Source organism: Phoenix dactylifera, chromosome 12 (genome assembly GCF_051530095.1).
Source record: "Phoenix dactylifera cultivar Ajwa chromosome 12, Ajwa_hap1_PhDact_Kaust_v1.1, whole genome shotgun sequence".
In the NCBI taxonomy this organism is placed as follows: domain Eukaryota; kingdom Viridiplantae; phylum Streptophyta; class Magnoliopsida; order Arecales; family Arecaceae; genus Phoenix; species Phoenix dactylifera.
This window is the reverse complement of record NC_143201.1, coordinates 8535500-8607588: the sequence shown is the minus strand read 5'-3', so window position 1 is coordinate 8607588 and position 72089 is coordinate 8535500. Positions and strand designations below refer to the sequence as shown.

General features: G+C 39.3%; 2 protein-coding genes and 1 pseudogene across 3 annotated transcripts; all 3 read left to right on the top strand.

Annotated features, from left to right (window-relative positions):
- Window positions 1–2066, top strand: part of LOC113461310 (dehydration-responsive element-binding protein 1F-like) — a 5915-nt pseudogene extending 3849 nt beyond the window's left edge.
- Window positions 2067–28830: 26764 nt separating this feature from the next.
- Window positions 28831–31269, top strand: LOC103724255 (trihelix transcription factor PTL-like). The gene is made up of 2 exons (XM_008815454.5): window positions 28831–29333; window positions 29775–31269. Exons 1-2 carry the CDS (start codon window positions 28945–28947, stop codon window positions 30970–30972), a joined length of 1587 nt encoding a protein of 528 aa, XP_008813676.2. The 5' UTR covers window positions 28831–28944; the 3' UTR covers window positions 30973–31269.
- Window positions 31270–51968: 20699 nt separating this feature from the next.
- LOC103724256 (polyadenylation and cleavage factor homolog 4-like) lies at window positions 51969–67209 on the top strand. 2 transcript variants are annotated; one of them, XM_008815457.6, is made up of 7 exons: window positions 51969–52608; window positions 56982–57083; window positions 57400–57657; window positions 61832–61957; window positions 62104–62667; window positions 63182–65104; window positions 66632–67209. In XM_008815457.6, the coding sequence occupies exons 1-6, from the start codon at window positions 52237–52239 to the stop codon at window positions 65099–65101; spliced, it is 3342 nt and encodes a 1113-aa protein (XP_008813679.4). In that variant the 5' UTR covers window positions 51969–52236; the 3' UTR covers window positions 65102–65104; window positions 66632–67209. The 2 variants fall into 2 exon arrangements, with proteins under 2 accessions (XP_008813679.4, XP_008813677.4); XM_008815455.6 differs by having other exon boundaries at window positions 52024–52608; window positions 57400–57666.
- The last annotated feature ends 4880 nt before the right edge of the window (window positions 67210–72089 follow it).

Genomic DNA, 72089 nt, shown 5'->3' with positions numbered 1-72089 from the left:
TATAGCGATCTTCTTTGTCTTATAGCTAGTTCCTTCTAGGTGAATATGTATTTTAAACTCTTGTGATTTATAAATATCTCACACTATACTATAAATATAGTGTCTTCAAATCTTAAAAGCGAAATCACAACAGCTAACTCCAGATTATGAGTAGGATAATTTTGCTTATAAGATTTCAGTTGGCTAGAGGCATAGGCCACCACTTTATGCTACATCAAAATACAACCAAGTCCCTTCCTTGAAGCATCACTGTAAATTATGAATCCTTTATCACCTGTGGGTATAGTAAGAATAGATTCTGTAACTAATTGTCTTTTTAATTTCTAAAAACTTCGTTCACAATCTTCACTCCATTCAAACTTATCTTCTTTTGGAGTTAAATGGGTCAAATGTATAGGTATATAGAAAAATCCTTCCACAAATTGCCATAATAACCTGCCTTTTCCAGGAAGCTACGAACCTCAAAAATATTGGTTGGCCTATTCCATTGTAGCACAACTTCCACTTTTATTAGATCCACAAAAATTCCATATCTAGATATGATATGCCCTAAGAATACTATCTTATCCAATCAAAACACACACTTCTTCAATTTAGCATAGAGTTTCTCATTCCTTAAGATTTGAAGTACGCTTCGCAAATGTTCCACATGTTTTTCTTTCCCTTTTGAATAGACTATGATATTATCAATGAATACCACACAAATCAATCTAGAAAAGATTTAAATATTTTATTTATTAAGTCCATGAAAGCCGCTGGGGCATTTGTCCATCCAAAGGGCATCACTAAGAATTCATAATGCCCATAACGAGTTTTGAATGCGGTCTTAGGTACATCCTATATTTTGATCTTCAACTGATGGTATCCTGAGCAGAGATCAATCTTAGAGAAAACTTTTGCACCTTGTAGCTAGTCAAATAAATCATCTATTCAGGGCAAAGGGTACTTGTTCTTTATAGCGATCTTATTTAATTGTTTATAATCAATGCAGAGTCTCATGCTTCCATCTTTCTTTTTCACAAATAGTACCGGAGCTTCTCAAGATGATACACTAAGTCATATAAAACCCTTGTCCACTAAATCTTGTAACTGATCTTTTAATTCTTTCAACTCGGTTGGGGCTTTAGAAATTAGACATGAACCGGGTATTAGATTAATAATAAATTCAATCTCTCTGTCCGGGTGGCCATCCCCAATGACGGCAAGAAGAGTAGGGCAGGTTTGGCCAACCTGGCGGCTGACAATAGTAAACTCGATAAAACAAGGTGCAGAAATAGGACACCGTGTTTCAGACGGTGTTCCGGTGATTCGCATGCCCAAATCAAGGTAGTTCATGGCTAAAATAGAGAGAGAGAGAGAGAGAGAAATGGAGAAGAAGAAGACCTACATCGGTCTGCTGGCTCCTTCCAGCAAGAAATTGAGGAAAAAGATTGGAGGAGGAGCTTAGGATTGGTGGCTCAATCTCTGGTGAACTCAAAGGAGAAGGAGGGGATCTTTGATCCCGGCTTTATCCGGCCGTTCTCTAGATAGAGAAAAACTTCTGATCTTCATTATGATTAGGGGGGAAGAAGACTCCGGCCGGAGACTTCCTCCCGATTTCCCTCACGTGCATTGCACGTGCAGCCCAAAGCCAAATGGCTGGGCCGGTGGACCGGCCAGTCGCTGTGTTTCACAGCCCACGATGTCGCTGCGATAGCCCTCCATGGCGAATCGGCAAAACTCAACTTCCCCGTCTCCACAAACGTCCTGCCTCGAGCAAGCACAACCTCAGCGAACAACATCGATCCAGTGTGCTGCCGTGGTGGTGGCTGAGATGTACCGGCTGGATTCCTTCCCCATGTCTTTGCCACCACCAAAAAACTAATGTGCCATTGGCTGTGAAGAAAGTGGAGAAAGCAGCCGAGGGCCCGTCAGAGGTTTTTGTTGATGAGGAAGCGCTGTTCAACATGCCCGGATTAGTGTGCAGCATGGCGGAGGGACTGGTTTTGACACCTCCAGCAATGCAAAAAGGGTTCGACTGGGATGGCACCGAGTGCCTTATGGACCTGTCCCTTTGGGGTGACTGAGTTTGTTTCCCTTTCTGCTTTCATTACATAGCTCTGGCATACAGAGGTTCCATGTAGCAGCATCACAGTAGCAATCCTCCTATGGACTCGGAAGACGACTCCTTCATCTCCTACTCCCCCAATGATCTCCCCCAGACCTTCAGGCGTGCCAATACCTTCTCCCTCCTACGCTACCTCTTCGCATGCACCTTCACCGTCTGCCACGGTGCTCAAGCGCCGGGCTGGCAGGATGAAGTTCAGGGAGACGAGGCACCCGGTGTACCGTGGGGTTCGGAAGCGCAGCAACGGCGGCAAGTGGGTGTGCGAGGTGCGGGAGCCCCACGGTAAGAGCCGCTTATGGCTCAGCACCTTCGCTACTCCGGAGATGGCTGCCTGGGCGCACGATGTCACTGCGATCGGCCTCCATGGCGAATCGGCCAAACTCAACTTCCCGACCCCACAAACGCCCTGCCTCGAGCAAGCACAACGTCACCGGACGACATCCGGTGTGCTGCCGTAGTGGCGGTTGTGATGTACCGGGAAGACTCCTCTCTAGTGTCTTTGCCACCACCAAAATCCAGTGTGCCATTTGCTGGAAAGAAAGTTGAAAGCCGTCGGGGGTTGGATTAGACATAGATGGATCGGATCAAATGCAGGTCGGATCAGAAAATCATAAATTTGAACCCAATCTATTTATTAAATAGATTAGAAATTACAACCTCAACCTGTCATGCTTAATAAGCATGTAATCCGATTCGACTCGTTTAATCTGTTTAATAAACAAGTAACTTGTTTGCCCGATCCGACTCGACCTATTTAACCCGTTTGCTTAGCCCGACCCAGCCTCTTTAACCTGTTTGCCTAATTTGATCCGACCTGTTTAATCTGTTTAGCCCAAATCATTCTGATCCGACCTATTTAACCTATTTGTCCGACACGGCTTATTTAACTCAAAAGCATATACTGTCAGATCAAGTTTTAGCTACACTGTGGGACTAGACAGCGACACACTGAGCTGATTAAAACAAGTTTCAGCTTAGTTTAGCGAACAACATGAAATAGATCAAGTTGCACCCCAGCCACTGGTTCAAGGTAGAAGCTCTATTCTTGTGAGCTGCAGTCTAATCTTACAGAGGTATCTTCTTATGCTCAGGACATTTAAGGGAAAATATATGCCAACAAAACTCCAGGAACCATGTTGCTTCTGAGATGCCTATCCCGAAATAGATTATGAGCTCTCCCAGTTTGCTGGAATAGAACAAAAGGTTTAAACATATGAATGGTTCTACAATTGATCATCTGTCACATCTGCGCTGGTGCTCCTCTCACTTGCAGGAGCAGATGCATCAGTAGCACTCTCGGTTTTTATTACTGACGCTGGTCTCTGGAGCTTGAAAGGGATCGCAGCGTGCTTTTTGATGAATTTGTAGAATGCCACCACTGTTCGGTCTGTATCAACAGTGATCTATGCAAAACCAGAGAAAAGAAAAATAAATACCGTAATACAGTTGAAAAAAGACAAGGAAGTGAATCCATAGTAGATCCCACAACTCAAACATTATATCATTGAACACTAAAAGCAGATGCATCACTAACCGGATGGTCCGGATCAAAACTCTTGTTCCCTGCTGGAAAGAAGAGCAGTGTTGGAAAACCATCAGCCTGAAACACATAAACCAAAAAAGAAAAAGAAAAAAGAATACAGCTCCTGAACTCAAAATAGATTATTTATTGAATAAATCATAAATTTAGCAGAGTATTAAATCATCAAAAACTTATAGCAGCTTGCAAAACAAAGGCTAAGAGAAAAAAAAGAATAGGTATGACATGCATAACATCTACGATTCGATTTAAAAAGGCATAAGCTTCGGGCAATTTGGCGAAGAAAAAACTACTTGAATAAAAGACAGAATTAAGACAGATGCAGATTAAACTAAAGATATTAAACATAATAAAATTTCGTTCTTGTTCCCAAACTATAACAACATCCATATTTAAACCAAAACCAAAATAGTTTTTCATAATAATTTTGACCAACAATGAAAATATCAACAAAAAAAAAAAAACAGTAACCAATCTAAATAAATTAGTCTATGGTGTGGTGCCGGGAAAATCATGTTTTGTCTACTAATCAGCATGCAAATGATAAAACCAGTCTAGCATACAGAGGATTATAGGATTTAAGAACCTCATGATTGGGAATTCAATAAACTGCATTATGAGCAACCAAAAGGAAGGATTCAGCTTGACATTGGGCCATTGATGCCTCCTTGCTTAACAAATATAGACAAAAGCACCAGCTTGTTGGAACCAATTAATAGCTGTCCTAAAGAAACATAAGAGAGATAAAAGCTCCATGCAAAATAAAAGGGAGAGATGAAAGAAAAACCCTAAACAAGCCTTGAATCCTTCAACAACAAGAGTTCTCCCACATGGAAGCGCACACAAATAGTGGCAAGACGCCTTTTAGATAAAATTACCCAACCAAGGCTGGAAACATTGTTCATAAACTCGGAAGGATCTCAAAATGATTGGAGAAGAAAGCAACCGCCGGCCCCCAAAAAAGATCCCTTTTAATACTCCAGATCAAAATTAAAATTAAAAATCACCAAACATATTGATTAAACCTCCATTTCTATACGGCACAGCTCCTTGAAACTAGAGCATATTGAGATCAAAGTAACCAATAGAAAGGGAGGAAAAAACCATCACAAATTTGGATGAATTCAGGAAAAAGATCAGAACCGAGCAAATCCCTGCCGTTAATTCCAATCTATTAATATATATATATACGCCAACACATAGAGAGCGAATAGTACCTGGTGGAAAAGAGTGAGAGGGAAGGGGATGGAGGAGACTGGGATCGATGTGATGCAGGAGCATCACCCTCATTCCCTTGGGAATGGCATATTGGGTCTAGCTGTGTGAAAAAAAAATTAAGTTCAAGTTGTTGGTGTGATTGAGTCTATGTAATAAGTGATTTAATTCATAATGGGTTAGCATCTTCAACGCCTAATCAGATTAAGTCCAAGGCGTTGAGTGGGTCATTAATTAATTAGGAGTGGCCACATGTCATATGGGATAGAGTCCTAAGGAGTTTGGACTTAATCTCATGCGGCAAGAAGGAGTCCCACTTGAAGAAGGACTCTTGCTTGCGGCTGAATCCTTTTCCTATTCTCCAATCCGCATGCCAAGAAGGGCATCCACATGTGGCTAAGCCTCAATTGGCAAGTTGTCTAGGTGATCAATTAGAAGATTTGAATTTTAAAAAGAGTCCTTATATGGTTAGGAGTCCAAATAAAATTCTGGTTGTAATCTTTATCTTTGCCAACCTCTCTCTCTATATAAGGAAAGGTATGAAGAATGAAATCATAATTTTTGGTGTTTAAAAGAAATCCCTTTTTTTGTTTACATGAAGAGAGACTCTTCCTATTTTGGTGCGACGCCAATAGGCTAGAGGAAAGGTGGGACGCCTCTTCCCTTCACGCCTTCAAGTGAATTGGTTTTGGGTGAGACTCCCACAACCAACTCATCCTTATCTCTTCTTTGATCCATGCCTCCCCTTGTTCACGCCATCTTTAGATTTCCACTGCTAGATGTATGCTCTAGAAGCCAATCTAGTTGACACATTATTATTCTGGGACATAGTTCTGTACTTGACTTTATTATTATTGAATAATAAATGGGCATATTTTTCATTCATATTGTGTATGTGTCTATGAATCGTTCAAGAAATTAATAAAATGATGATACATATTCTCAAGAATTGAGAATTTGAGCCATGTGTCATTGGTGATTAATTTATAAATGCTCCTAATCGATGGATCCATGAGGATGGTGATTAATCAGATGAGATTAGTGCACAGATCGCTTTTCTTTTGGATGGACGAACCTCGAGTCCACAATGTAAGAACACTTGAGTGATAGTGCATGTGCTTGTTAGAGAACAAGGGTACTAAGTGTGACCAAAGTAAGAAGTCACTTGGATGTCTATCTGTTGGATTCCCGCACATGCCGTAGAAAAATCAGAACGCAGCGGAAAAGGCATGCACGAGATCGTGTTCATCGCATGAACATATTTTGAAAACCGATATTCGTATATAGATTAGGATTAAAAACTTTTACATAAGATTAGAAAAATTAGATCTCCATCTTGTGCGGGTAGATGATCACCGTAACCTGATGATCGTGATTTTGTTGGAAGGTTCGCTGATAAGTGCTTAATAATTCATAATTTAGTTATCTTTCCGTAGCACTTATCAATGTTCTTAAACTGATAAATACGTATTTTACCAGAAAATTGAATAATCATTGAAATAAATTTAAAATATGGTAAGAAATAAATAATTCTTTTCTTAAACCAAACTCTGAACTTTGCTCTCTTTTGGTTGCAATCTTTCATGAAAACTACAGGAAAACATATAAGGGGGAGATTGTGTTGACCCAGTTTGGTAACCTGATGGAGTTGTAATCAAGCTAAGGTTATAATTAAATGGGTTTCGGTCCTGATTAGATTGAATGTTATAATAAATTATTTTTATATGGGGAAAAGGTTTGATTAACCCTTCTTTTTTTATTAAGTCACGATCTTGTTTTTAGTCTTGTTTATTTTATCTGGTCGAGTTCGGTCTGAAGCAGTTTAGCAAGAATTAAATAACATTGGGCTCGAGAATAAGTTTAAGCAAGTCAACGATCATGACCCACCTCAAATCCAAAGCCAATTCCCAACCAATTCCATTCCTTTCCCGCGACCACTGTCCGTAGCTCCCCCAAGCAATCCAATGGTTCAGAAATTCCCATCTCCGCATCATGTTTCCAAACTAAGCAAAACAGGGGAGACCTTTATTTTAAATCCACATGTGCCCATTTTCACGTCAAAATAGAGCAAGAAAAGAATTTTTCCCGAAATTACTGAAAACACTGTTCATATGAACAGTGTTCCGTGAAAACACTGTTCATATGAACAGTGTTACGAAATTTCACTGTGCATCTTCTTCCTCCCGCAGCACATCACGACCGTCCACGGCGTCCTCCCATCGATCCTCCGATCAGCCCCTCCCAGCAGCCGAGATTCACGGCATCGTCTTCATCCCCGGGTATTCCGCCATCCGCTGGTGCAGCCAGCGACCACTCCTCCGCGATCCCAGCCATCGGCATCCGTCTCTAGCGTCGTCCACGTCGTCACCCGAGATCCAGCCATTCTCCCAGCGTATCACGCCATGGATCTGGCCACCTTCTTCTTCCGCTCCTCCCAGCATTGCGCCCCAGCCGCTCCATGGATCACGCCGAGACCCAGCCGCTCCACGGATCTACAGCCCACAACCCAGCCTCCCGTTTCTCGCCGTCTTCGTCCGCGATCTGCCCTTCGGCATCACGCCCCGAAATCAGCCACCCGTGATCTCTTCTCCCTTCCCAAATGAGCACTCCGGACAGCTATAAAAGGAGGAGGGTGGCCATCGGTAAGGGGGAGCTCGGTGGAGGAAAAACAGGGGAGACCCCCTGTTTCGGTGAAAAGAAGAAGAAAGCCGAGAGGGAGAGAAAAAGAAATTAAAAAAAAGAGAAAGGAGGGGGAAAGAGAATATTTTGTGATATTTTGGGAAGAATGAGAGGGGAAGACTTTCACTTGAAGATGGGAGGTCATCCGGAAGCCATGCTCGGCTAAACGTCCAATCTAGGGCTGGATGAAGCCCTAGCAATGTATCAGGGCAATTGTAGTTCTTATTTTTTTATTATTTTGGGGCTTGTTTAAATTCTTATTTTCAATGAAATATTTCTTTATGATATTTAAACTTTGAGCATTCTAGTTACTAATCATGTTTGCTAAAGTAGTCTAAGATGATCCATGCCTAGGAAGATAAAGTGTGCTGCATCCTAGATTAACATACTTAGGTAGACACTTCATGCTACACCGAAGATGGATCTTCCAAACACTCTTTATGCTTTTATTTTAAAAGGCTTGTAGCCAATATTGTATGCCCCTCCAAAAGATAAAAAAAAATAAAGAACACAAACCCTGATGCAATGCTATGTGGTGGACTCCAAACCCTAGATCCATTTATTCTGATAATTTCTAATTCGCACTCATAGTTTAATTTAGTTAAATCAAGTTAGCAAATTCTTCTTCGTAATTTATTTTTAAAAGAAAAATAACTTATTCTACAATTCCTGTGGACCGACACCCGTAATCACTATCCTACAGGATACATGCTATTGCGTGGTTTATTTTTGAAATTGAAAGAACCGATCATTCCCTTGAAGCCGCACACGCGTCCGGCCTCTACGAGTATCCACACGAGGTAGAGGACCAATGCAAACGCCTGAATCTCCTCGAGGTGCTAGCTTTCTTGGAGAGATTTGTTTTGATGGCTGAAATCCTCTCTTTTGAATCAACTCTTGATTGCTTTTTGAGAGGATGAAGGACTAAAAGAATAATGAAGAAGAGCCACGCTTGCTGCCCCCTTATTCTTTTTCATGCGGTTGGAAGAAGGAGGAGAAGAGGGCCGCCAACCACCCTTTTTTCTTTTTCCCTTGTTCTTGTGGCTGAAAAAAGTATAATAGGGCCCCTTATTTAGTCTGCCCCTTATTTACTTTAACCTAGACGTGTGGAGCTCCTAATTTGAGCTCCAAGTCTATCCTTTTGAGAAATAAGGAGGGGCGTATCCCCTCCTTTGTGCCACACCAAGAGAGAAAGAAAGGAGGGGTGCACGCCACCTCCTTTATGTTAATCCAATCCTCCTTTAAGGAGGATTAGGTGGCCCCCTTCACAGGTGAGTCCTAATCTAATTAGGTCTCTATTAAATATGAATCAATTTGGACTTATGGTGGCCCCCTTCACATGTGAGTCCTAATCTAATTAGGTCTCTATTAAATATGAATCAATTTGGACTTATCCATAAGAGTCCTAATCCAATTAGGATCCAATTGGATCATGACTCAATTGAACTCTTCAATCCTAATCTAATTAAGAGTCATCTTGATCTATTAAATCAAAATTAATTAAGACTTTAGGAATCCTAATACAATTAAGATTTTAGAAATCCTACTCCAAGTAGGACTCTAATTTAATTTGAAGTTCTAATCTAATTAGGACACTAGGAGTCCTACTCCAAGTATAACTCTTATTTAATAAAATCAAGCCCAATTATTTAAGTCCAATTGATTCAATTAAATAGCAATCCAATTGCAATTATTCTTTCTTCAACTCACTAACTCTTAGTGGGTTAATCAATTATCAATCAAATTGATAATTATGAACTATTGTGATTCCAAATCACAATTCAACCATCGGATCGGTCAATACCTCTAATGTGTGTGATCCCATAGGTTCTATTCTGTCTGGTAGTGAGATATATTATGATCTCTATCACAATATTATTGCAAACTTCTTTAAATGGGTTGGAACAATTCTAACTCATCTCACTAGGGATCATCGACTATCAAGATAGTCCCTGTGAGTCTCACCATCCACCAGTGACACCTAGCAGCATGTAGTGGCAATCCAGCAGAATAAAATGATGAACCTCTAGATGCAGTTATCATATGATACAACCTTTCTATCATGAATCCCTACAAGACGGAGGTCATGGATAACTCGTCAAACCCCATCATCTGTCATATATCAAGATTTATTCGACTTAAGTTCGAGAGTGAAAAACCTCTTTTCTAATGTATATACTACCCCGGTCGAGGATTTATGTTCGTCCCTTTCCTGTCTACCTAAAAATATGCTAGACAGATCGTTGTTAGAACCGACAAACAAAGTTTAAATTTAATTCTACTCTTACCTTTCCTACTCGAAGAATAGTGGTTGTAAGAGGTCGATCCACAGGGAGGCGATTGGAGTTGCATAAAAATTAGAACATTCACTCGGATTCAAAATCGACTTTTGAATGATGGAAGAAAAAAAAACATTATGTCGGGAATATTGACTGATTTCCTGGTCTACCAGAGAATTATTTTTTATTGAAATCAACTAGAGGACATATACTTAGATTTAAAAAAATATTTATATATTTAATTAAAAAAAGAAAGCTCTGAACTAAAATGGATGAAAACAGTGCTAGGAATATTGAAGACTAGAACATCGATTTCATGAAAGAAATTTTAATGTATTAAAGAAAGATTACAGAATCTGAGGAACGGAAATTAAAAACAACATAAATTAAAAACTTTAGCATAAATAAAACTCTTTATTAAACTAAATCTAAAAACCCCAAAACAACATGTTTCAAAATAAAACTCTTTACTAAAAAATTAAAACATTGCTCTCAATTAAACTAAAGAAATAGGAACAACATAATACCCAAAATCACTAATACACAAATTAAAAACATAACATCTAAAAAATAAACAACAAAAACAATAATAAAAAAAAAACTATGGAAGCGTGATGCTCTGTTTTCAAATCTGAAAACAGAGCATTACTCTTCCCCTCTTTCTTCTCTCACAAACAGAAGGTTCCGTTCCCCTGTTTCTTCTTCTCCCTTGGACCAGCCGGCCACCCCCCTTCAGCCGAGAGCTTTGGCCCAACCGAGCTCTTCCTCCTTCTCTGGTTCTTGGCCTCAACCCCCAACCGAGCACACCCTCCTCCTTCCCTGGTGGCCTCTTCTTATAGGAGTCTTGGAAACGCGTTGAAGACGTGTTGGAGATCTGCCTCGCTGGGGGAGATCTTTGCCATGCGCGGAAGGAGCTGGATGCGGTGCGGGATCGATCGCGGAAGAGAAGGGATGCTGGGATTCCGGCTCGGGATTCCTTCTTTGGATGTGCCGGACGCGATGCTTGGATCACGGAAGCGGGATCGAGGGGGAGGACGGACGCGGGATGCTGTGGCGTTGATGGCATCACGGAAGAGATGGGATTCGGAAGAGCTGGCACGGACGGCTGAATGCGGAGGAGGGATCATGGGCTCGCTGGGAATCCGGAATGGGCGCACGGTTGAGAAGCTGGGACGAGCGGCTGTGGGATCATCCGGCTTGGATCACGGGAGAGGGGCTGGAGCTCACTTGGAAAGCGCCGCGGGACCACGCGGATTCGGCTTGCAAATGGGATTCGCTGGGAGGAGCTGGAGCCTGGCACGGTGGCTGGCACGATGCGGATGGAAGGTGGGGACGCATGCGGAAGTCACCGCGGGATCGTCGGGATGAAAGGAGACGCGGGCTGATGAAGAGGAGGCTGCTGTGATGGCGTGATCAGTGGGATGGAGCTGAAACGGAAGGTGGCTGCGTTGGAAGGAGCTGGGAGACACCAAGTTCCATCCAATTAGTATATAGATAAAAAAATAGTGTGATATGAAACTTGGCTTGTAGACGGACGGGTCATCTGTTCTGACTGGAGGTCAATTGCAAGTCTTTCAAGTCATGGGTCACCCAGCACCTTATAGTTATGGTATGGCCAAATTAGATTTGCCCAAAATTATTTCCCAAAAGCACAAAAGAAATGGACCCGATTCGGATCTGAATCTGACTCGGACCCGACCCGATCTTCAACCGGGTCGGATCTGGGAAGGGATCCTTTTTTAGTCAAATTTGTACTCAATGTGCATTTTATCTCTAATTTATGAAAATCTGTGCCAAACCCAAATATAATATTAATCTAGTGAATTTATCATTATCGGTTAGCAATAATACTAATTTAGGTGACATGTAGGTCGCACTTTTGTGCTCTCATCACACCCCCCAACCAGCTTATTGCTAGTCTCTAGCAATTTAGTGCGAAAATGATAAAATGAGAGTGCAAAAGTATAATTTATTATTTAAAAATAGTAAGATAAATACTCATTTTCGTAGAGCATTACGATTGCACTTAGCACGTGCAACAAGCCTTTAAACCCCTAGGTTACCCTAGTGGACGAGTGTTGTCTCGTGAGGGTTTGCAGTGAAGTTACCCACAAACTTCAATCCCAAAATAAAATTTGTTTTATGAAATGAAAGTCTAATTTCAAGTACATAACTGATAAGAATTTCAAAAGCACACAAGGTTTTAATTACTAAGTAGCCCAATTTCTAGGTTAGTATGCAATTTAAGTTGAAGTTATTAAGTTTTCCGTTAGGAAGTTGTAAGACTTATTTATACTTGAGTGCTCCGTGAAGTTTGAACCATGCACAAGCTAAGGTTTTGGATCTCCAAAATATCGCTAATATTAGTAGTTTCCAAGAATTGGTCGGACAAGACCTATTTGCTGATTCAAAATCATCTTATCTGTAGGATTTCGAGAGTTGTGGATGTTTACTTTAATACCTCATGGGCTTTATCTGTAATATTCCAGTTTACTCGAATTTTTACAACGACGGCTTTCACACTATTGTCTTTCTTAAGGTCAATATACATTTTTTTTTTCATCATTTTTTTTATTTTTTTTTGTTTTTTTGTTTTTGTTTTTTTTTTCATTAAAGAGAAATGATAGTGTATATATTGTGCACTTTTACTCCTGTGATGATTCCTCCATGTAGCGAGCAATTAGTCGACAATTCTCATACCAGTTGGCATGAGGTGTCGGGCATCAAGACTCCCCTACGGACCTATGCTCAGGTTCCTTATCACAAGCCCGCTGACCTTTGACAATAGGTAGCCCTTTTCGATGTACCTGACTAAATCCATCATTTTTTTTTTTGGATCAGAAAAAGATGGTTCATCAGGATTCGAGGTTGCTACCATATTCTCAACACAATGTCGAACCTATACCTTAGAAAATGCAGGCCAGATGTGTTGTGAAATTCAAAGCACTAATTAGCTTACAACTCACTAAAAGGAACTTAATAAAAAGAACTCACTTTGCACTACTTCCAACTAGTCATTGGGCTCTTAGATTTTATATACCTTGTGTGTTGTATATTTTTTTTTCCAAAAATTTTAACTAAAAACTTTTTTTTATTTTTATAAAATGCGTAAAAATACCCCCAAACCTAAATCTAACATTGTCCTCAATGTTAAAAAAAATTTAAAGCAGTAAGAGGACAGAGGAGAGGTTACCTGATATGGGTGGGTAAATTGAAAATTGGGACAAAATCCTCCAAACCTGCATGTTAGTAATTTATTGATTTTTTTTTTTAAATAGAAGATATTTACATGTTGGGTTGCCTCCCAAGAGCGCTAAGTTTTATGTCTTCAGCCAGACAAAATGTAAATCTCCCCTTTTTTTTCAACCATTATCTAAGAATGGTTTTGGACAAGTCCGATGAAGAACAGTCGGCTGATAACGATCTATGCTCATAAGGGGAACAGAACTAAGAGGCGCATGCTTGACCCCTTCCTCGGAATGGGCAAGGTAAGCTTCTAAAGGGTCCTCATTATAAGTTTGTAAGAAAGTCTCCTGAACCAGACTTTCAATCATGTCAACTTCATTGATTTCTTTGTCGTCTGGTGGTTGTTTACTTATGTTGAAGACATTAAGCTCGACTTTCATGTTGCCAAAAGATAACTTCAGCATCCCATTTCGACAGTTGATCACAGCATTTGCTGTGGCTAAGAAAGGTCTACCTAAAATTATAGGTGTGTGACTGTCTGGATGTATTGCAGGTTCAGTCTCAAGGATAACGAAGTCCACAGGATAGTAAAACTCATTTACTTTCACTATTACATCCTCTACAATCCCCTTGGGGTACTTCACTGTCCTATCTGCTAAAGAAAAGGTAATATTTGTAGGCTTTAATTCCCCCAAACCTAATTTTTGGTACACATAGTAGGAAAGTAGGTTTACACTGGCTCCTAAATCTAATAGAGCTCTTTGGATGATCGTCTCTCCTATTTTTATTTCAATAGTTGGGCAACCAGGGTCTTTGAATTTCGGGGCAATCTGTTGTTGAATGAGAGATGAGGCTTGTGCAGCCATAACAGCTTGCCTAGGAATACTTGTTTTTCTTTTGACCGTGGTGAGGTCTTTCAAGAATTTTGTATAAGAGGGAATTTGTCTTATGGCATCGAGAAAAGGTATATTTATTTGAACAGTTTCAAAGACTTCCATGATTTCATCAAAATTAGATTGTTTTTTGGAGTCCTGAAGTCTACTGGGAAAAGGAACCTTGGGTTTGTATGTTTCTATGGGTTTTTTTCTTTCTTCTTGACCCCTCTTCTGAATAGGGTTCTTATCGGATTCAGTTTTATTTTCTTTTTCATTTTCAGGAAGTTGGACTTTATTGTCCACTTGTTTGCCAGACCTTAAAGTGGTAATTGCCTGGACTTCATAGGTCGGATTTCCATTAGAATTGATTTGATACTGACCTATCTGACCTTGATTTTATTGTCTACTAGGGTTAGGCACTGGTTGACTAGGTAGTTCACCTTTCTTCCTATCCCCTAGAGAGTTAGCTATTTGGCTCAGACTAACCTCAAGTTTTGCAATTGCTTGCGCATGGAATTGGTTAGTCTGGACTTGGGCTGTATTGGTCTGTTGTTGTTGCTTGATAAAATCTTGTTGTTGTTTCATCATATTAGCCATCATGGTTTCTAATTGTGAAGGTTGCTGTGGGATAGGGGTATTATAAGGCGGTACAGATGGAACCAAAGGTTGGTTCATTTGTGGTGGACCTATCCTGGGAAAGTTGTTCTGAAAACCTGGTGGACCACCTTGATGCTGAATAGGTTCATTTTGCTTGTATGAGAAATTTGGGTGGAACCTATTATCAGGGTGGTAAACTGGGCTGAACGAGTTGGGAGTGGGCTTCTTAAAGGCACTATATGAATTTAGAGCATTTGCTTGCTCGGCCTTTATGTTAGGCAGACTAGGGCAGCACTCCACTAGATGCTCAGGACTGTTACACAAAACACACAAACTATATGACTCGTGATCCACTTTCATGACGGGATTTGACTCTTTGTATGAACTCGAACTAGTGGAAACAGTGAAAGCATCAAACTTTTTACTCAAGTTGTTCATTCCAGCCACCAGATTGGACATGACATTTTTGAGTTCTAGGTCTGCTTTCATTTCATAATTACCTGGTTTTCTAGACCCAAACTCATCTCTAATTACTTCCTCACCATAGCTACTCCAATTTTGGGCATTTTCAGCTAAGTCAACAAGAAATTCATAGGCTTGATCCGGGGTTTGGTTCATGAACCTACCCTTGTGCATGGACTCAATCATGTTTCTATGTGCTGGAGGTAGTCCTTTATAAAAGAAGTGGACCAGATCAGCCTTATCAAGCCCATGGTGTGGGCATTTGACCAACAAGTCATGGAATCTTTCCCAAAGTTGGGAAAATTCCTCCTCAGATTTTCCTCTAAAAGTTCTTATGGCATCCTTAATTTTTTCAGTTTTTACCATGGGATAGAACTTAGCCATGAACTTTCTAGATAGTTGTTCCCATGATGTGATGGAATTTGAAGCAAGGGAATATAGCCATGCAGCGGCACGATCCTCTAAAGTCATGGAAAACAATCTTAATTTAATACCCTCTTCATCTAAGTTTTGATTTCTAAACGTTTGACAGATTGTCAAAAATTTGTTCAGATGAATATAGGGTTGTTCACTCTCGAACCCATGAAACTTGGGTAACATGTTTATTGTTGCAGCCCGAATCTCGAATTGGGCTGCATTATTAATCGGTAATACTATGCAGGTAGGGGGACTAGCGGATGCGGGTGCAAACAATTCATTCAGGGTTCTAATATGTTCACCCATTGTAGAGATCGACGGTTGGTTTACAGTTCGCAGGTTGTGATGAAAAGTTCTGTCAATCTCGGGATCAAATGGGGTTAACTTATCCCTTAATGACCTTCTACCATGCATACATTTTCCACAACTTAATTAGACTCAATTTTTTAAACGAAATCCTAAAAGATAAGAAGAAGGGTTAGACCAAGATGACCACAATCAACACCACACAACAATTTGACCCTATTAGTCTTAGAGCTAAGTGAGGTTTAGTAGCTTCTTAAATCTAGTTGCACAGAGATGTATCACGTTAAAAAGTTCCTGAAATTCTCTCCTAGATTAGACAGCTCCTAATCTCCCTTTCAGATTAAGCTTGAGCTTACCAGTTAAGCAATCCAGTAATCAGTGACCAGGAAAGTCCCGGGGTGTGTGGTGGTGCCAGAAGGGATACACCGATACCACAATACCCGTAACAGTTCTCACTGTTGTAAAACTTTCCTAGACATCACCAATTACTAAATTCTCACTGGAGTGGCTTTCAGCCGTTTCTTTCCAAGAGCCTAATTGAGCTCGAAAACCCTAAGGCCAACGTCTAATTTGATTTTAATTTAATTTGGCTTAGGATAAGTATGCAAAGTGGTGATTTTTGGGCTAAGGACAGGTAATGACTTCCCGACCTTATCTTTTTAGTGGGTTTTGCCCTTAATTACTTTATGCAAATGCTTAATACTAAATGCAGCAAATAATCAATATATTTTTTAAAGTTTATGCAATGTCATTAGGTTATATTGATTAAATGAGCAAGCAAATTTTTTTTTATTTTTTTTATATATTTACTATTTTCTTAATTTTTTTTATATTTAAATTTTTATATAGCAATAACTTGAATGTAAACTAAAACTAATCCTTATACGTCAGTCAATCTCCGAATGCCCGTTGAATAAGCTCTGGAGATTACTCCGTGAGGAGTCCCAATAGAGGTATGATAACCTCGGGGGATTGCACCCTATCAATTACTAGCAAAAATAATAATTTTTTTATATTTTTTTTTTGATTTAATTAAATTTTTTTTTCTTTTTAAACTTCAAATTTCGAATCTCAGAATTCAAATTTTGAATTTAGAAAATTTTTGAATTTTTGAATTTTTTTTATTTTATTTTATTATTATTTTTTTTTTGAATTTTAAATTTCGAATTTCAAATTTCAGAATTTAATAACTACGAAATTATTAACTAGAAATTACCAAAATAAGAAAAATTAATAAAAATAAAAATAAAAACTTACTACCGGAGTACGTTCACTCCGGGCATCCAAAATTTGATTTGATCTTCGTAATCGTTCTTGCTTCTCGATTTGCCTCCCCGACAACGGCGCCAAAATTTTGTTCGTCCGATTCCTGTCTACCTAAAAATATGCTAGACAGATCGTTGTTAGAACCGACGAACAAAAGTTAAATTTAATTCTACTCTTACCTTTCCTACTCGAAGAATAGTGGTTGTAAGAGGTCGATCCACAGGAAGGCGATTGGAGTTGCATAAAAATTAGAACATTCACTCGGATTCAAAATCGACTTTTGAATGATGGAAGAAAAAAAAACATTATGTCGGGGATATTGACTGATTTCCTGGTCTACCAGAGAATTATTTTTTATTGAAATCAACTAGAGGACATATACTTAGATTTAAAAAAATATTTATATATTTAATAAAAAAAAGAAAGCTCTGAACTAAAATGGATGAAAACAGTGCTAGGAATATTGAAGACTAGAACATCGATTTCATGAAAGAAATTTTAATGTATTAAAGAAAGATTACAGAATCTGAGGAACGGAAATTAAAAACAACATAAATTAAAAACTTTAGCATAAATAAAACTCTTTATTAAACTAAATCTAAAAACCCCAAAACAACATGTTTCAAAATAAAACTCTTTACTAAAAAATTAAAACATTGCTCTCAATTAAACTAAAGAAATAGGAACAACATAATACCCAAAATCACTAATACACAAATTAAAAACATAACATCTAAAAAATAAACAACAAAAACAATAATAAAAAAAACTAAGGAAGCGTGATGCTCTGTTTTCAAATCTGAAAACAGAGCATTACTCTTCCCCTCTTTCTTCTCTCACAAACAGAAGGTTCCGTTCCCCTGTTTCTTCTTCTCCCTTGGACCAGCCGGCCACCCCCTTCAGCCGAGAGCTTTGGCCCAACCGAGCTCTTCCTCCTTCTCTGGTTCTTGGCCTCAACCCCCAACCGAGCACACCCTCCTCCTTCCCTGGTGGCCTCTTCTTATAGGAGTCTTGGAAACGCGTTGAAGACGTGTTGGAGATCTGCCTCGCTGGGGGAGATCTTTGCCATGCGCGGAAGGAGCTGGATGCGGTGCGGGATCGATCGCGGAAGAGAAGGGATGCTGGGATTCCGGCTCGGGATTCCTTCTTTGGATGTGCCGGACGCGATGCTTGGATCACGGAAGCGGGATCGAGGGGGAGGACGGACGCGGGATGCTGTGGCGTTGATGGCATCACGGAAGAGATGGGATTCGGAAGAGCTGGCACGGACGGCTGAATGCGGAGGAGGGATCACGGGCTCGCTGGGAATCCGGAATGGGCGCACGGTTGAGAAGCTAGGACGAGCGGCTGTGGGATCATCCGGCTTGGATCACGGGAGAGGGGCTAAAGCTCACTTGGAAAGCGCCGCGGGACCACGTGGATTCGGCTTGCAAATGGGATTCGCTGGGAGGAGCTGGAGCCTGGCACGGTGGCTGGCACGATGCGGATGGAAGGTGGGGACGCATGCGGAAGTCACCGCGGGATCGTCGGGATGAAAGGAGATGTGGGCTGATGAAGAGGAGGCTGCTGTGATGGCGTGATCCGTGGGATGGAGCTGAAACGGAAGGTGGCTGCGTTGGAAGGAGCTGGGAGACACCAAGTTCCATCCAATTAGTATATAGATAAAAAAAATAGTGTGATATGAAACTTGGCTTGTAGACGGACGGGTCATCTGTTCTGACTGGAGGTCAATTGCAAGTCTTTCAAGTCATGGGTCACCCAGCACCTTATAGTTATGGTATGGCCAAATTAGATTTGCCCAAACTTATTTCCCAAAAGCACAAAAGAAATGGACCCAATTCGGATCTGAATCTGACTCGGACCCGACCCGATCTTCAACCGGGTCGGATCTGGGAAGGGATCCTTTTTTAGTCAAATTTGTACTCAATGTGCATTTTATCTCTAATTTATGAAAATCTGTGCCAAACCCAAATATAATATTAATCTAGTGAATTTATCATTATCGGTTAGCAATAATACTAATTTAGGTGACATGTAGGTCGCACTTTTGTGCTCTCATCAATTTACGAACTCAATCTCATAAATCACATAGGATCTTTCCTAATCTATCAAGGTCGATAGATTTCATCTAGATGCACCCCTACTTCTACAATAAACCTATTGCAGCCAATCTGCACCACAAGAATCCAAATGGATAAGGTTCATGTTTATGTGCTCATCAAACTACAGCAACCTTACTGTGAATAGCCGAGGCATCGCAGGTCAAAGGACCAGTTATACAACTGCTGCATCAAGTAAGTCACTGACGAGTGGATAGATATTCAAGTAACTACTTGCTATGGTCACGCTCAATACCCTTGTTCTATAACAAGCACTTGCATAATTACTCCAGTGTTCCTACACTGTGGACTTAAAACATGTCCATCAAAGAAAATGACCGGTGCACTAATCTTAGTGAATCGATCACCGTCTTTATGATGATCCATCGATCAGGAGCAATTCAGGAATTAATCACCAATGACACATGCCTCAAATTATCAACTCTTGAGAATATGCATCATCATCTTATTAATTCTTTGGACGATTCATGGACACATAAGAAAATGAATGAAAAGAATACCCAACTTAATAAATTCATAATTAGGTCAAGTACAAATTTGTATCTCAGACAAAATAATGCGTCATCCAAATTAGCTTCTAGGTATACTTCTAATACTATCCACTCGTCAGTGACTTACTTGATGTTGTAGTAGTATTAAAGGTTCTTTGACCTGCGGTGCTTCGACTATTCACAGTAAGATTGCTGTAGCTTGACTGCACATATATATGGTCTCTAGCCATATAGATCCTTATGGTGCAAATTGGTTATAGTAGGTTCACTGTAGGAGTAGAGTATGCACCTACATTAAATCTATCGACTTTGGTATATAAGGAGTGATCCTATATAATTTATGAGACTGAGTTTGTAAGACCTTGGCCAGGGCTGTATGTAAAGTGGAAAAGAAGTTTTTCACTCTCGAACTAAAGTCGAATAAATCTTGATATATTACAGATGAAGGGGTTTGACGAGTTATCCATGACCTCCATCTTGTAGGAATCCATAATAGTAGGACTGTATTGTACGATAACTGCACCTAGAGGTTCATTTATTCCATTCTGCTGGATTGCCACTACATGCTGCTAGGTGTCATTGGTGGATGGTGAGATTCATAGAGACTATCTTGATGGTCGATGATCCCTGGTGAGTTGAGTTGGAATTGTTCCAACCCATTGAAAGAAGTTTTCAATGATATTGTGATAGACATCACAATATATCTCACTACCAGATAAAATAGAATCTATGGGTCACACACGTTAGAGGTATTGACCGATCCGATGGTTGAATTGTGATTTGGAATCATAACAGTTCATGATTGTCAATTTGATTGATAATTGGTTTAACCCACTAAGAGTTAGTGAGTTGAAGATGGAATAATTATAATTGAATTGCAATTGCATTGAATCAATTGGACTTAATTAATTAGGCTTGATCTTATTAGATAAGGTTCAAGAGTCCTACTTGGAGTAGGACTTCTAGAGTCCTAATTAGATTAGGACTGCAAATTATTAGAGTCCTACTTGGAGTAGGATTCCTAAAGTCCTAATTGGGTTAGGACTAAAATTATATGAGTTCTAATTGGATTAGAACTTCTAGAGTCCTAATTAATTTTGATCTAATAGATAAGGATGATTTCTTATTAGATAAGGATTAAGAGTCCAATTGGAATCTTAATTGGAGTAAGATTGGGCCACCTAGTCCTCTTTAGAAGAGAATTCACGCACAAAATAAAAAGAGGGGCGCACGCCCCTCATTATTTATTTTTATTTTTGGATTTTTTTTGGGATGTGCATAAGAGGAAGCCCTAAGGGCTTTGGGGGCAAATTTGGACCGCAAGAAAAAGAAAAAGAAAATATAAAAAAGGGCCAACAACTCTTTTTTTCCTTCTCTTGGTGCGTGCAACCTTTCTTCCCTTCTCTTGGGTGTGGCCTCATCTTCTTCCCTCTGTCCTTCTTCTTCCTCTTGAGAGCAATCAGGAGTTGATTGTTCAAGAGGATTTTAGCCATCAAAAGCAATCCTTATAAGGGAGCTAGCACCTCGGTGAGATCTAGATGCTTGGATCGGTTCTCTTCGTCGTGTTGATACCCATAGAGCCCGAACATGTGTGCGGCTTGAAGCGAGCCTTTCAAGATAACCACGATCATCAGATTGCGGCGAACATCTACCCACATAAGGTGAAGATCTGATCTTCCTTATCTAAAGTAATTAATCCTAATTTATCTCCGAACAGTTTTAAAATACGTTCAGACGATGAACGGATCCGTGCATACTTCTTCTGCTACGAATCTGATTTTCTGCGGCATGCATGGTTCAGAAGCTTCATCCTTGTCGCGCTGGCCTCTTCAATGTACTGAAATGAATGGGACCTAATGCATATGTGCTTGAGTTGCCAAAAGACTTGCAGGTTAGCCCAATCTTCAATGTTGAAGACCTGCAGCTCTACGAAGGTCACTATGCCGAAGATGAAGACCCCCTAGCCATACCACCATCACTTCCACGACGATCAGCCCCTAAAGACACCATTGAAGACATCTTGGATGATCAGATCGTGTCCACTCATCGAGGAGGATATTAGAAATTTTTAGTTAAATGGAAGGGCAGACCAATTTCAGATTGCTCATGGTTAAAGACAAAAGAAGTCCAACGGCTGAACCCGGACCTCTACGAGCTCTACCAGTCGCAAAACTTGAAAGAGTCGAGTCTTTTTCTAGCCGGAGGAAATTGATGCAGGAGCATCACCCTCATTCCCTTAGGCATGGCACATTGGGTCTAGTTGTGTGAAAAAAATTAAGTCTAACTTGTTAGTGTGATTGAGTCCATGTAATAAGTGATTTAATTCACAATGGGTTAGTGTCTTCAACGCCTAATCTGATTGGGCATTGAGTGGGTCATTAATTAATTAGGAGTGGCCACATGTCATATGGGATAGAGTCCTAAGGAGTTTGGACTTGATCTCATGCGGCAAGAAGGAGTCCCACTTGAAGAAGGACTCTTGCTTGCAGTTGAATCCTTTTCCTATTCTCCAATCTGCAGCCAAGAAGGGCTTCCACATGTGGCTAAGCCTCAATTGGCAAGTTGTTTAGGTAATCAATTAGGAGATTTGAATTTTAAATAGAGTTCTTATATGGTTAGGAGTCCAAATAAAATTTTGGTTGTAATCCTTATCTTTGTCAACCTTCCTCTCTATATAAGGAAAGGTATGAAGAATGAAATCAGAATTTTTGGTGTTTGGAAGAAATCCCTTTTTTTTTTACATAAAGAGAGACTCTTCTTATTTTGGTGCAACACCAATAGGCTGGAGGAAAGGTGGGACGCCTCTCCCCTTCACGCTTTCAAGTGAATTGGTTTTGGGTGAAACTCCCACAACCAACTCATCCTTATCTCTTCTTTGATCCACGCCTCCCCTTGTTCAAGCCATCTTTAGATTGCCACATCAGCAACCAGCTAACTTGTAGGCGAGGCCTGAGGGGCCGAGTTAGTCCTGCCGCCTGCCAGCGTGGAAGCCTAGTGTCTCTGGCGTGCGCGTCACATGTGGCAGAGGCCGGCTAGGTGTCGGTCGAGTCGACTCGAGGCACTTCGCGCTAGAAGGGCCCCTAACGGTTGAGGTATTAAAGTAGCGCCTTCACTAACAACAATTGCTTTTGGTGTAATGGTAAGCGCTTGGTCCTACAATTGGTATCAAAGCCATAAGGTCTCGAGTTCGAGACCCAAACATCGCACAGGGAGGGGATTGTTGGCGAAGGCTTGAAGGGTCGAGTCAGTCATGCTGCCTGCCAGCGTGGATGCCTGGTATCTCTGGCGTGTGGGTCACACATGGCGGAGGCCGGCTGGGTGTCAGTCGAGTCGACTTGAGGCGCTTTGCACTACAAGGGCCCCTGGACGGTTTAGGTATTAGAGTAGCGCCTTCACTAGCAGCAATTGCTTTTGGTGTAATAGTAAGCGCTTGGTCCTACATAACCCATTACGTCCAAACTCCATCACGTTCCCCTTTGGAGTTCTACTTCAATTGAAATTCCAACCAATTCCATTTCAACCTACATACATTGAGTCCAACCAATTTCAGCCGCCCACTAAGATTGGTGGCCAATTTGTGTCAATTGGTTAATCCTCTTTGAGCCCAATCTAGTTCGACCAGCAACCCATCTTCTTCCTTCTCCCTTCCACTAACAAAGAACCCTAGGTGCCATTGACAAGGAAAGAAGAAAAAACAAAAGAAAAAAAAAATCTGCAACCCACCCCGACTGCGTCACGATGCCTCAGGGCTTCTTCAATGTGTTCTATTATATCGTATGAGAAGGGAAGGAACTCTTCTTCCTTGTTGCCTTGAAAATTGAGGGTACCTTGAAAAAGAGAGAGAAAAAAGGTTAAGCAAACCCTAACTGAGCGATAAAAGAGGAAAATAAGAGTGGAGTAGAGATTTGAGGAAGGTGATCGAGGTTTTGAGAGAGTTATGGTTTGAGCCTTTGAGATGAAAGATTAGATCTAGGGTTTGAGCCTCAAACACTAAATCTTTGAGGAGGAAAGAGGTCACTCACGGGAGAAATCCTAATCCTAATCGTCGAGGAAAGGGGGCACAAAGTCGTTGCCGCCGCCGTGCCGTGTCGTCACCGTTGTTGAGTTACCCCATGCGCGATGCGATGATCGCAACGAAAATCACGCACCGGGCGTCGTTCATCTCATGAACTTGCCACAGATTGTTGAATTCAAAAATAATTTCTGGAGTCAATAATCCAGAAGATTTCTTTGAATCCATAAGGAAGAGGAGATTAAGATTAAAACTTGATTACAAAAACCAAAAACAAAAATCAGAAGTAAAGATTTCATCTTCACCTTGGTACGGGTAGAAGCTTGCCGCAATCTGATGATCGTTGTATAGGTTCTCCTTATAACCGCACACGTGTTCGGCCTTTACAAGTATCCACATGAGGATCTGAAAATCAGAAAATTGGATCTCACCAGGGTGCTAGCTCCTTGTAGAGATCTCTCCTGATTGTCGTAGAAGAAAGGAAGAAGAACAGCAAACAATCCTTGTTCTTTGAAGAAGAAACTCTTTCTTCTTCTTCTACCTTGCTTGCTTCCGATGGAAGAGGAGAAGGAAAGGAACTTTCCTTGCTGCCGTGGAAGAGGAAGAAGGAGAGGAAGAGACCTTAGGCATGGAGAAGGAAGAACTCCAATGATCCTTCACACACCTCCCCTCTCTCCTTCTTATACTAGGCATTTAGGGTTTAGTCCATCCTTCGATTAATGCCAAGTGTCCATGGTGCCTTGATCAAAAGGATTAGAATCCTCTTCATGCCGCCCACCCTTGGATGCATGCCATGTGTCCCATGGCTAAATCCTAATGAAATTAGGAGAAGGAGGGGAGGCGCCATGCATGATCCTGTGCCATGGGGACTTTGAAGTCCGCATGGTGTGAATAGGACTTGAGGCATATTTATTCTACAATGCCATGTGGACTTTGGAGTCTGCATGGTGTAAACACGACTTAAGGCATATTTTCAAAAATATACCTTGATCTAATCATGGTTGACCCAATCATGAGCCCAACTCAATTTGGATAAAATCCAATTTGATTTGGCTCATCAAATCAGCCCAATTGCAATCAATTTCACTCAATTCTTCTTCTTTTAACTCACTAACACTTAGTGGGTTAATTCAATCGGCAATCATATTGATAATTGACACCAACTGTAATTCTAAATCACAATTACGACAATCTGACTAATCAAATTCTCTAATGTGTGTGACCCCTAGGTTTTATTCTGTCTAGTAGTGAGATATATTAAGATTCCTATCTCAATATCACTGAAACTCCTTTTAGTAGACTGAAACGGTTTCAGTTCTACTCATCAGGGTTTATCGATCATCAGATAAATGCCTGTGAGCCTCACAATCCATCAGTGATACCTAGCAGTATGTAGTGGCAATCCAGCAAAACTGAATGTATGAACTTTTAGGTGCAGTTAGCGTATGATACAATCCCTCTATCATGGATCCCGATAGGATGAAGATTATGGATAACTCGTCAAACTACATCGTCTGTTATATGCAAGATTTATTTGACTCTAGTTCAAGATTTGGAAAACTTCTTCTCCAAAATATCTGACCAGAAATTTAATCAAACTCAGTCTCATAAATCACACAGGATCACTTTTAATCTATCAAGGTTAATAGATCCCATCTAGATGTACTCCTATTCCTATAGTGAACTTGCTATAGCCAATCTATACGACAAGGATCCGAATGGCTAGGGCCCATGTGTATGTACTCGTCAAATTACAGCAACCTCACAGTGAATAGCCAAGGTACCGCAGGTCAAAGGACCAGTCATACAACTGTCGTATAAGTATGTCACTGACGAATAGATAGACATCTATATGATTGTTTTGGTCATGCTCAGTACCCTTGTTCTTTAACAAGCACTTGCACAAGTACTCCAGCGTCTCCACATTATGGACTCCAGACTCATCCATCTGACTAAGTGATCTATGCACTAATTTCGGCGGATCGATCACTGTCCTCGTGATGATCCATCGATCAGGAGCATTAGCATTTGGCATATAATCATAGAGATTTTTATTGCATCAATACATAACCCTAAACTCTTGTTTTGACACAAACTTTTGAAAATTCTGCTTTAATGATACACAAGAGTAAGGAGGAGGAAAGCTGAAATTCTTTTGGTACTTATTTGGATAAGATAGAGGGAGTTTTTAGTTCAACCCATGCTATATGATATAGTCGTTAATTAGACTACCTTGATACTATCTTGATACTCTTGAACCAAAAGCATTTCATGAAAACTAAACCTAACTTCTCATATGAATGTCAATTTGCTTATACTTAATATTTTGTAATCATCAAAAAGGAGGAGATTGTTGACCCTAGTGTGATTTTAATGTTTACAAAGCCATTGAAGTCATATGGTAGTACTAATGGCATTAACTCGATTGATCTAGTACATAAACACTTAAGGAAGAAAGAAATGATACATTTTTCATACGCTCTACATATACGATTGAAACAACTCTCAAGAACTCATCTCAAGACAAATTCATTGGAAGAACTAGAGAAAAAATTTAAATTTTTAGTTTGACAAAGTTAAGAGTGAAGTTTCCTTAGTTAAAGGGCAATTTTGTATTTTTATAGTTAAATAGATGAAACTTTTATGTGTCAAGCATCCTAAATTACTTGCAATGTCTTTTATTGGTTTCATGTGCAAATCTAACCTTCAGATGTAGAAAATCAGGGTTAAGAGTCGACCCCAGAAAGTTTGGAGCTACTCTGGTATATTTGACACACTTTGGCACACTTAGCACAGGACTCGGGTCGACCCCAACCAATTTCGACAGAAAATTGCTCTTTGGAATTTCTGTCAGAACCGACTCCATCAAGCTCGAGTCGACCCCAGCCATACCCGAGTCGACCTCAACAGAATTTGAGTCGATCCCAACCAGTTTCAACTAAAAAATTGTTCTCTGGAATTTTCTATGAGAGCTGACCCCAAGCCAGCTCGAGTCGACCCCAAGATAGCTCAAGTCGATCCGAGCACGACTGACAGCTTAACGACTAGTTTTGCAGATGTACTTTTTGATGTTCTAACAGCTATAAACGACTGGTTTCTTCAATCGAATGGCTAGAAACTGACTTTTGGAGGTTGGAGAGGTATTTAAGAGTCACTATTCATCAGAAAAAACATCTTTATGGAAATTTAAGTGAGCATTCAAAAAAAAGAGAATATTCAAAAGAGTTCAATTGATTGCTTCAGTTCAAATCCAAAAGAAGGTTATTGAGCATAATTGAAGTGCCTTCAAAAGCTCAACCAACCCATTGAGAATTGAAGCAATCTCAGCAAAGAAAAGAAAAGCGTCTTCAAAGCGATAACATTTCTCTTCTCTTCTTCTAAGTGCATATTTGTTTTATTTGCTCATTAAGGAGCTTTATACCTTGATTCTCTTATTCCTCTTGTAAAGTTTATTGGTGAGTCCGTAAAATTAATGGTGTAGGTTTGTTGGTGAGCCCGTAAATCAGCGGCTAGGTTTTTGTTGGTGATCCCGTAAAATCAGCTGTAAGAATTTTTGGATTGTGAGTCCGGCAAAATAATCTAACTGTAATCCGAGGAGTTATAGTGAATTTCCAAGAAACGCTTGGGAAGTGGACATAGGTGCCTTGGAGTGCACTGAACCACTATACGTCCTTATGTTTGCATTCCATTTATTTTGTGCTTTTTGCTTTATTCTCTTTATTATATTGTGTAGTTGCTCTAGCTTGATTTCTTAAAATGATCTAATTGTGATTGATTAGAGCTTAACTAATCTTACTTCCACTGCACTTATACTCTTCACATAAGCCAAATCATATATCCATATATAAATTAATTTAAGGTCATAAAAATTTAGAAAATCCAATTTACCCTTCCTCTTGGGTTGTCACCTTGGGCAACAGATATATACTTGCTTGCAATCAAGTTATACAATCGAGTAGTCCACATTTATACACACATATCTCCTTTTGTATATATTATATTGTGGCAATGCATGGTTGCTCGATCACCGATTTTGTACCTATCACATAACAACCAGTAGATGGAAAATTAATAAATAGGCAATTTTTCTAATAATCTATCTCTTGAATTAATTTTTTAATTATACTAAACATGAAAATTTAAATTATTGTGGTGGCTAGTATCATTTTTTGATTGGTAATTTTTTGATATTTAATGACTTTATTTTTTAAAATATAATTTGAATGTCATCCTTAAGATTTAAATCTTGGATCTCTCTATAGTGAAAGTAATATGCCAAGCTGCTGAACAAAGTTATCGCATTTACAGATTTTACCCCACAATACACAAATACATACATATGTATATGTATATGGTTGGAATTATAAAATATATATATATATATGCATCCATATATATATTATATATATTATATTTATGATGTAGGTACATATTTACGTACATATATATCCATATATGAGTGGAGTCCAAAATGCATATTGCAGTATTTTTTTTGAGAATTATGGATGTTGCAGTGTTGTAAAAAAAAAATTTCAAAAATATCCATACAAGGTCACCCAAGATGGAGACGGAGACATGGAACTTCAAATGTCTTTTCGAAGATACGGACTGGGCTACCTATCCATACGACCACTAGTTGATGCCCGGAAGCAAGGCGCTGGGAAAGGTCAAAAAGTCCAGGGTACTGTAACAGCGTCATCCTTCCACTACCTTCCTCCTTGGTTCTCTCCCTCGTCGCAGTGAGGACACGTCAGCTCCTCCCATTGGCCCACAAATTACATCCTTGTCCTCCCCTCGGCTCGCGTATGAACGGTACTTTTTCTTTAATTAGGAACCGCTTAAAGACGAAGAGGTAGGAGTGCCTGGTACAAAGACCTAAAAAAAAATCACTGAAGTACCGAACTATAAAAAAGCCCACCCAATCTGCTGCCTGATTTGCCTTCCTAAAAATTTGTACAGTTTGAAACTCGTCCATCATCTGAGCCATCCTATATATCTCCCAGCTAATGAGATGATCATCACCATACCTATTCATTCTCCGAATTTTGTCAATCACCATAGCAAAGTCTTCCTTAAGATATATCGCTCGATACTAAGTACCTACTTGATATAGGATAAATCCTTTTAAATCATCTACAGTTCTACTTCAACCACCGTAAATTCTGACGTACATCGTCCTCCTGCAGCAAGCACTCGGGCTCTCATCACAAACATACGTACACCCCTCACGTATCATAAAAGAGACTTGCTCCGCTCCCACCTCCTTTTTGTTTCCTTGTGAACGACACGATCCGACTCTCTCGCCCTCTCTCCCCACACGCTCTCTGTATCTCCACGCTATCTTTTTTTGGCCTTGTTTGCTTGTTGGTACCTCTTGATGGATAGATCTTAAATGATGCCAATAGCGGAGCAGTACAGTTTGCCCAACCTCCACCAGTTACTGATGGCTGGAAAACCTCCCTTCCCGGCGGTCTCTCATGGCCTTCCCGACCCTTTCTCGGCCCACCACCAGAGCCTCGTTGCCAGTCCCCAGCATTATGGGATGGTACTTGTAGTTAGTAAGGGAGAGGAGATGTCGTCTGCCCCTTATCCTCCTCCTCCGCCACCTCCGCTGCTACCTCCTGGTTCCTCTGAAGAGCTCGGTGGTGTTGGTGCTGGAGGCGAGACCCAACGGAGGTGGCCGAGGCAGGAGACTCTTACCCTTCTGGAGGTCAGAGCCCGGTTGGATTCCAGGTTTAGGGAAGCTGCTCACAAGGCTCCCTTGTGGGATGAGGTCTCTCGGTACGTTTTAATAAACCATGGCATCTCTTGATTTTATATCGGTCTTTGTTGTTGTTCCTCTCTCTCTCTCTCTCTCTCCCCTTTCTCTCTCTCCCTCCCCCCTTCCCCGCCCTCTCCTTTCTTGAGCATTATACATACTTTGAGCTTACCCTTTCCTGTAAGTTTTTTTATTGTTGGAGGTGACAGCTCCTTAAAACGTTGCTAGTTTCTTTTACTTGTTTCTTGTAAAACAAATATTTCTTCACTTCTTTAGTGCTGGCCTTTGCTACATCTACTATGATCTGTGGCTATAAAAAATCGCAAGACATACGAAGATACACTGGTAAACATATGGCTCCTGAATGCTGGTGTATTTCATTTTTAAGCGAACCAATGTTATAACATCAACGCATCTCTATTATACTAGTGTTTGTTTGAGTGATCCAACTTCCTAAATTACAGGATAATGGCAGAGGAGAACGGGTACCAAAGGAGTGGGAGGAAATGCAGAGAGAAGCTAGAGAACTTGTATAAGTACTACAAGAAGACCAAAGAAGGGAAGGCAGGGAGACAAGATGGGAAACATTATAGGTTCTTCAGACAGTTAGAGGCCCTCTATGGTGGAAACAACAATGCCATCACAAACAAACCACTCCTCCATGCTACAACTTCTTCCGCTACACAAGCAAACAATGAACCTCTCCAAGCTCTCTACGAGAGCCTCGTCTTGTCAAATTCCACCGAGTTTGGAAGTTCATCAACTGAAGAAGATGGCGGGGAGGAAGGGGAGGATCAAAACACTATTCTAGCATTCCAATCAAATGAACTAGATATGGAGAAAGGCACGAGATCATTTAAGAGGAGTAGGAACAGCTGGCAGTCAAAGATAAAGGAGTTTGTTGACATTCAGGTTAGGAGATTTATGGAGGTCCAAGAGGCGTGGCTGGAGAAGATGTTGAACACTCTTGAGCAGATGGAGCAAGAAAGAATCTCCAGGGAGGAAGCATGGAGGAAACAAGAAGCAGCTCGACTAGATCGAGAGTACCGGCTCTGGGCCAGCGAGAAGGCCTGGATCGAAGCCCGCGACAGCGCAATAATGGAGGCATTGGAGAAGATTAGCCGGCGTGAAATGAAGCCCCAGTTTCGGGAGTTCGCATCCATAGGCATATTGGAAGGTGATGTCAATCACAACGGGATGGAGAGCGAAATAGCACATGGCAATTTAAGCAGTAGGAGATGGCTTGACTCCGAGATCATCGGTTTAAAAGCCAGCATCAAGTCAAAACTCCAAGAAGGGGGGCACGCAAAGGGAGATCTGTGGGAGGAGATTTCGGCAGCAATGGCTTGCTTGGGCTATGATCCAAGTTCTAAGGGGTGCAAAGATAAGTTGGAAGAAATTAATGACTATTTTAGGAAAACCAAGGAGTGCAACAAGAAGCGCAGAGAGAACAAACGGACCTGCCCTTATTACAAAAATCTCGAGTCTTCAGACGGCCAAAGAGGCAAGGAGGACTGTTATGAGGATGTCGGCCAAGCAGCAGAGACTGTTGATCCACAGCCCAGTAATGGAACTTCTAGTTCTAATGGAGATTTGATTGGGTGTCTTGATTGTTGCTTTCGCTTGCTGATCAGTGAGAAAGAGTTTGTGGGTGAGCAATGATGCTTGGCAAACAGCTAGAGATAAAGTAGTCAGCTGTGCAATGTCTGTTTTAGATGTACGAAAAACAAGAGGTAGCAATTGGAAGGATAATTTGTAGGTTGAATGCATGATTTTAACACAGGGATATTTGGCGACCATTCTAAGCCTTGAGGAAAGGTAATCATTGATTAGAATATATTGTTATAATCAGAGCTGGTAGATTTAAAGCTATCCTACTATGGAAAAGAAAGCCTAAAAGGGGCGTGTTTGTCTAGCATTTCCATTGAGGTTCTTTCAAATATAGTAATTTTTATGAAAGTGAACATATTGAACACGGATAACTTCTAAGATGTTTCTCAAGTGACTGGTTATCGAACCATTAGAAATTTTCATTTATATAATCTGTCGACGATCAAGGCTGATGAGGGCGACTCCTTTTTTTTGGCAAGTGAACTGAGGCCGACTCTGTCAATATAATAATATGCCGGTATGCATAGCTTGCAAAACACGTCACACTTACAAGAGTTTCAAGGTCCGCGCAACTTAGATTAGTGACCTCTCTCTTTGGTTCACGCATAGTCTTCTGACTTGCACTAATGATCCCATTGCCCATAATGTCAGGCAGGAAAATAGACTTTCTTCTTGATATCTTTCATATTTGCACATTAATCCCTGTATTTTCTAATTTTAAATTTTAATTGCTGAAATTTTGTAACTAATAGCTTATATATCTAAGTTAATCAGATGAGAATGAATATTTTACCTTCACAATGCTGAAGGTATTAATTTCATATCTACTGGATAATTTTGCCCCTAGTCGTCAAACTTAACGGATTACTTCACTTGTATCCCTCCATCATATTCCATGTCAGGAGTGAAAGAAAGGGATGAGAGCAAGAAGATGTCAAATCTCGAGTCTCGTTAGCTTTTAAAATAAGAGCATTTTCATCCTTTTGCAACTTTGATTAGCCTTAAATAGCATTTAGCCAACGATAGCTAGTAGAATGACTAATTTATACTAATGGAGAATTTTACAAAAGATTATATATGACTATAAAGAGATAGGAATTAATATTCAAATACAGAAAAATTAAGAATTTAATATGTCAAGAACCCTTTTTTAAGCATTAAGTATAGCACTACTCCATATTTTGCACCATATGAATAAGAGAAACTAATTAGTTGATCCTTTCAGTAGCTAACATGGCTGATTTTTAGCAAAGGAAAAACTTAGGTCGATCAACTGATATGAGAAATTCTAATTTGACTATTTCTATTTTGAAATAGGTTCATGGGCTCTATCAAGCCGAGTGAAATACAAATCTAGCTTAATCAAGCTTAGATCAACAAAGCTCTTTAATACATATACACATATATACATACATAGATATATGTGTGTGTGCATGTGGAGTCCTACAGACTCCAAAATCAATCATGGACACACAAAGATCTATACCTTTAATCATGATTTATATTATAAAAACACTTTGAAATCAATAATAAAGTATTTTGATAGGCTCTAACCTATCCATCATGTTGGATGTAAATATAACTGGTTAAAATAATATAAGACCATGTTTTCCTATGATCTAAGTATTAAAATCTATTGGTTTTCAATCTAAAGATATTTTAAAATAGTATGATGCATGTTTTTCTATGGGACATGTATGGATCATGATTATTGAGATAGATTCTCAATTTATCAATTTATCACAATTTTAGTATACTTGCATAATGAAAACCATCCATCCTATGTCTATGTGGTGTACAGGTTAGAGACTATTGAAATAAATAATTTTTAATTTTTAGGTATATTTAGTAATCCTAATGATATAGATCTTCGATTTGGATGCTTTATTATTGATTTTACAATCAAGAGGAGTATAAAGCATTTGGCTCCAAATGCTTTCCAGTAGAAAAGAATTAAGGATCTCTTAGAACAAAAACCATCATCTTGATTATCTTCTATGGTATTTAAATTGATTAGAAATAAAAAATCATGCATTATTGAGATCTTTTACCATGCATCAAATAAAAATAATCGACTATTTTAACGATATAACAAATATTATATGTGTTCCATCTACTCTAGAATTTAATCAATATAGGTTCTAAAACATATAAATGAAGATCAATGTTATTGCAGATTTAAGATTTCTGCTATATTTTTGCTATGCTCCAAATGTTTCCTAGTCAAAAACAATGAAGGATCTCTTAGAATGGAAAGTAGCATCAATGATTATCTTCCATAGTATTTAAATTGGTCAGAAACCAAAAATCATGCATTATTGAGATCCTTATCTAGGCATCAAATAAAAACAAAATTGACCAATTTAACAATATAGTATTATATATATTTAATTTATAGTTTACAAATACCATATTAGCTAAAATTTAATCTATAGTTTGGAATTGCAACTTATAAGATTTATGTTATATTTTTGTTTACTAGCTATATTGCTATCTTTCATTTTTACTAGCTTGATGCATGAGCAAAAGATCTCGAATATATATATATTTTTTCAAGCGGTTTAAATATTTTAGATCATGATCAACAGTTTTAATTTTCATTTTAAGAGATCTTTCATTGTTTTTTACTTGAAACCATTGGAGTCAAATGCTCTTAAAAGCATCCTCTCTCTCTCTCTCTCTCTCTCTCTCTCTCTCTCTCTCTCTCTCTCTCTCTCTCTCTCTCTCTCTCTATATATATATATATATATATATATATATATATATATATATATATATATATGTATGTATGTATGTATGTATGTATGTATGTACACATTATCATATTAAATTCTGATTTATAATCTACCTGTAACAATCTAGAACCTCATTCAAAATAGGCTAGCCAAAATTTATTTATTGATGTTCTTAGTCATGCTTAAATAACTAAGGCTTATTAAATGCACAGTCAATATTGGATTTTGTACATGTGCAGAGGTCCTCATACATTTTTTTTATTTAAGTCTTAGTTTTCTTGCTAGTAAGAGTCTAATCACAGTCACCTTGAATGGCTCACGATTAACCCCGAAAAAGCATATGCTGTAGTGTCTCTTAGCTAAATATGGGATTTTTTGCAATATCATTTGTAACAACCTAAGATCTCACTCAAAAAAGGTTAACTAAAATGTAATTATTTTAGGTCCTTCACCACCACTAAAGTACGAGAACCTCTAAACACACACTTGGCATCCTTATTAATGGCAATCATAAACATTATGACTAGCTCGTTGCTAGTCTCAATGGGACCCACACCATAGTATTCCTAACCATATGAGTTGTGGGTTTGGTGGGCTTTGATAACGTATGAGATCTGATACTATTTAAAACAATCTAGCTCATGTACAAAGCTAGCCATAAGTTACATAATCGATATCTTTGTTCCTACTTAAATATGCAATACCTTCCCAACATGTAACTAATGTGGGATTAAACACATGTCCCTCATGGATCTTTATACATTCATTTATTTAAATAATAACATCATTACCAAGGAAGGGTTCAAATACAAACACATTAAGCATGGTTTGCCCTAAAAAGGCTCGTGCTATGGCATCTTCAAGCACATTAAGCATAGAGTATTTCAACTCTGATGCCGTTGTAATAGCCCAAGGCCTGGTCCAAAAATTGCTAGCTAAAACTAATTAGTTGGGATCCTTGGCTCCACTTAAGTACCCAAGACATCTCCAATGCACAGCTGATATTAGCTAAAAATTGTTAGTATCCTTAGCTCTGCTTAGGTTTACACTCAATCCTAACAATCTAGTTGGCGATCGTGAGCAAGCACGACATAGACAAGATTAGAAGTCAAAACAGGTGAAAGTCACGTGACTCATGTTAAACTTAACAAAGTTTGGCCATGACAAATCTAACTGTATGGATGCATAAGTTGAAGAGACTTGGCTATGACCAACCATGATACATGGGTATAAGTTGCAAGGCAAAGTTTATTAGTTTTAGTTAGATCATGATTTGATTCGCAGCTATGACATGCATGGAATCATGGAGGCAAACCTTTAGAACCACTGAAGATTATGGCAACATGGATGGTTGCAGGAATCGGGAGTTGTTTTATAGTTATTATTATGTATATAAAAAAGCAAATTGTTATCTAAAGAGAACCCTTCAATACATCAATCAGTCCAATTTATTTTTATTTATCTTTTCTTTACCTTTACTTTATTATGCTTTTAGATTACCAGTAGGACTCTATCTTAAGAATAGATATTTTCAACTGAGGCCTTGGTTACACCATATACAACCTTATCCATCTACCTTCGAATAGATGGTGTGACGACAGCAGAAATACTTAAAGGTCTTGGACCTATACTATTAAAATTATCTTTCCTTTTGTTGTCCTCTTTCTAGCAACTCAAGCATTGGTGGCAAGCTTGCGTATCTACCTCTTGCTTTGAGGACTTTTCAGACAAGTTTTCTGGCATGCCCATCCCTAGGTGGTGAAAAATGTTCTATACAAATAAGTTCTTTTTGGCATGCTCGGTGGGATAACCGTGTAGCTGTCATCAAACAAATGAAGAAGGTTGATATTTCAATAGGCGGACAACCAGACAAGTATTGCTCCATGCCAAGGAGTCTTTGTACTCTCAAGTGGCATCGTCTAGATTACCTCTTTCAAATCTACAAGACTTCAATAATCGAGGGGGCTCTACCTCTCCAAGGGAGCTTGCCTAAAAAAGTCATTCTCCTCTAGTGGAGGTGACTCATTATCAAGGTGGTTCACTCCATGACATGGTCGCGTAGATTAAATTCCACATGGATGAGAGTCAGCCCAACCTCTTGGAGGCTGTTACCAGTCAATTGGCCATGGTGTTGAGATCATTTATGGATAATCATGAAGTCTCTTCTGCATCAATAGTAAAATAGGTCGATCGACTTATTTCAGTTCTTACGGATTGGTATCAGGTGATGCAAATCGCTCCAGTTTATAGCATAGAGAACAAGACCAATCATGTTTTGGCCCATTAGTCTTTGCAATATAGTATGCTAGGTTTTTGGAGAGGCTTATCTTTAAAATGCTTTTAGATTATGATAAAGGTGAGGCCAAATTCTACCATGCTGAAACTTTGGGCTCCCAAGATAGAGGTGATGAGGATACTACTTTTGGGGCAAGTGCTCCAAATAGTCAAGTTGAGCTTATGGACAGCAATGCTATAATTCCTAAATGGCCATCGCTTGAGCCAAGGGTGGTTCCTAGCCACTCTGATCCCTGCAATATCCTTCGAAGAAACGTCGATGATGTCTTATTGACACTAGCGCCACCTGCAAGAGTTGGTCATCTCATCGAGATGAATGAGTAGAATGTCCGGTCTCAAGCACAACCCATGCTCGCACTAAGAGTTAGAGGCAAACTCAGTGGGTTCCACCACCACAACTACAACATCTTGTAGCATCTAACTTTTATACTGGGGGGTAACCTCTTGAGCACATGCCGCCGCCTCCACCTCAACAACCCGTGATACCAAATTTTTTGTCGGGGGCGACAATAGTCTAATCAGGGTACCTTCCAAATGTACAACAATCCACATTATTAGCTGGTGCTGAGATTGGCTTTCCTTGTTCAACTTGACATCCAAGGATCAAAGAGAGGAAACTTCCTGAATACAGCTCAATTGGTCGAAATGGTGTGAGACCAGCTAAGATCTGCATATCAACCTATTTTAAGACTGGTATATCAAAAGCCATATCCTGTTTGGCATGATTAGTTTTATGAGTTCTCATGAGATTACAAAGTTTCAAAGTTCTCGATATTTTTTGAGAATGATGACTTGTTGTCAATCCTAAAGGATGAATTTTGATGATTACAAAATACTTGAGTTAATATTATGTACTAATGATGTTGGCTTGATTGTGAAGATCTATAAGTCAAGAAAAATCAAAATAAAAATGAAGCACTGCAAACTCTCTTTATTGGATATGTTCTAAAAGAAAAATGACCTTAATCCAATCCATGAAGATCAAAGAAAAAGTCTAAAGAACTCTGTCTGAGACACTTGAGTTGACCCTTGAGCAAAAAGGATAAGTTTGAGTCGGGCACGTTTTCCTTAAATGGCGTAGTTAATGAGTCGACCCCCGCAAGACTTTTACCGCCTGAGACAAGATTTAATGAGTTGACCCTTTTTTCTAATTAGTCGACCCCTGACATTGATGAGTCGACCCCAGCTCAGTCTCAGCATTGGTCGGAAAGATTGTTTAATGAGTCGACCCTTGCTTCTAATGAGACGACCCCTGACATTGATGAGTCGACCCTTATATTTGAAGAGTCGACCCTAACTCAGTCTCAGCGTTGGTTAGAAAGATTATTTGATGAGTCGACTCTTGTGTTTGAAGAGGCGACCCCTGAAGCAAATGAGTCGATCCTTAAGGATAAAGAGATGACTCTTTGAAGTTACAGCAGCAAGAGCCGTCTCAATATATTGAAGTGCCGACCTATGATAAACATGAGTCAACCCCTAGACTGCATGAGTCGACCCCTGTACAGCTAGCACCGCAACGGAAACCTTGTAACAAATTTTGTCCTTTTCTGTAACAGAAAAGATTCCTGTCAGAATGGCAAAAAAAAAATTTGAATCTCTCCGAAAAACTTGGCTATAAATTCAAGAAAACCTCATAAAGGAAAGAGAACAAGGGAGAGATACACTCAATTAAGTAAAGAAGATACCACAAGAAGAAGAATCAAAAAAGAGAAGAAAAAAGCCAAAAAGCTCATCACTCTCACCAGCATTCTTCAGAACTTTCTTCTGTGAGGAAATCAGTCGAAGCTTCTCATCCATTGCGTCAAGAAGAGTTGGTGCTCAGCATTGGGATTTTCATCAACAGCCAACCTCTTCATCGACTTCAGCATAGTTTCTATTGATTCATTCTATATTTTCTGAAACTTTAGTTTTCTGGTTACAACAATCATTTATTTGGATTACTTGTTGCTGTAACAGCTTCATCATCTGGAACTTGTAAAGACACTTCCAAGCCTTAATTGAAAGTTGCTGAATCGGAAGAATTCAGCAAGAAAAAAGTTTTTGGTTGGTTTATCTGAAAACCAACTGGGTTGTTTGTGAGCCTGGAAAACAAACAGTGTAAAGGTTCTTGGTTGGTTACTTGAAAAAATCAACTGGGTTGTTTGTGAGCCTGGAAAACAAATTGTGTAAAGGTTCTTGGTTGGTTGCCTGGAAAAACCAAGTGGGTTGTTTGTGAGCTCGAAAAAACAAACAAGGATAGTTTCTCGGTTGGTTGCCTGGGAAAACCAACTGAATTTCTGATTATGAGCCTGAAAAATAATTAGGCTATAATCTGTGGATTATAGTGAAGTCTTAATCTTGGCTTAGGGAGTGGATGTAGGTGCTGAGAGTGCACCGAATCACTATAAATCTCTATATTTGTGTGTGGCTTGTCTCTCTCTCTTTACCGCATTTCTTTAACTGCTTTCTTAACCTTACTGCATTATTTGTGCCTTTTTAATTTCGCTACCAGCTCTCTAAGTCTGCAAAAGTTTTTTAGTAGTTTCACAAGTCTTTTTTTTTTTAAGACCCAATTCACCCCCTCCTCTTGGGCTGCACCTCTGGGCAACACTTGTCCATCATTGAGCACTTTGGTTGATTTTTAGTTCAATACAATGAGGCCAATACTAATGACTTTCTAAAGCTTTGCCCATTTTCCAATTTATTAACAGGATCAACCTTCACATGGTACATGAATTTACCCGCTAACTCCATTCATACCTGACAAGATATGAAGTCTCAACTCCATAGACAGTTCTACTAGATTGAGCTTGAAGTTTCAATGGCTGATTTAGCTAGGCTAGTTTGGCAGCCCGACAAATTTATGGAATGGTTTATGGCTAGAAACAAGAGGGCTAGAAATTATTGCTATATATCTTTCAAAGAGATTGAGTTTGCTAGGTAGGAGTTTGCTAACTTCTTCTAGATAACCACTGAAGCAATGAACTACGGGACATTTTGTATGAAGAAGAGCAAAGAAGAGCATCCAAAGGGACATATTCACGAAATCCTAACTTTGAAATTTTGACCTTGGAGATCGATGATTTCGATTGATGTAGCTTCAAAGGAGAGGGTTGAAACGAGATTGGCGTAGCAAAGATTCTCATTAGAAAGTTGTATGTCTGTAAGGTGTTGAGTCAGCAGACACTACAAAATCGGTCAATTTCTGGATAGCCTATTCCAAAAATGACGTGAAATATTCTTTTGACGTTAAGAAGAGTAGATTTTTAATCATCTATTGAAGGATCGGTAGACACGGCTTTCCGAGGGATATAAAATCTCTCTACCCATAGAGTTGAAGGATAAGAAATATTGTAAATGGTACAATAAGTAGAGCTATCATACCCCTAACTGCATAGCCAAGTGGAATGCTATCCAAAAAGCCATTGTGGATGGTAGGCAAAAATTTCGAAAGAAGGACAAGGGCTTATGTTGGCAGATGAAAATCCTTTACTCGAAGTGGAGGTAAATATGGCTTTAGTGGATTTGAGATCCTTAGTACCAAAGAAACAAGAGGTTCAATATATTGATGTGGATAGAGTATCGGTTAAGCTTCGGCTTGGTCTCAACTTGATTGGAGGTGAGAGTTTGATAATCTGAAATGTGAAGATTATTTGTATTTAAAAGCATAGTGGTTATACTATGAGACCTTGAGATGGGATGCATGTTGGCCGTAGGAATTACTTCAGTCACATAAATTCTTCTGGAACAAGTTCAACAGACTGAAGGCATTGGATGACTGCTAGGCAGGACCTTCTAATGATGAGATAATGGAAGCACTAGGTTGATCAAGTCTCAAAGAATTGTAGATGGAGGAAAACCCAAGTTGAATAATAATGAATGAAGGAGACGTTCAATCAATCTGATAAGATCGGTATCATGATTTCTACATCAAACAAAGGTGCCCTATCTAATTATAGGAGTGACTCAGATAACTACAGAAGGCCGACGACTCTTAACTCGGTCATTTGATGTGGGAATTTATTTCACACATTTTTTTAGTCCTAATTGTTTTGATTCAGAGTGTTTTGTATATTTCTTAGGTCGTTTGTCTAGAATTTTAGGTGTCTTTTACATTTATTTAATTCTTGAAAATTGTTAGTATTTTGCATGTGTTTAATTATTGAATTAGGTTGAAATTAGGATGATGTGAAGAGGCAGAATTCGGGCTAGGCCTAGAGAGCAAATCCTAGTTGGGCTGGTCTAGTTAAACTAGAATACTATTCGGTTTTTGGGTTCTAACTGAAGCTACAGACCTCTGTTTCAGGTGTTGTTTCGCTTGCTGGAAAGCTAAGACATAGACTAAAACTGTTATGGAGAGCTCAAAACTAGTTCTACCATTTTAAAGTTTAAAACTTAGCATAAATGGAGAAGACCGAATCTGTCCAGAAGTTTACTGCATCCCAGACCTATTTTTGTTTTCAGCTTGTATCTGGAGTTCTAGAAGTCAGAATAAAGCAAACCCAAGTGCACTGGAAATATGAGAACGAGATCTAAAACTTATGTGCAGGGCCTAACTCCAAACTATGTCGTTTTGGTGCTCTAAATCTAGCTTGGAGTCGGGTAATAAAATCAGCCAAGAATTCTGGATTTCAGCAGCAGATACGGGGAAAATCTGTTTTAAAATTCAAAAAGAGAATCGGTTTTGAAAGGAGGGGATGGCCAGCAGATAAGGGAGGAGAAGCTAGAATTTCAAGAGGAGGAACGAAGCTCAAAATTTTTGCAAATACAGAGTTCTTTTTCTTTCTCTGATTTCTAATTGCTGAATTGTTATTAAGGATGTTGAATTCGAATTTATATTTGAGAAATAATTGGATTGTTTTATTAGTTATAATTTGCTAGTTTTCTTATTCTAGGGCTAGGACGTAGTCATTGAATTTTTTATATGAATTGAGTATGGTTGTATTGAATATCATTTGTTAATTGCAATTTGATGATTTCGGTTTTCATTCTTGGAATTTACTGGCCATGAATTGCATGCTTAAGATGCTGAATGAAGTAACGAAAGTTGAAGTTCAATATTAGTTGGTGAATTCATCAAACATTGGTAGTATAGTTTAGAAATAAATGCACACCCTTGTGACCTACATTCAAGAATTTTACAGATCAGAATGAATTTATATTAATTTCTATGATCACGAAAGTAGACATAGGATAAATATAGGTATAGGTGTTATACCTTGAAAGAGGATATCATATATAAAAAGAAAAGAAAATTCGGTCATTGTAATTAGCAGAATATTAACAACTAGATTTAAATTCATTGAAGGAATTCAATTGATGAAATCCAGGCCCTAGGAACCTTTCATATTTGATTTTTCAGGTTAAGAAATTGCAGTCAGTCACATCAATTTGGGGTTGTCTAAGTAATATAGGAAATTTATAAATTGATACTTGAATCGCCTCCTTGTGGAAACAATACTCTTTTTGCCCTGTTCTACTTGTCACGACCCATGCACTTGTGGTAGAGTTTAGGGACTATCATCATTCAAAATAATATTAAATTGGCAAATGTGGCAAAAGGCAAAGTTGTAGTTTAGGACCTATAGCCTCCTAGAGTGGAATGGAGTCCGGGAATCATTAAGCCACTAATTACTCTAGTGGATAGTATAAGGTTCAATCAACCATTATCACAACTCTAAACACATGATGAAGATATAGAAGTGATGATGGCAAGGACTGAGAACAATGGAGAAGAAGCAAATAGAAGGAAGAACATAGATGACCAAGTAGGAAGCCTAGCACACTTGAGGTAAAGTTCTGCTACTAGTTCGGCCACGAAGGCTAATGTACTTGAAAGCCAAGAGTGAAAGGCACCTATGAAGATTCAATTTAGCTCACTACTAGACAAGGTAGAGGTAAACATGGTGTTTATACTAGCTTACATCTTCCAAGTGAAGGTCAATAAACCAAAGAGCATGGAGGGTGGCTCTGTAGAACTAGAGGAATGCCCGAAGATCTTAGTCAACTTAAAGGCCGAGGAAGCGAACGGCTTTCATCTTGATGCATCACAAGGATGCTACCGATGACCAGCAATCTAAGATCACTATAGATGTATTTTGAAGACCTGCAAGGGAAATAGAAAAGCATATCAAATTCTTGCACATTAACATTCATAAATTCGGTTGGTCGATAAGGCAAGTATTGGTGAATGAACCCTACATTTATAAATGGATCAATGGTTCAGTAATTATATTTCTAGTCTTGTATATGGATGACATTCTATTAATTGGGAATGATGTCCCTGCATTATAAGGAATAAAGGTTTGGTTATCATCTCAATTTGCCACGAAAGATTTGGGTAAAGCATCTTACATCCTTGGGATGAAGATCTATAGAGATAGATTTAAAAGATTGCTTGGATTATCCCAATCTACGTACATTGATACTATGCTGAAGAGGTTCAATATGATTATTTCAAGAAAGGCTATCTTTCGATAGGCCATAGAATTAATCTCTCTAAGAAGGATTGTCCAATAACTCCCCAAGAAAGAGGGAGTAAGGATAAAATTCTATATGCTTCGGTAGTGGGATCTATAATATACGCCATGACATGTACTAGACCAGACGTGGCATACTCACTAGAAGTAGTGAGTAGATACCAGTCTGATTCAGGTAGCAACCACTAGAAGGTTGTAAAAATCATCTTTAAGTATTTGAAAAATACTAAGAACCAGTGGCTTGTCTACGGTGATTCTGACTTGAAACTTGAGGAATATACTAATTACAATTTTCAGTCAGATCAAGATGATAGCAAAAGTGTGTCGAGTTATATCTTTACTCTTAAGGGTAGTGCTATCTGCTAGAAGAGTTACAAGCAACACACAGTGGCAGATTCTACATGCGAAGCAGAATACATTGCAGCATCTGATGCCACCAAGAAAGCTGTATGGTTGCGCAAGTTCATCATCGAGCTTGGAGTGGCACACTCTATTGATGGTTCAGTTATAATATTTTATGACAACACTGGAGCCATAGCTCAAGCAAAAGAATCCAAAGCACATCAGCGGACCAAGCATATTTTGCGACGCTATCACCTGGTTTGAGAGATTATAGAACGAGGTGACATTGATCTTCAGAAGATTGTTACAAAATAAAATCTGGCTGACCCATTTACCAAAGTCCTCGGCATCAAAGAGTTCAATGAATACAAATTGAAGATGGGTATTAGATACTGTCTTGATTGGCTTTAGGCTAAATGGGAGTTGTTGGAATTTATATCCTAAGTGTCAATCATCAGCATTTTGATGATTGAATTTTACAAATAAATTGATAAATTAATAAAGTGTTATTAGGTATTATTCATCATTTTATTGTACATTTTCAAATTAACTCTTATATGATAAAATTTTTAGGACTTATTTTATGTTAAAGGAGGATTTATCTTCGAGTCCTTAAACCTGTTCGCGACCAAACGATATGTTGTTACTAGGACGACAATATTATCGAGATTAGGTCGTTGTTGACATATACATTGGTTGTTCTCTTAACCAAGAAGTGTGGAGACACTGATATGTCACACAGATGAAGTGTAGGAGTACATTTCATTGAACGTAACCAATTTTGGAACGCTCTACTGTCGAGAGATGTTCCGAGTGGATACGGGTATAAGTATCCCTCAGACCTGAGATCACCACAGTGATTAGCAAGCAACTTACTGTACTTTGGTACCGGACTAACAAAATTTCTAATTCTGGAATTGAAGATTACTGGGTGCAGTCAAGTACTTGCGAAATCGATGCGTGAGTCAAGATGGAATTGACCCCTCCTGAAAATAGGAGATAATGCTTTGTGTTCAATTGAGCAAAACCTTGGTCAGGATAATTCTTGTGAGGAGTCACAGGATTTCTAAAGTTGATCACACAGTGGATGTACTGATTACAGAGTTGATAGAACTCTGAGGTCATCTTGGCATGAGGAGTCAAAGGGATGAATTATACAGTAACCATAGTCCAGAATTTCAGAATATTTGCTTCACATATATTTGGCCTATCCGAACGTCGGGTACCATTGCTAGATGGTCACATCGATTAGTGCAGGAAGTCATTTCTGTACTACCAGTTTAGGTTTGAACCTATGAGGTCACACGCATAACAGTTTTCTAATTGATCAAGATGGCTGATGGATGATTGAGAATCATTCAGGAGTAATTTGGTCAATTCGATTGGCAAATTATTTTATAAAATAATTAAAGTAATTATTAGAGGATTAATTAGTAATTAAATTACTAATAAACTCAATTTGATTGAGTAATTGGACTAAGGATGAGCCAAATTGAATTGGATTCAATTTTGAGCTCAATCAGGATTTTTGACCTAATTGGATTAGGTATGAACTAAGAGGACTTAAGTTGACCAAATTGGATTAGATTCAATTTATGCTTAATTAGAGTTTGACCTACTTAGATTGGGTTCAACTTAAGGAGATTGGACTTCCCTAATTGTTAGGATTTGATCGAATTAAATGGGTTTGATCTGAATTGTTCGGATCTCGAAATTCACATGTCACATGTTCATGCATGGCGCCATGAATTAAATTTTAATATGATTAAAAATTAATTTAAATTATTTAATGGCTCCATGTGACACGTGGCAACCATCTGGAAGGGGCAACATGAGATGAGATCTCATGATAAGTGTTTGAACAAGTCAAACCTATTCCCTTCATGGTGCATGAATGAAGCATGTTTCAAATGGGTGGCGACATGTGCTGAGTTTGAATTTTGAATTCAAACATTAAGTCACATGGAAACCATGAATCAGATGGCTCATTCATCCGCCAACTAAATAGGAATATTGTGAGTGGAATTTTGAAATGGTTAATGGGAATTTTGAATTCAAATTGAATGGAATCAAATCAGCACCATCCATTTCAATCTTATCTCACCTGCATGAACCATATATTGTTTGAATTTTGAATTCAAACAAGATAGAATCCAATCCCGAGGGTTAAACCTCTTTTGGGGCTTCTCACAGAGTAATCTTTAGAGTCTATTCGATGGGCCTTTGGAGATTAGTTGGGTCATAGATTAGTTAAGTTTGGAACTTAATTAATAAATTCATTTTAGATCTGATATTAATCATGGAATATTTTTAGCATAATCGTTTAAACAATCTCGGCATATTGATCATGAGTTCTTGTTGTGGTGTTTTGAGATTTGATTTCTTATGCATGCTAGAATTAAAATATTTAATTTGATTTTTTTCCGCAAAAGAACTACGTATGGCTTAATCCCCTTGTGAAGGGGTACGTAGGCAACCCAAACAGGTGCAGCCATTGATGTAAAAAATTTTAAAATTCAGCATGCTATCACTGCTAGAACTTATAGGTAACTTTTAATAACTTGATGTCAGCTTTATGTTAAACTAGTATATTTATTCGTAGCTATGGGTGAGACTTGACATTGCACCTATAAGACTGGGTAAGTGGATAGTGACAGCATGGAGTTTGTCCTTTACTAAGGTCAAATCTCATACTAATACCCGGATGAGCTAGCAAACCAAATGATCGACATTGGCAATCCACCTCACAAAACACTATCAAGAGCAAAAGTGTGAATGAAGTGGATGAGATTGTAGGTGGTCCCTTGATTTGAAGGATCGAATATCTTACTATATTTTGAAGGTCAGTAAATTTACAGCTCGAACCATGTATCAACTATGATACCCTGAACTATATCCTTGATAAGAACATAGTTGTCTATTAGATTCAGATACGAGGGAGGGTCAGATTGTCCATCATGCAAACCATCATAATGGTATAATATCAATATCAAAGCAGAGAAATAGTTAGACAATATAAATCTTGGGATGCAAGCGGTAACTTGAAAAGATTTTGAAAATAATTATTTTTAAATTATTAAGACTAATATTTAAATTTTTAAAAATAATTTATGCAAGCAATTTCATAAAAGGATGTCTAACATGATCCAAGAATCTGATGGACTATGAAACCTTATGATCAAGTGCCTGGTGAGGGATTGAAATATAGCATATGACTTGTGCTGGAATAAAGAGAACAACTGGTTTCATTTTACTCACTAAGAGGTTCAGTAATATGATATGTGCTCTATATCCTCATGCTAGACCATGCAGCTAATGGGCAATTAAGTTGCCTTGAAGGGGCAAGTCTTTGGTGAGCATGAACTTGAGTGACCCATCAAGGTAATGTATTTAGCATGTAACATTTGTCTCCATTCCAATTGGGACTGATTTCTAGTTAAGAATCATCAATTGGATCATAAAAAACTTGGATTTTATTGGAGAAGAGATTGGGCTAGGTAATTAGCTCGAATGCAATGATCGGCCTAAGTTAGGTCAAGCAAATACCTAGGCTAGTTTGATCCAAAACACTTGAGTTGCACTCAAATGGGAGCCAACCTTTTGAGCTGCTCCCCAACCCACTACGGCACCTACCAAAGGCTCCAAATTAGTATCTTTCAAGAAAGGAAGGGAGCAGCCTTAACGATTTGGCACCCCTTTTATTTCTTAGCATGGACTTAAGAGTCCATGCTAGACCCTAAGGGAGAAGTGTGGCCAAGAAGGTAGGTTATGATCTCTCCCTTATCCTTCTCTTTCTCAGAGTCCTTAGAAGACTTGGCTAGGAGGGCACCTCCTTTATCTATATGAGGGGCATCCCCTTAGAGTGGACATCCCATTTAAAGAGTCTCACACTCAAAGAGAGAGATAAAGTGAGGTGCATGGAGAGAGGTAAGGCCTTCTTCACAATAAAGAAGAGAGAGGGAGGAGAAAGCTTGCTATTCTTGTCCATCAAGAAGATAGAGAAAGAAGAAAGCTTGCAGTTTTTATCCGTCAAGAAGAGAGAGAAAGGAAAAAAGCTTTGTTTGTGGTGCATTCTTTTGGCATGCGACTTCTTAAAGACTTAGAGCCAAACAGAACTTCAGAAGATAAGCAAATAGACTGCAGCAATTGTGGATAGTAATTCTCAAAAAATTGCATACTTTTATAATACCGATATTCACTAGACTTGCAAGGATCTGCATTAAGATCATCACCATGGATAGATATAAGTTAATTTAAATTTATACTCTTATTTTTTTACTTAATAATATCATGAATAAAAAAATTTTACTATTCCGCTATGATTAGGGGTGGTAATCAGGGCGGTTAGACATAAAAAGGTCGAGTCAGATGCAGGTCAGGTCAGAAAATCAGAAATCTGAATCCGACCTGTTTATTAAACAGGTCAGAAATTACAACTGAACCTATCATGTTTAATAAACAGGTAATCTGATCCGACCCGTTTAACCTGTTTAATAATAGGTAACCTTTTGCCGAATCTGACCTGATCTATTTAATCTGTTTAACCCAACCCATTCTGACCCGACCTATTTAACCTATTTGCCCAATCCGACTCGACCTGTTTAACTTGTTTAGCCCAACCCATCCTAACCCGACCGGTTTAACCTGCCCAACCCAATCTGTTTAACCTGCCCAACCCAACCTGTTTAACCTGCCCAACCCAGCATGTTTAACTTGCCCAACCCAACTTGTTTAACCTATTTAATAAATAGATAACCTCTTAGGCCTTAGCCCAACCCAACCCGACCCAACCTGTTTTATACATTAAGCAGCAAAAAAAGAAGAAGGTAAATGTAGAAAACATTACAAAAATCTTGTCCCAACATCATTAACATTAAAAAAGCATTCAATCTTTACAAAAAGTTCCAAACTATAACAACATTCATATCTAAACCAAAACCAAAAAAGAATATCCATGATCATTATTCATCTCACTATGAATTGGATTCAACATTGGCCGAGCATTGAGTTGATTGAGTTCCATTGTAGGAACTTAAGTTTATGACATCTTCTACAATCTCATCTAACTCGGCCTCCTCAACATCTACATTGAAATATTGCAATAATTAATAATAAATTCATTCAAAAAATAATAGAAATATAATCAATAAAACATATACCTTTATTTTCAAACACCCAATCTCGAGTACAAATCAAGGCCTCGGCAATATCCGGTTTAAGTGCACTACGATACTTATCAAATACTCGCTCACCGATACTAAAAGCAGATTTAGAAGCGACCGTAGATATTGGAATAGTTAGAATATCACGTGCCATAAGAGAAAGTTGAGGATATGGAAACTGATTGGCTTTCCAAAAATCAAAGATATCCAAATTTGACTTCCTATCAACTCTAGGCTCATCCAAATATAATTCCAATTGAGACTTCTGCGTAGTAGTCACAAAATCAAAGCTTTCAAATGTATCAAAATCCTATATTATTGAAAAAATGGAATGAGTTATTTATAAGAAGCAATACCAGATACAAGCACAATACATTTATTTTAGATAAAAAAAAGTTTTATATTATCTTAAAAGTATCTACTTTTCTACATGCCTCAGAAGTTTCAGAAGAAGTACCAGTCTCCTTATCTCCATGAGTTGATGTGCTAGTAGTTGGAGTTTTAGAAGAAGCAAGTATATACTGATTAAATAGAGAAAACATATAACCATCGATGCGCATGCTCTCAGTAGAACCATACCCATTCAACTTCTTATAACAATACTCTACAAACTGAAATTTGTATCGAGGATCCAAAACAACTGCCATGGCCAAGATTAAGCTATGATCCGACCAATAATTTTCAAATTTTCCATACATCTGCCATGTAATTCTTTATATGAAAGCATATGCACTCTGCATCTCTTGCCTTGAAGTAAGCTCAATTAAGAAAACTTGAGAAAAATTCAAGTTTGATGTAGGATATGTAGCTCTGGAGAATACTAAAGTAGTATCATAGAATACACTCAACAACTTGCTAATCTTCTTAACTTTACCGCACTCCTCTTCAGATGGACAATGTTTGTAATTAAAGTCACTTAATTTCAAATGAAGAAAGGCACGATGGTAAAAGAGTGCACTCTCTAGCATCAAAAAAGTTGAATTCCATTTTGTAGGAACATCTTACCTTAAGCCTTTTTTACTTTTCAAAGAAACTTGTCTAACATATTCCAAAAATTTTTGTTTCCGAGCTTATGAACTTCTCATATATTTAATACTTTCACGAACTTTGAAGATGGGTTCATCTATTTCCTTTAATCCCTCTTGTACAATTAAGTTAAGAATATGAGCACAACATTAGACATGAAAGAACTCACCATCCGAGTAAAGCGCATTATTCAAATTAAGTTGGATCTTTAGCACGTCAACAAAAACATCATTTACCGATGCATTATCCAAAGTCATGCAATACAATTTCTTTTCAATCCCCCAATCAATCAACAAACCATAAATTATTTCACATAAAGATATGCCATTATGTGGAGGAGACATGAAGCAAAAATAAAGAATTTTCTTTTGTAACACCCATTCTTCATTAATAAAATGGGCAGTTAAACATAAATACCCATCGATAGTAATGGAGGTCCACAAATCCCAAGTTAAATTTATCCTAGAAGGAATTGAATGTAGCCACAATACTAATTTATCCTTCTCTATATAATTTCAACAAATCAACCTTTACAGTATTCCTTGATACTAACTTGGCCTCCTCACAAACATAAGCAAACAAAGATCTAATGCCTTTATACTCAACAAATTGAAATGGTAGATCATGTTTAATAATTGCAAGTGTTAGCAATTCACGAAATTTGTCGAGATTAAACTTAGCAGAACACATTAATATGGACCCTTAAGATTGTGATAATATCATATGTCCTATGTCATGGTTCTTTCCACAATTCTCTAAATGATGTTTCAGATTTTCGGTCCCAACCTCACCACCAAATGAATATTCTGCACCACATTTTATATACTTGCATTTTTTAGTTCCTTCATTTATATGAAAATATTGATAAACAGGAGAGGTAAATTTTCTTTTACGTTTGCCATGTATGGAGTCACATACAACTGTATTAGAACCTAAGGGTGTCGATTCATTTGCCCTATCATCATCACTATCTAACTCTATATTCACAATGAACTGTTTATCCATCTATATCATATAATTTAAAATTATATCAGAATACTAATTTAGAAAAAAATGATTAGCTAAAAGAAGGAAAATAATATAACTCACTCTTCTATTAGAATCACAAAATGTTAGACCTAAAAATAAGTAACCATGCTAAAAAAATTAAAAAAATATTTAAGAAACCAACATACATAACCACTAACCACTGTTGCGAGATAATAAAACCAGTTAAATCTGCTTGAATGGACATTACATTTGTTGTAACTTGTAACTAACCACTGGAGGTCTGGTCACTGCAGTCACTATATATAGGTCTGCCTTGGCGGTGCAGAAAAGTTTGTTAAAATGTGCATTTTGTGACTCCGAATATATGGAGTTCTGCTGTAGTTATGTGGCGCAATCTAGATGGATTACTTGTTGCTTCTTCATGGCCTCTTCAGCCTCAAGTCTTATTAATGTAGTAAAAGTAACCATCAAAAGATTGAAGCTACTTGAACCAAAAAACTGAATGAAGCTACTCCTAATATATTGTTTTGTATAAATTATGCTGTATTTATGTGGTGCAATCTAGATGGATTAGTTGTTGCTTCTTCACGGCCTCTTCAGCCTCAACTCATCTCAATGTAGTAAAACTTACCATCAAAAGAGTGAAAGGTCTTATATAAAGCAATAGTTCGATTAGTCTCCAAAGAGGATTTTTCTCTCTTCCCTTTTGTGTGTGTGTGTGTGTTAGAGAGAGCGAGAGAGACACCTATATTATAATCCCCATATGAGTTGGAAAGAATTAAACCAAGTATCAAGAGAAACAGAGGGAGACCTGTCAACAATCGCCTCTGAACCTTCTCAACAATCCCCAGGGAACTTGGAGTTGAGCCCTCTAGCAACTAGAGTATGTTAGAAATCAAAGACAAATTTGAATCTGTTATCAAGAAAAAAAAGAGACAAATTTGAACCGTGTTTACACCAGGCATTTTATCATGCCCCAAATGTAATTTCTAAAAAGCCTGCTAAACTTTTGGTTCCTAAAACCTAGAAAACAAACCTTGATCTCCTAGAAAAAATAAGAGCCTGTGTATCTTGATCTTCAGCACTATATTAAGAAACCAAAATCCTCAACACCACAGCCCCCAATTCGCATAGAGGCAAAGAAGACCAAAATCAAGAGGCAAAAATCCAAAATCTGCCATCAAAACAACAATCCACTTCAAATGCTTCAGGAGAACGCCAGATCGGAGGAAGGTAGCATCCAAAAAGTAGGAATCGCCCACAACAGGTTGCAATCGAAAAAGAAACCTAACAAATCCACACTTCTAGGATTCTCTCATCGAGATCTGACGGGAAATCGCAACAGAAATGCGGAACAAGGCGAAATGTAGGCGTGAAAAGCGTAGATCTAAAGTTAGGGTTTCATACCTCTCAGTCTTCGGATCCGATTCAGAGAGTGGGGATAGGCCAGGGAAGGAATGGGAACCCAGCATATATAGTGGTCGAGGCCAAAAGTCGCAATGGGCCTTGTGGGTTGTGGCCCTTATCTATCAGCCCAACAGTTAAACAGATTATACGGGTAAATAGTTATCTGATCCAACCCGATCCATATATTAAACAGGTTAAATGAGTTAAACAAGTTAGACATCGAAAATACGTATCTAACTCAATTAATAAACATGTTAGATGGGTCAATCTATTTAGGCCAAACTCAAACCTCTTTATAGCAGATCGAACATGGGTCGGATTGACGGATTGAGTTATATTGTGCCATCCCTATCTATGATCCCTTCGGATGGCTGCCAAATGCTAACCCTTGTCAAGCAAGTGGCAACTGGGCACGGTACTAGGTTTTTGACCCACACAAATGGCATTTCATCGGGAGAAATAAAGAAGGGCTCTTTTGTAAATCAGAAATAATTTATTGATGATTGAATTTTTGGTCGTACATTAGTTCCCCTCCCCCGGCGGCTCTTTCTAAATTATTATACTAGAAATAACTACCTTCACTTTTTTCTTTGATTAGTTAAATTTCATTCTTCGCTTCCACCTATTATTCCCGCTCCTATTTTGAAACTGCCATCTTATTTTCCCCGAATTACTCATGATACCGGGTCCGTCTCACACCCTTCCAAAGGTCTCCCACTCTTCCGCCCGCACTCTCTCTCTTCGAGCACGTTCCTCGTTCTCTACGAGGTCCTCTCTCGAAGATTAGGGTTTCTCTTCGTTTCTAATTTCCTATATCTTCCGGTATCCATCTCAGATCCCGGAGATCGCGCCGCTGAGCTCTCGCGAGAATAAGGGTTCCGGGATCTCTCCGCGGGGGGCATGGAGATGGAGAGCTCCCGCAGATCCGCCATGGACCGCTCCCGAGAGCCGGGCTTGAAGAGACCTCGATTGGTGGAGGAGGACCGCGCCGTTGCCAGCCGAGATCGCCCGTTTGCCCCGCCGAGGGCTGGCGGCCAGCCGCTGGCCCCGAGGCTGAGGGCCGGCAGCGAGAGGGAGAGGGACGCAAGGGAGGAAATGATCAGGGGAGGATCGAATCAGCAGCAGCAAGAGCTCGTGGCACAGTACAAGACGGCGCTGGCCGAGCTGACGTTCAATTCGAAGCCTATTATTACGAATCTAACAATCATAGCCGGAGAGAATCTCCACGCTGCCAAGGGAATCGCTGCCGCAATCTGCGCCAATGTTCTCGAGGTGATCTGATTTGGTTGAACTCATCAAAATTGAAAAGATATATTCTTTCCTTCTTCTCTGTAAAACGCATTAAAACAAACATAGCAATCTAGGATACCTCTATATGTACCTTAATACATATTTTATAGTGGCAAAGAAGTAAGTATTGAAATCAAACAAAAGTTTGCCTACATATGCAGTGGGGAAATTTATGGTTTTTAGGTTGTTAATCTCAGCGATGCTGGTCCGTGTTTCGTACTGATGTTTTGTCAATCACTAATGCCATAGACGGAGGCTAGATACTTGCATATCACATGCATATTCGTTGGCTACTGATTTGCAGCTTATAGACATGCTACTTTCAAGTTGGATGCTTTCTGGATGGAACTATGTTAGATGCCTTTGTGACAGTTCTGTAGCATAGAGGTTTCATATGGTTTGCTGTCTAGACTAGTAGATTAAGGGCATACTAAGCCACTACTCTAACAATCTCTTTTTAATGAGGACGTGCTTTTATAGATGAATGCAAGAACATTTTCATTGTACATGTACTTTAGGACTACATGCTGTTTCTAACACTCAAGCTTTTATAAACTATTGAAGTTTTGAGAAGTGTTGCTGTGTGTAACAAAAAAAAGGTGTTACCATGAGGTAGAAATTGAATGAGATTTGTAGTGTTGTCTTGTAATTTGACTAGGCATGGAAAATCTATTGTATAGTAATTTAGATGTAAGGTTTCTTGAAAGTCTTTTTTATTCAACTGTGGCCTAAGATTGTTGTTCGTTTATTGTATTTTCGTCATCTTTGTTTCTTGCATAAATGGGATACAGTTTGCTGAATATGGTTGAGGACCTATTGTTTTGGTCACAGGGGTCCATCAATTTATCAAATTAATAATGTCAAGAATCCTTTCAGTTCATTTGAAGGTCTTTATTTCTATAGTTTTCTTATTCTCTTCACTCTTTCTACAAATTTTCTTATTCTCTTCAATTGGCTCATATTTTTTTATATTCTTTCTTTCAATGTTCAGCAATTGTACTTAATGGAATTTGTTACACACGCAGTCAGGTATCTAAAAGCAGCTGCAATACATGGGTGGCTGGAGTTTTGCATGGCACTTATGTGACATGAGGGTGCATTTGCAGATCTATGTTAGTTGGTATTTCGAAAAATAATAAAATGAATTGATACAATAAATAAAATAAGTGAAAATTTAGAAAAATATAGTTAAAAGTTCAGAAACAAGGAAAAAGTTATCTACACAGCCATAGTTATTTAAGATCCTATCTTAGTAGAGTATGAATTGTTAAACCAAAAATAATCATAACAAGAGTTTCCTATGAGCTATGTCTAAATTTTCAAGTATGCCAATGCGTGAACAATCTGGCAATTATTGTATGAAGAACAATCAAAGTACATGCTAAAAAGATGTGTAGCATATAACTAAGTTTGAAGTACCTGCCTTACATATACAAAGCACTTGAAAGTCAATCTTTACTTTGAGAAATGAAAAGTGACTTATCAAACAACAATCCATCATTATCACAATTAGTAAGTGCCTGAGCTGCTTGTGTCTTTCATGAGGCCTATGAAGGTGCTTGGTGTCTCACTATGCACCAGGCAACAACATAGGCAGGCCATATTTGCATACGCTGTTGTCGCCAGGCTGCTACTGCATATGTGGGCACATATGCATCTGCCTGGATCCCATTTTAGGACATTGCATATAATAGATGCAAGAAAAATTGGGAATGGTTGCTAATTGTGGGAAGCTCACATTAGGAAGAGCAGGTGGGTGCATTACTTGTTTCATCTAGAGATAGAGGGGATACAATTACAGGCCTAATGGGGCTTTTCTGGATGAAGTTTGAATCATTTTTTGGTAAAGTTTTTTGGGACGTTTTGGGTGATTCTAATTTTAGTAGTAAAATAAAGATAATTAAGCATTTGATACCTTATGCTTGTAAATTATAACGTGGTCTGGGGTTCCTTTACTAGGTTGTTCTTTTAATTGTTGATTTATTCTTTTTCCTGTACAGTAGTTGTCATGGATTTACCTTGAATAGAATTCTTCCTTTTTTAAAATCTTCTGTCACTTCATCTTTTTTGAATAATCAAATTCATCTTGACCTGTTACTTAGTTCAATTCAATGGCTTAACTTCTAACTAATCTGATTGTGCGAGGGAAAATGAAGAGTTACTGGTTTGTAACTTTTAATGATTCATAGATATTTGATTTCTAAGCAGAAAAAAATTGGTAGGAGTTAGAAATAGGTTTATTTTTAGTTTGCAATTATTCTTTTCCCCTTTAGCTCAGCATATATCATTTTAGTGGCAAACGGGCAATTATGATTTAAATCATTCTGACAGAAAATTAGCCATGAAATGATATATTTTACTCATACATCTGAACTTCACTACTGTCAATTAAAATTTTAATTTTGTTGTACACAAATGTATTATATTAATTTTTGTTTCCTCGATGTTAATCATAGCACATGCCACATGCCAAAAATTTGTTCTAGATATCAAGGCATTTCATAATTGCACTCTGTTCATATATGTTGCACTTAAACTTGCTTTTTCTCTGCATAGTTTATTTTACAGATATCATAACTTACAATGCATGCAATTGCTAGAAAAGGAGAGTGCATTTATTATTCTTTAGGTGTAGAAATTGAAAATTACATAACTACCCATTACCTGTGCCTTGATGGGCTAGTATTTGGAAGTCAGGCTCAAGTGTGTTTTGCGCTATAATTCTAATAGGTTTCCTCCCCTTCTAATAATTTGAGATCTCACTTGGAGAGAGGGAAAAAAATCAGGTTAAGTTTGGGTTTTGAGGATTGTTTATCAGTGTGTACCTAGCGGCGTGATTTGCAGGTTAGCCAATACATTCATCTTTCTATAGTTCATGATATGATTCACTATTTGCACACATTTTGGACAGATCGTACTGCCTTATTTGTGTTTTATTGTCATCTTTTTATAGCAAGAACTTGGAGTCGGGACATTCAAATATGTGCTAAAGCATTCTACAAACTCCCATTTACAAGGTGGGTTACAGGGTGTCTCAATTTATGCCACAAACTTTGAACCCCCTTGTCAATGTCTTAGGGATGGGACAAGAAATAGGGCTGGAATAACTTTTTTCATGCATCTCACTTATTCAAACAATCTCTTATTTTAGCAAAGATGCTTCTCCACCTTTTTCTTAATTAATAACTTAGGAAGTGAAATAAGTCATAACTAAATGAGGGTTAGATTTATCAAATTTAGTAAAACAATCATTATTGATTATATATCAGCGGTCATTATATTCTCCTTGTTGAATAAGCCACATATATCATGCACAAATTTCAAAGTCTGTAACGTATTGTACCCATCTCTATTATTATAGCTCAAAGCTCTTTGGGCCTTTATCCATAAAGTTGAGTCCATATTTTAAATGAACTGCATGCAACAGTTACTTTTCTTTTTGAAAGTTCCCACCCACTGCCAGGCAACAGTTACTCTTAATAAATGATTATAAAAGAACACATGAACCAAATGGGGGAGTGAGCTTTCAAATCTATAGGAAATAATCTTGAGGGACAGCAACCATCCATCAAGTACTCCTTGAGTGAAAAACATGCATCATACTTGCTGATATCTAGTTATTTATAAATGATGCAATTCTACTTCATGCTCCAAGGTATTTTCCGTCCATTAACCAAATTGTTTGGAACAATCATATTTATCAATTTAAGTTTTACTGTGATGAGGTTTATCCAAATTGTGTGGAACAATCATATTTATCAATTGAAGTTTCTCTGAGATTTTAATGGATGTTTTCTTGTTTAAATGTAGAGGCTTAGACTACCATTAGTGAAGAGGGAAAGGGGGAAGAATGTATGATAATTTATTTCGTAATGGATTGCTATTGGTCGAAAAGTGGCTAAACTGAATGTTGACCACTATTCTTTTTCATTTTTCATAAATGGATCCATGTACTTAGTTCATATGTTTAGCACTGCTAAGAATGGATCCAGAATGGATCTAGTTTTTCCTTTTAACTACTACAGTTGTTTCGATATCGTTGGTAAATGATGCATTGCTCTTGTGCACCTTATCAAAGTGGTAAAAACCTTAGTACTCTAAGTAGAGAAAAGGTTGGTTTAATGAGCCTGCCAATCTCCATTCTTTAACATGCCTTCATTTTCTCTAAAAGTATATTAATAGCTTTTTTTTTGGGATGTCCTGTTCAGTAATTCAAGTTTCCTGTGGAGCTTTTTGTTGAGCTAATTTGCTGTTTTTCATTCTGCCAGGAATCTGTCTAAAACTTAAGTTTTCTGCATTTTTCTTGAATAATCTAGTTATGATGAGTATTATCCGATGTTACTGTTGATTTACAGGTTCCCAGTGAACAGAGGTTGCCATCCCTGTATCTCCTTGATAGTATAGTGAAGAATATTGGAAGAGATTACATTAAATATTTTGCTGCAAGACTGCCTGAGGTAGATATTTCATTGAGTCATGATATCAGTAAAATCTATTATATTATTAGCTGGTAGTTTTAATGTATTGGAAACCATCTATGCTAGGAGGTTTCCTTCCACGGAATTGGGATGTGATTTCTCTATTTGTAAGCCAAAAACTTTTAAATTAGTTGTTTAAAACTTGAAAGGTTTTTAAACTTCTTTATCGTGTTCCTGTTTCTCCTTCTGGTGACCTGTTTTCTCAAATTTTGTGTCATAGCTGAGCTTCTAAAATGATGTAGCTACTTCATTTTTGTGCAGAATCTAGTCTTAATGATTCTTGTCATTTAAATAGGTGTTTTGCAGGGCCTACAAACAGGTTGATTCTTCTGTACATCCTAGTATGCGACATCTTTTTGGAACGTGGAAAGGAGTCTTCCCCTCTGCTCCACTTCAGATAATTGAGAAAGAACTTGGCTTCTCACCTATTGTCAATGGTTCATCTGGAGCTGCAAAATCAAGGCCGGATTCTCCAACACAGCGTCCGCCCCAAAGTATCCATGTGAATCCAAAATATTTAGAAGCAAGACAGCGCCTTCAACACTCAACTAGGGTAAGCAAAGTACGATATGCTCTTAGATACAGTGGTCAGTTTTACTTTCTAGTTGGAATATTGATTTCATGCTGGTATAGCGTTCTGCTCATTTCTCATGCTATACTGTTGTTGACTGCACAAGGTCTCCACATGGTCTTTTGAAATAGCATAAAGTGTTGCAGCCATAGTAAATAATTTCACAGTGGCATTGCAGTTAAGGTTTCCACATGGTTTTTACATTCTGATCAGTTTGGGTTTCTTGGTTAAGTAGGGATGCCCCATAAAAAGGATGAAGATATGACTGAATGAGTATTTTCGTTGAACTTTTGTGCAGGAATTAAAGTCAGAAATAGGTTGGATAAAAGTAGTCTTGCAACTGTACTGGGGAAAGCATGACTTAGACACAACCCGATGCCTTACTAGATTGGACTGCGTATTAGCTCCATCGGGTCATTTGCGCGGGATTGTGTCAAGCACAATCCGAGCCCAACCCGATGCATTAGGGTCTTGGTTGGGTCAGTTATAGACAGAGGTGGGCACTGGGCCGGGCCATGGGCCGGCACGAAACGGGCCGTGCCAGGCATGGCCCGTTTGCTACAGTAACGGGCCGTGCTAGGCACGGCTCATAAAAGGGGGCCGGGCTGGGTTAAGGATTTCTGGCCCGCGGGCCGAGCCCGGCACGGCCCATAAGGGCCTGGGCTGGCACAATTCTTGGGCCAAGCACGGCATAATAGTCAAAATAATATTTTACAGGAAAATTTACATTTACAAATTAAGACATATGGTATAATATATAGAATCCCGTCTTCCAGAAGGCTAAAATCCCATACCATGGCAATGGCAGCAGCCCTTCCTCTCTCTCGCCATCTCGTAAGCTTAGCTGCCCTCCTTGCTTTAACCCAAGCTTTCTCCGCAACTGCCCAAACCTACACCAATGTAACCTAGGGCACCACCCTCACTCCCCTCGGCTCAACCAACTCCTGGCCCTCCCCCTCCAGCGACTTCGCCTTCGGCTTCCGTGCCCTCGACTCCAACGCCTCCCTCTTCCTCCTCACCATCTGGTACAACTCCACCCCCCAGGCCATTGTCTGGTTTGCCAACGGCCACAACCCGGTCCAGGCTGGGTCCAAGCTCGAGCTCACCTCCGACGGCCAACTCTCCCTCACCGACGAGTCCGGCAACGAGGTTTGGAGCCCCGGCGTCAGAGACGCCTCTTACGCCGCCCTCCTTGACTCCGGCAACCTCATCCTCGTCTCCTCCAGCTCTTCCTCCCCTATGTGGCAGAGCTTCGCCTCGCCGAACGACACCCTTCTCCTAGGCCAAACCTCATCCGTCTCGTGCCTGGCACGGCCCGTGCCGGGCCCGGCATGGCCCGCCACCCCACGGGCCTAGGGTCGTGCCGGGCTTAGCCTTCAGGTTAAGCGGGCCGTGCCAGGCACGGCCCGTTTAGTAACCGGCCGGGCCAGGCACAGCCCGTTTGGTCTGTGGCCTGGTGGGCCTGGGCCGGGCTGGGCCTGGCACGGCCCGATGCCCATCTCTAGTTATAGATTTGGGTCCAATGCAAGATAAAAAGGCACACTAATTATGTATTTAGAAGGAAATTCAATGATGACATGGATAGCAAGTGAAAGAACAAAATAAAGAGGGGATATTAATGTGGATTGATACCATTAATGTTGTCAAGAAGAATAAGCTTCAAACTTGATTGAACCATAGACCTACAAAGAAATAACCTTAGTACCCGACCTACAAACTTTAAACATGGTTACATGTTTAGGGATTTTAAAGTCATGAGATCTTGTATTGAGTTGAATTGGGCTGGTTTGGCTCATCTATTATTTGAACTGAGTTAGATGCAATCAGTGCATGGATCGGGCGGGTTTGGGCCAGGTAGGAAAACGTATGACTGATACTTGACCCAATTTTTCAAAAGGTCGCTTATTCGCAGGGCTGAGCAACGGCTCCAAAAAAAACAGGTCAGGCAAGGTGTAATCTAGTTGAGTCATGAGTTGATCCGTCACATTCACAGCCCGAATAAGAAGGGCTATTAGGGATCAAAGAAGTAGGCTTTATATGAGAATGATGATCTTCCTTGTTATCAGATCTGATCAAAAAGAAATTTCCAGAGGGTGTTCAGTTTTACCTAGGAATTTGTTCTATAGAGCTTGTCTGGATAAATTTAGAACTGGTCGCCATTGGGTCTGGGAACAAAGGAGACTGGATGAAGAGCAAATTATTAAAATTTGTCTTTGCAGGGACCATCGTTTCTTATTAGATAGAGAATTTAATCATTTATTGGGAACTTGAGTCTTCTAATAAGAAGGAACGAAAATGTTTAACAGGTTATCATTATATCATCTCATTTGCAAAATATAATTATATAATAAACTGCAAGTGTGTATATTATCTTTGGCAAGATGGGTAAATTTGGATAGTTGAGCCTTCTATCCTTTTCTTCTTTTTCTTTTTCGATTGTGAGTTTCCAAGTTTGGTAAGAGTCTCTCTCTCTTAATTATCCCAAAGATTTCAAAACTTGGGAGAGTACTCTCTCTCTCTCTCTTTCTCTCTCTCTCTCGCTTCCTAGTGTGCAAGATATGCACCTCTATCTTTTCATAGTAATGTATTTTTTCTTTCTTTTTTTTTGGCACGGGCCCATGACGAGGCTGCAGGCTCCTTTTCGATTATATATTAGTAGATGAGACAAATGCATTCCCTATTAGAGTTTTCTGGACCTTAAAGTGAATTCTGATTGATACATTTTGTAGCCCATCATTGTAGGTTGCATCGCACTACAAATTAGCCTGCAGTTAAAATATTCTCTCCTCATTTTGCATTCTAGGTGCTGCTGATTTTATAGGTGTGTTTGTTTCTTTACATGAAAGTGTTCTTGGGCTATACTGAAGATTTGCCTCATGCTGGATCTGAGAATCATAATTATTAGAATTTCCTCCTTTTCTTGCATGCATCCATTATCCTAGCAGAAGAAATATTCACCTATGTTGAGGCCCCCAAAATTTATTTTCTCAAGGAACATTTTCTGAGATACAAGAGGCTCCCAAAGACTTGACTGTCAAGTAAAATGTTTGTGCAATTTGTCTTCTCTTTCACTAGTTCAAGCATATTGTACCTTTTATTTCACTCTTTAATATGTCAAACTGATGTTGAACTTTGAGTTTTAAACTGAGGTTTGCTTGCACTTAGTTTCTATACGTCCAATCAACTGGGATGAAATTACCCCATTTGGACTTCCAGTATCTTTTACCTATTGAACTTATTTAGTCCATCAAGAGGGCTGTAGGACGTGTGTTACGGTAACTTGCTGTAAGTTATGATTGCCTCATTTATGAGTATTGAAAACAGCTAAATTCTCTTGTTAGTGGTAGGACAAAACAATTATAAGATAAATCCAAAGCATTTTAGGTCATAACTTTTGAGAATTCTTGACCTATGTCACAGGAAGAAACATAATTTTAAAATTGTTTGGACTGAATTTATTAGTGCAGATTTCTCTCAAAAATGAATGCGGAATTCAGTATATGCAAGTTGATGTATTGGGCAAGTCTTGTTTAGTAATGGTTAACAGAGAATTAAATTGTTTCCATGATATGCTACTATGTCACATTTAGTATAAATAAAATATTACATTTATTACCCACCTCATTTCATGGAAGTGCATTCAGATAACTTGTGGTCCACATTCCATGCCAAAGCATATAACAAAAATCTTGCTACAAGCTAGTCATTTCTGTTGCTTAATGAAATCAGTTATGTTGGAAAATTTTGGTTCCTGTGCATGATACATATGCTCAATGGAGGAGGAACAGCAAGCTTTGACTGATCTGTTTGTTATTGCTTTCTTAAATCTTTCTTTGCTTTTTGGTCCTATTAAAGGCTGCATTTGTATGCATACAAGCTAATGATATGACTAGGATAGTGCTCCATGGTTTATGGTTTAGATTTTAGGAAGGGGAGAATGTAGCTGCAAAAATAGGTTCACTCATGTCTCTGAATTTCATTGTTATGAAAGTGAATGTGTGAACCATATAAGTTTGATGGAGTAATATTTTCTACAATAAAGACCAAGTTGTGTTGGAACTAATTCTCATTTGATCAGTGAGATCATCACTTTTCTTTTTCATTGCATCTTCATATAGTTTTATTTTGTTAATGTTCTGTTGGTTTTTTAATGAAGGCAAAGGAAATAATCAATGATGACATCAATCGTGCGGTTAGTTCTATTGATGATGCAGAGAGGTCTGACAAAGCAGCAGTTATTGGAAGCACAAGACAATGGACAAATCCGCCTAGCAAAATGCCTGTATGCAGTTCCTTCCCTGGTTTTATTCTTTTCATATATCATTACTAAAACTGTTGCTTGAATAAAACTTATTTTGAAGTGTAAAGTATCCAATATATCCAGGTTAACGATTCCTCTGTTAATCTGCGTCTCGGTTTGATTTGCAGAATCTGCGGCCTCATAGGGTACTGATAAACAATCCCATTCATGAGAAAAAAGAATTCAGAGGCCATGAGTTTTCTTCTGATGTTCCAGTGCAGTCGGACCTTGGAGTTGAAAGGGTAAGCAAGAGACTTAAAGAGCGAGATGGACTTGACAAACCATATCATGGTGCTGGCATAAATGCTTCTGAGATGCATGTCAGCAGTGGTGTTTTCGATGTTAATCATGCTTATAGAGTATGCCGTTCATCTGGATCTGCACACTTAGATAATCAGCTGCCTTCAGTTCAGGATAGAAGCATCCAACGAACATCTAATAACTGGAAGAATTCTGAGGAGGAAGAATATATGTGGGATGATATGAATTCTAGAGCAATAGATAATGCAAGCAATAATAGCCTAATAAAAGGTGGGTGGAGTACTAATGATGAAAATAAATCTGCAAATTTGCAAAAAGGCAAGTTGATGCCTCTAGAGAGCAAGCATCTATCCTCTCATCTAAACAAAATTGACTCCCTATCTCTATTGATGAAGACTGCTGGACGGGAAGGCAGAGTTCCACTACTTGAGGTATTTATCTAACATCTTCGATCATATATTCTTGGTAGTTGAACTTAAGACTACATACTTGCGTGTTCATCTTTGTGTAGCAAAGGACTGGAATTTATCGTTTCTTCTTGTGTGTTAGTGGGTGGAGAGCAAAAGTCTCTACAATTTGTATATGGTCCTCTAATAGATCTACAGGCAAAAATGTGCATGTCAATTATTCTCAGTGTGCATTCATTTATACTAAATCTTAATACAACTATGCAGTTTGTATTGAAGATTAAACTATGTCATTCATGTAAAGTAAATTATAACAGAAAAATCTAGAGTTGTACCGAGTTGTTTCTGCATGTCTCTGTACTGATCCACAGATCAGCAGAGCATACAAATTGTGAGAATGAAGAAAGTGAGCCTAAAACTTTTTTCCCTCCCTAATAATGGCCATGGGTATCATAAAGGGAGCTCCACTTCTTAACTAGTTTGGTGTTATTACACAATACTGTTAAAATGTGGAGGCTGATCTCCAGTTGTCATGCAGGAACTGGAAGAGCACCTTCAGCAGCCCCATGCCAAGCATGATACTGACTGCGGAATAGGTATGGAAACTTCAGCAGATTCACTATACATGGGGCGAGATCCTTTGGAGCATCCTACATCCTCCATTTGGGCCCCACTTGACATGCCACACTCAATGATTGGATTGAACCATACAAGCTCAAGAATTTCTAGTCAGTCTGAAGGACAGCCAATTTCTTTTAGGGGTGGTTTATCTACAAGCATGAGTTCATCTTTAGTTCCAGGATCAACTGGAATGTCAGGTCAGCTAAGACAGCAACAGTCGCAGCCTCCATCACCATCTGCACATTCACCTCCATCTTCTGCACTCCTTCAACATCAGAAATCACACAATTCAATTGACTCTGATCTTCTTCCATCTAATTCCTTCTTTCCCATAGGTCAAAAACCTATGCATCTTCCAGAACGGTTGAGTCAAGCACCTGATACACCAGTAACTCAGGATTCTTTTCCTATTTCGGCTCAAAGTCATCCTCATCATTCTCATTCTCCATTAACCTCAAAGACACCTCCATCATATCCTTCTCAACACCTGCAAAACTCATCTGCTTCTGGTTCTTCGGCACCTTTTGCTCAGCTTAGGCATCATCTTCGCTTCTTGCAGCAACCAGAGCCTAATCTATCAGTGCAAGAGACACAAATTCAGTCTCAAACTTCCCATCAGATCAAGAAATCACCACCTCTATCCCTGAGTTTTGGATCTCATCAGATAGGACTTCCTGGAAAGAACAACTCAGATAATGCTGCTGTTGAAATCTCGGACCAACCCAGTACAAGTAATTTATTGGCTGCTATTATGAAGAGTGGACTCTTACCCAACCACACAATGAATAATTTCCAGAACCTGAACATGCAGCCTCCCCTACCTAGCGGGTCTCCTCCTATTCAAGTTGTGACATCATCTGATCCTTCTGTCACTCCTGCATCAATATCACCTCTGTTGTCCCATGACAATGCTCTGATGCTGCCCTCTATGAGAGCTGTGCTTCCTCCCCTACCACCTGGCCCACTGCCTCCATCCTTGGTGCATACCGACAGGGAGACCTCCAATTTAGCTATTTCCACTACAAATCCACTTTCAAGACTTCTGAGCTCATTAGTTGCAAAAGGTTTGATATCTTCACCAGCAACAGATTTGCCAGCTGCAACCTCAGTTCAGCTGCCTAACAAACTAGGGAATCAGAGTAGTGCCTTTGCTAGCAGCACCTCGGAGCAAAAACTTTCAAACTTAGATATCTCAACCATTCGTTCACTAGCAGCGAAAGAGCCTTCTGGCACTGAAGACATTGCTCCAACAAGTGCAGCTTTGTTACCATCCACTGTAACATTGAAGGACCTTTTAGGCATCGAGTTCAAGCCAGAAATCATACGCAAATTTCATCCTGAGGTGATCAGTAGCCTCTTTGATGACCTAGAGCATCAATGCAACATATGTGGCCTAAGATTCAGACTTCAAGCACAGCTCAATAGTCACTTGGATTGGCATGGCCTGAAGAAGTGTGAACTGAGCAGTTTCAACAGAGTTTCTCGAAAATGGTATGTGAGTTTGACTAGTTGGGTCACTGGATATGTGGGACCACAATGTGGGCCATTGGAGTCAGCCACTTCTGTGGAGAAGATTGTCCTAATGGACAAGCAGTATGAGCCAGCAGTTCCTGCAGATGAAAGCCAGTGCATATGTGCACTATGTGGAGAACCATTTGAGGACATTTATTCTGCTGAAAGGGTTGAATGGATGTATAAAGGAGCAGTATATTTAAATCTAACAAATAGGCAAGGTGATATGGATTTCATGGATGAGTCTGCTGGACATGTTCCCATTGTGCATGCTAAGTGTATGTCGAAAAGCTCAGCTGATGACATGGAGGCTGCATTGGACTAGATGGTATGACCTTATGGATCATTTGGCCTGTTTCCTACAATAATGAAGCTTTTTTCTTGTTTTTGTTTTGTTATCATCTCTCAATTACTCATCAGTGCATTGTCCCTATATGCATATCTGTTCGTTGTAGTACGTCTGTGTTGATTTTTCTTCTTAGTTAAATTGGGCTAAATAAAATAGCTTAGTGTGAACTGCTGTTGCTTTTCTGCCTTTATTGTCTTGTATTTTAGATGTTTCTGGTTACTAATAGATTTTTATTTTTTGATTTTGTATGTCTTGATCCAATGTTTTCTTCTAGGTGATATAGTTAACAAAATACTATGCAATAATATAGGATTGCGAACATGAATTCTTCTTGATGATGATTGGCATCTGAAAGGGAAATTCTCAAGTAGTCTGCCTTCTGATTGCCATCTTTGACTATGAGATGTAAAGCTTATCAATTCTTGGGGTTATCTGAAACTCTGTAGCTTTTAGTAATTAGAATGCATTTCGTAGTTCAACCTCTTTTAGTAAATGGAATATGTTAGGTATGGTCGAGGACTCACGTCCAAGGGACATGCTAGCTAGCGAATGGCATCCATGCTATGCTAGAACCAAATGAGAATACAAAAGTTAAAATAGGACCTAATAGACGTTTTGTCCCAGCATTGGTGGTACCAAACTCTATTAAACTAGCGTAGGTTAATATGATGTCGTGCTGCGTGATTCTAAGCGGCACGCTTGTTACTTGGTATGGATCCAGTAATAGGTATTGGCGATCTGCTATATTGGTACCAAGCACCGTACCGGTTGTCCGGTGGCACGAGTCAGTAAGGGCTTGCGCCGTACAGTGTGGGTCTGTACCAACACAGGAGAGGGCGAACGCAGACCATGGGAGAGAGGAAAAGAGAGAGAAGAGGGAGAGAGAGGAGGCCGATGCTCGGGCAGGAGGCGGAGGCCACAGCCGGGTCTCCTGTTTTGTTTGAAACAAGGGTCCGACTATTAAAAAAAATTGCAACTTTTTTAGCGTCAGGGGACCCGGCCGCGGCCTCCTGCCCGGGCGCCGGCCTCCGCCTTTTGCCCGGGCGCCGGCCCTTCGCCAGCCTCCATCGGCCCTCTACCGGCCTCCCTTCCTCTTCCTCTCCCTTCCTCCCCGCTCGCTCTCTTTCTTCTCTTTTCTTCTCCTTCTCCCCCTCCGTCGACGGTGCTCGGTTTCGTTGTTGGAACTGTTTCGGTCCGCCGCTAGTATGGCTTGGGACACCCCGAACTGGGCGGTTTGGAATAGTTCCGCCAATCTTGGGTGTTGGTAGTGGCTTGGTACTTGTAACCATGATTATGTTTATGATTTCTTGGTTATTTGGACTTGCAAATTAGGAAGGTGATTTTCAAATTAGTTTGGGTTTAATCAAATTTGGAAGGTGATTTGCAAATTAGTTTGGGTTTAATCAATTTAGGAAAGTGCTTATGAAGAGGTTGAGGTTATTTTTCTTGAAATAGTAACACCTTCGGAATGCTGAGGTGTTTTCGTTTTCTTTCCGTTTGCTGCAGTGCTGGACAGATACTTGATATTCTGGGGCATTCCAGGCGTAGCTGCAGTTCCAGGTGTTGCTGCGATGAGGTTTGGTCTCGACAAATTATTTGTGTGCGCCATCAGGGTTTCTTGTTTGCGCATGACAATGAGAAACCGTTCTTCTTTTGTTCCTTTTATATGTTCCCTCGTTACATTATAGTCTCAAAAGGAATGGATAAGCAAATAGGTCAGCTTTGTTTTTTCTCTCGTCCGATGGTGTTTGCATGTCGTTTATTGTTATTTTAGTTTCCTCAAAATAGATTGTGCATTTTACGAAGTATCATGTTCAGCAATAGAAAGAACTGCTGCAAGGCTATGAATAGTCTAGCTTTCCAGTTAAATTCACCTGATCTCTTTGGCTGCCTGTCACTCTGTGGTATAACTCAGATGTACTTCAGCACTGACAACTCACAGGCTTACAGGAATTATATTCTTTGCTGAAGGTTGCCTTATCATTTGTTACAAACTGTACCAGTATTATTATTTTATGGGTACCGTGTATATACTGCATCGTATTAATAGTTCATGTGGATAAAATTTGTTGGTTTTGGCTCTTCGTTGGTTGAGTTGTAATTGCATGTCGGAATTCTTGCTATAAAATGGGGCAATGGTCACTCCATAATATGTTAATGCTATGTTCATACAGGTATATATATTCTCTTTTTCCTGTATTTTACGAAAATGGCTACTGGATTTTTATTTGTAGAGAATTGGTCCTTTTTTTTTTTGTATTTGTAGGAGCAGCCATTTTTCTTTTTCCCGGATCGAAATGCCCCTTATCGTGGAAGACACCAGGCTCTCGAAATTCCAAATAAAAGGAGTTAGCCTTGCCACACTTAATTCTATGCATGGTATTCAGTTTTATGGGGAAAAAAAAAGGGTCTTAGGCCTTCTTGGAGTCAACCTATAGTACTACTATTGGTACTTTACTGAAGGTATGCCCCTGTTGTTAGTACCATATTGATGCTGCTAACAGCTGTAGGAGGAAACCAACTGATGATGAGTCTTGACCATCGATCGCTTGCCTACGATCCCTAACTAATTGGTGCTGGTTGTATAAGAATGATGCTGACCCTGTCGACGGTAGAGTCGACCTGTACCCAAATGCTAACTCCTCAAGTTGATCTTTACTTGTGGTTTTACCCTATTGTGACAAGTTTTCATTAACATGTAAGAGCTTCTTTTTCACAAGAACTTCTGGATCATTCCTACCTCTTCAGCCACTTCAGCAGCTTGTGACCTTTGAGAGGATCATTGCAAGCCCTGCAATAGAATGTTTTCTGTAGATTTCTAAAATTCTATTGTGGATCAAGATGAGAATGATCTCTAGACCACCTCCGATATAAACCCTAGCCTCCAACGGATCAGGCGCTATCAAGAGATTGCTAGGAATTGCCAAGTCTTGAAGAAGTTCTGAGCCTTTGCAAGAGCATGCTTCTTGAGATGAAGGCTTCCCTATATGGAAGGTTGCAGTTCTTAGCCTTCTATGTTCCTAGAGGATGCGAAGAACTCGAAGAGGTGTGTAGATGGGTCTAATTTAGGATTCAACGAGTTAAAAGGAGGGGGTTTCTTCTCTTTTCTTTTCTAGCTTTGGTTTATTTTTTGCATTAATATAATTTATCTTAGTTCTTGCATATTATCATAGTCCCTTTCATTTCCAGGATTTCTGGGGAGGCAGGTGTTTTACCTTCCCTTCGTAAAAATATTTTAGGTTAGCGTCATAGCAATTAGTTATCTTTTAATTTCTACTTTACATTTATTTGCTTCACCTAAATTAGTCCTTTTTTAAAAAAAATCTTTCTTACCTAGGTACTTTGGAAACCCCTAGGATAGGTATATCTCTGTCCTAAGGATTTTAGACCTACATCAAATATCTCCCTTGAAAGCAATTGTGTTGTTTCAATAGTCCTAGAAGCATCGAGTGGTGATCATGAGGTAGCAGGGTCCTGTAGGTGGATCGAATACTACAATAGCGGCAATTCTTCATCCAAGGGCACAAAGCAAAATAATCGTGTCCTACAATTTTGGAAGTCATGGTGGAATACCTTCTATTTCATTAATGCCTAGGAATGTTTCTCTTTTTTTATTTCTTTATAATTTTATAGCTTAGTTTTTGGTGCATGCATGCTTAGATTAGGATTCTAAATTCTTTACATGTCTTTGTTGGGTTTCTTCATGATTTTCAAACTTGAGGCACTAAAGTGGCTATCATATAGTATGGATGGCAAAGCATGAATATCCTTAGGGTGAAGTTTAATGGTAGGGTGTGACAGTAGTAGATTATTGATCATAGAGCATGATTGTTAGTTTATGACTTCAATTTCACTTTTGGTTTGCATCAATTGCTTTTCAACGGCATTTGATTATTGATCAATTGCTTTTTCCCCTTCTTCCGTGACCCTTGGAAGTCCGATTTCGGCAGGTGATCGTCAGAATTTGGTCGATAAGGGGCAAAGCGCATGTTTCTCCTATTTTTGTGTAAAAATCGATCTTCTTCTTTAGTTTTTTAGCTGGTTCCACTACCAACGCTTGTCACCGAGAGCTCTTTTCGGTGCCCCACGGCGGCTTATGGCTATGTTTGAGGTACCAACCACCCGGGATGCTTTGTTCCACGGTTTAAGGGGTTGGAACCCCTAATTTGTTTTATTGATTTGTTATTATTGGCCGCCAGTCGCCGCCGGCCATCGGCCGCCGTTGGCCGGCCATGGGTTTCTTGACTCCAAGCATCACCTACAATCACCCTCGTCCTTCCTCTTGGTTAGAGAGAGAAGCTTCATTTCTCTCTCTACTAAATTTTCTCTCTCTACTCTCTCTTTAGAAATAATAGGTCCAGTATGATACTCCTCTTCGTGATTCTGGATCAACCTTGGTGAAGGGGCTTGATCCATGCTCGGCCGGTGGCACGTAAGCCCCATCTTGGTCATTTTTGCATATTGTTAGATCTGATCACCTCCTGATCTCTATTGAACCATCTGTACCCTAGTCCGAGCAAAATTCGGTGAAATCCCTTTGATCGGATTGACCCAGATGTCGGGCACCACTGCTTGGTCAGCCTTGTGAAGGTGTTGTAATTTAAGATTTTTATTTTTTAAAAAATAATTATGATAAAATTTTAATAAAAAATATAATTTTTGGAATTTTACGCTTTGAGAAGAATTTTTGAGATTAATTGGATCTGTTAATTGGATTGCATTCGCAAGATAAGTAGTGTAACTCTTTTTTTAGACCTATGGGCAAATTATAGATATTTTCTTAATTGAATTATTTTTGATTTATGAAGTTGATGCATAGTATTTTATTATTATATATGCCTCTTTCTAGATTATTGTATGATTCTTAATTGAACGTATTAGCCTTTTTAGATAAGATTTTGAGTTGTTACAAATGATATCGGAACATAAATGGATAAATTCTAAAATAAGAAAATCTGACATAGGATGAGTGATGGGGACATCAGAGCCCTTCATTCAGATGATGGAGTCAAATAGTTATTTGTATTATTGGTCGAGTCAATTTGGTTAGTTGCTTTTGTTATTGGTCGAGTCAATTTGGTTAGTTGCTTTTGTTTAAGTCAAGTCAATTGGGTTACCCATTAAGTCGTGTAATTGGGTCGAGTGATTAGATTGATTTTGGTATGTAATCAATCCGTCGACTTAGTCAACTGATTGACGGTCCAATTTTGGTATGTCGTCAATTGTTTGACCTGATGTAAGGCCTATATAAAGGCCACTCCTCTCATGAATTAGGAATGGAATGATTGAATAAAAAAAACCGTAGCCTCCTTTCTGCTTCTTTCTCCTCTTTTCTTCTTTCGTCTCTATAACCTCTTCTTCCTGTGTCTCTATAACCTCTTCTTCCTCCTCCTTTTCTTCTCCTTCCTCTTTCTCTCTTCTCCCTGTAGTGGTCCGTCATCAGCTTGGTATTAGAGCAGGCTGGCTTTGCCCCTGTTGCTAGAGTCCCAATCCAAGTTATCTGCTAAAGTCCTGGGATCTAGCTTCTCTTTCTTTCCCGATTGCACTAGAAAAAAAAAGGGGAAAACCCCATTGGCATTTCCTCCCCACCAACCATCAAGCCCACGACTGCCGCATCACCTAGCGTCGGCCCGTTCGCGTCCGACTTCGACTTTACCGTCACCAAACCCCTATCCCACCACCTTTTCCAGGTCTTCCATCACCGTCACCAAAACCTGCCGCTCCGCCCCGCCCTTCCCCCTTCCCTGTTCAAGGCTGCACCACCCAGAGGAATGCATGGCCGCCACCGTGTTCTTGTCCGAATCCGTCGGGAGGTTGAAGAAGATCGGCGTTAACGAGTAAGAGCCAAACACATTAGCTCGTTACCCACTAGCCCGAGTCTGTTTCAAAAAAAAAAAAAGGAGCGCACATGATTTACACGTGACAAACCCGTTACAGGTATCGGAGCGGGTTGTGGCTAAAAACCCGAACTTGATAAGCCGAACTCGTAAAAGTTCCCCAAAAAAAAGAGGGGTACGCATGTGACCGCACGTGCCAGATAAAAAAAACCCTTACCTATTCATCTTCATCGATCGGCCGCCCCTCGCTGCGTCTCCGCCGAGCCACGCCGCTTGTACCACCACACCTGCAAGCCGTGGGCCCTCGCCGTCGAGCGCCTCCTTCCTAAGCATTTCCTCTATCGCCTCCTCGGCCTTCCCTGCCGCCGCCGAGTCCCATCTTCACCCCTCCCATCCGCTGCTCCGCCCGCGCTCCATCGCCTCCGCCGTCGTCTCCCTCGCTCCGCCTCCCCTCTTTCCTCTCATCCTTTTCCCCTGCATTCTCTCTTTCGGCCAACTTCCTTTCTCACCACCTCCGGTCTCTTCTCCCAACCTTCTTCTTTCCCCTTCACAACGGGTCATCAAACCCCCCCTCCCGAAACATCGGGCCCAATAGGCCCCCCAATCCTCGCCCTCCACTTCTAACCCAGCGGGCCATCAGGCCCTCCCTCCACAAACCTTCTGTGGCAGGCCTTCTAGCCTGCAGGCCTTCGGGCCCATTTTCAACAGCCCGCCCCCTGGTCTTCCACGGGCCCATCAGGCCTGTGCTCGGATGGTTCCCAAGGCATGTCGAAGAAGTGTTCAGGATCACAAGGGCCCAGACTCTAATTGACGCTCTGCGACACCGTCTCGGGGTACTGGTTCATCGTGGTCCACATTGACATCATCAGCCAGTTCACGATCCAGGCGATCGAGTTCTTCATGATGACGGTGTACCTGCTCGACTTCGCCATCCCCTACGACCATTGGACCACGCCAGGCAACCACTTCGGCTTCCTTGTTATGGATGCGTTTACCTTCTTCTTCACCAACTTTGGTCCCAACAGCACCACCTTCGTCATGCCTGCAGAAATTTTTCCAACCAGATCTGCACTCGGCGAGGTCAAGTTTTTTCCACCTGGAAGGAGTTGATGGGGACATCAGAGCTA

Coding starts and splice junctions, on each gene's coding strand:
- LOC103724255 (XM_008815454.5), top strand. CDS start 28,945: ATGATGCCAATAGCGGAGCAGTACAGTTTGCCCAACCTCCACCAGTTA. Junction 29,334..29,774: donor TTGTGGGATGAGGTCTCTCG/GTACGTTTTAAT, acceptor CCTAAATTACAG/GATAATGGCAGAGGAGAACG.
- LOC103724256 (XM_008815455.6), top strand. CDS start 52,237: ATGGAGATGGAGAGCTCCCGCAGATCCGCCATGGACCGCTCCCGAGAG. Junction 57,667..61,831: donor ACTCAACTAGGGTAAGCAAA/GTACGATATGCT, acceptor TTTTTAATGAAG/GCAAAGGAAATAATCAATGA. Junction 61,958..62,103: donor ATCCGCCTAGCAAAATGCCT/GTATGCAGTTCC, acceptor TTTGATTTGCAG/AATCTGCGGCCTCATAGGGT.